The 72,089-nt window shown below is 36.8% G+C and overlaps 5 protein-coding genes and 1 pseudogene across 5 annotated transcripts; 3 read left to right on the top strand and 3 right to left on the bottom strand.

Moving 5' to 3' along the window:
• Window positions 1–9,919: 9,919 nt before the first annotated feature.
• Window positions 9,920–13,425, bottom strand: LOC139857361 (ferredoxin-thioredoxin reductase catalytic chain, chloroplastic-like). The gene is made up of 6 exons (XM_071846104.1): window positions 13,163–13,425; window positions 12,621–12,733; window positions 11,417–11,466; window positions 11,244–11,315; window positions 10,924–10,984; window positions 9,920–10,129 (listed from the first exon to the last, which is right to left on the bottom strand). Exons 1-6 carry the CDS (start codon window positions 13,266–13,268, stop codon window positions 10,085–10,087), a joined length of 447 nt encoding a protein of 148 aa, XP_071702205.1. The 5' UTR covers window positions 13,269–13,425; the 3' UTR covers window positions 9,920–10,084.
• Window positions 13,426–30,487: 17,062 nt separating this feature from the next.
• On the bottom strand, window positions 30,488–38,380 carry LOC139858356 (CRM-domain containing factor CFM2, chloroplastic). The gene is made up of 13 exons (XM_071847210.1): window positions 37,502–38,380; window positions 36,377–36,881; window positions 35,687–35,817; window positions 34,406–34,711; window positions 33,839–33,995; window positions 33,060–33,352; window positions 32,909–32,968; window positions 32,770–32,823; window positions 32,578–32,673; window positions 31,804–32,103; window positions 31,425–31,617; window positions 30,903–31,033; window positions 30,488–30,826 (listed from the first exon to the last, which is right to left on the bottom strand). Exons 1-13 carry the CDS (start codon window positions 38,210–38,212, stop codon window positions 30,602–30,604), a joined length of 3,162 nt encoding a protein of 1,053 aa, XP_071703311.1. The 5' UTR covers window positions 38,213–38,380; the 3' UTR covers window positions 30,488–30,601.
• Window positions 38,381–39,056: 676 nt separating this feature from the next.
• LOC139858357 (F-box protein At3g07870-like) lies at window positions 39,057–40,305 on the top strand (annotated as a pseudogene).
• An 801-nt stretch (window positions 40,306–41,106) lies between these two features.
• Window positions 41,107–43,021, bottom strand: LOC139858324 (uncharacterized). The gene is made up of 6 exons (XM_071847180.1): window positions 42,780–43,021; window positions 42,430–42,465; window positions 42,104–42,305; window positions 41,791–41,869; window positions 41,573–41,687; window positions 41,107–41,383 (listed from the first exon to the last, which is right to left on the bottom strand). The coding sequence occupies exons 1-6, from the start codon at window positions 42,965–42,967 to the stop codon at window positions 41,359–41,361; spliced, it is 645 nt and encodes a 214-aa protein (XP_071703281.1). The 5' UTR covers window positions 42,968–43,021; the 3' UTR covers window positions 41,107–41,358.
• Window positions 43,022–46,369: 3,348 nt separating this feature from the next.
• On the top strand, window positions 46,370–49,307 carry LOC139858320 (E2F transcription factor-like E2FF). Its single transcript, XM_071847176.1, has 11 exons — window positions 46,370–46,716; window positions 46,838–46,905; window positions 47,005–47,057; window positions 47,145–47,222; window positions 47,316–47,369; window positions 47,467–47,560; window positions 47,673–47,743; window positions 47,878–47,950; window positions 48,176–48,237; window positions 48,306–48,702; window positions 49,123–49,307. Exons 1-11 carry the CDS (start codon window positions 46,628–46,630, stop codon window positions 49,212–49,214), a joined length of 1,131 nt encoding a protein of 376 aa, XP_071703277.1. The 5' UTR covers window positions 46,370–46,627; the 3' UTR covers window positions 49,215–49,307.
• A 3,299-nt stretch (window positions 49,308–52,606) lies between these two features.
• On the top strand, window positions 52,607–55,444 carry LOC139857460 (uncharacterized). The gene is made up of 5 exons (XM_071846215.1): window positions 52,607–53,165; window positions 53,255–53,528; window positions 54,399–54,497; window positions 54,585–54,796; window positions 55,222–55,444. The coding sequence occupies exons 1-5, from the start codon at window positions 52,708–52,710 to the stop codon at window positions 55,295–55,297; spliced, it is 1,119 nt and encodes a 372-aa protein (XP_071702316.1). The 5' UTR covers window positions 52,607–52,707; the 3' UTR covers window positions 55,298–55,444.
• The last annotated feature ends 16,645 nt before the right edge of the window (window positions 55,445–72,089 follow it).

Below are 72,089 nucleotides of genomic sequence, written 5' to 3'. Positions count from 1 at the left end.
CCATCGGTTTGAGGATGATATGCGGTGCTCATGTCTAAACGCGTTCCCAACGCTTCTTGCAATGTACGCCAAAATCTAGAAACGAAACGGCCATCTCGGTCGGAGATAATCGATAAAGGTACACCGTGTCGTGCTACGATCTCCTTAATGTAAAGTTGTGCAAGTTTCTCCATTTTGTCCGTTTCTTTCATGGCAAGGAAGTGTGCGGATTTGGTGAGACGGTCAACAATAACCCAAATGGTATCATAACCGCCCGTCGTTTTTGGTAGCTTGGTGATAAAATCCATCGTTATCCTTTCCCACTTCCATTGCGGGATCTCGGGTTGTTGAAGTAGTCCGGACGGTCTTTGGTGTTCGGCTTTGACTTTGGAACATGTCAAACACTTGGAAACATAAGTAGCTACGTCCCTTTTGATGTTCGGCCACCAATATAGTTGTTTAAGGTCGTGGTACATCTTATTGGCACCGGGGTGAATCGAGTATCGTGACTTATGGGCTTCATCTAAAATAAGGCTTCGTAGGTCCCCATAACTAGGCACCCAAATCCTTCCGGCGTAATATCGGAGTCCGGTCTCCCTAATTTCGAATCGAGAGACGAGAATGTTCAAGAGCTCGTGTGAAAGGTTTTTATCCTTGAGAGCCTCATCTTGGGCTACCCGAATTTGGCTATTAAGGTTTGTGTGGATGGTGATGTTTAAGGCTCGGACACGAAGAGGCACCGCTCTTTCTTTTCGACTTAAGGCATCGGCTACTACATTTGCCTTCCCGGGATGGTAACGAAGCTCGCAATCGTAATCGTTTAAGGTTTCAATCCACCTTCGTTGTCTCATGTTTAGTTGGTTTTGATCGAAAATGTGTTGGAGGCTTTTGTGGTCGGTAAAGATAGTACTCTTGGTCCCGTAAAGATAGTGTCTCCACATTTTAAGTGCAAAGACAACGGCTCCGAGTTCGAGATCATGTGTCGTATAGTTTCGTTCATGAATTTTGAGTTGTCGAGAAGCATAAGCAATGACTTTCGTTCGTTGCATCAATACACACCCAAAACCATGTTTCGAGGCATCACAATATACAACAAAGTCATCATTGCCTTCGGGAAGTGACAAGATAGGAGCGGTGGTTAGCTTCGTTTTCAAGATTTGGAATTCGGATTCATGTTCGGTCGCCCAGATGAATTTCTTTCCCTTGTGAGTCAATGCGGTTAGAGGACGTGCAACCAAGGAGAAGTTTTCGATGAATCTACGATAGTACCCGGCGAGACCCAAAAATTGACGAATGTGAGTAGGAGTAGTAGGAGTCTCCCATTTGCTAATGGCTTCGATTTTCGTTGGATCGACTTTAATACCTTGGTCACTTACAACATGACCAAGAAATTGAACTTCCTTTAACCAAAATTCACACTTGGAGAATTTGGCATAGAGTTGTTCTTGTCTTAAAAGTTCAAGCACAAGTCGGAGATGTTGTTCGTGCTCTTCTTCATTTTTAGAATAGATCAATATGTCATCGATGAACACAATAACGAATTTATCGAGATACGGTTTGCACACGCGGTTCATAAGATCCATGAACACCGCCGGTGCGTTAGTGAGACCAAATGGCATGACAAGGAATTCATAACTACCATAACGAGTTCGGAAAGCGGTTTTGGAGACATCTTCCCCCTTAACCCTCAATTGATGATAACCCGAGCGGAGATCGATTTTCGAATATACACAAGACCCTTGTAGTTGATCAAAGAGGTCATCGATGCGAGGAAGAGGATATCGGTTCTTAACCGTCAATTTATTTAGTTCACGATAATCAATGCACATTCGTAGGGATCCGTCTTTCTTTTTAACAAACAAAATCGGAGCGCCCCAAGGTGAATGGCTAGGTTGGATAAAACCACGATCAAGTAGTTCTTGGATTTGACTTTGCAATTCTTGCATTTCAGATGGAGCGAGTCTATATGGTGCACGCGCTACGGGTGCGGCTCCCGGAATAAGATCGATTTGGAATTCAACCGGTCGATGAGGCGGAAGACCCGGCAATTCGTCGGGAAATACATCGGAATAGTCGCTAACAATTGGCACATCATCGATGTGCTTCTCATCGGACTCGACTTTCTTAACGTGAGCAAGGATCGCAAAACAACCCTTACGGAGTAGTTTTCTAACTTTAATACACGAAACGAGGTTGAGTCCGGTGCAACTCTTATCGCCATAGACGATCAAAGGTTCACCATTCTCGATAGGAATTCGGATTGCGTTAAGATCACAAAGAATGTGAGATTTCGTTTTGACTAACCAATTCATACCGATTATTACATCAAAGCTTCCTAGTTCCATGGGTATCAAGTCAATTTCAAATTCCTTACCCAAAATGTTCAAAGTACACCCCCGGTAATATGTGTCGGCACTTAAGAGTTTTCCGTCGGCCACTTCGATGGAATAAGTAGTATCTAAAGGGTGTGGTGGAGTGCAGAGGGTAGGAGCTAAAGTCTTGGACACAAAACATTTATCGGCACCCGAATCGAATAAGCAAGTAACATAAGAGTTGTTGAGAAGAAACGTACCCGTGACTAGTTCATTGTCATCTCGGGCTTCCTCGGTGTTGATGTTAAAGGCTCGGCCTCGGTTGTTGGGGTTGGCTTTCTTCTTTGGGCATGCATTTCTAAAATGACCCGTTTGACCACATTCGTAACAAGTGCCCGTCTTTGGTGCATTGGGCCACTTTCGAGCAACGGGTGTGGCACTTTTACAATCGTTGGCCTTATGACCAACTCCTTGCCACCGGTGGCAAATTAACTTGCCACATTCACCAAAGTGATGTTTGTTGCATTTGTTGCATTTGTTGCAAAGAGGTAGGTTCCCGGCATAACCCCTCTTGCCGTCGTTGTTGAAGGGCTTTTTGGTGAAGGTGTTGTTGTTGTAGTTGGTTGATGGAGTGGCTTCCCATTTCCTTTTGTTGCCACCCGACTTGTCCTCGGCCTTAGGAGCCGGCACTACGATTTCGTCAACCGTTTCAATTAGTTGGCGAGCCATGTTCATAGCGGCTTGATGAGTAGTGGGTTTGGATGACATCACCCCTTGTTTGATGCTTTTTGGAAGACCGAGCATGTAGAGCTCAATCTTTTGAGATTCGGGGTTAACAAGATTAGGACACATCAAGGATAGTTCGGCGAAGCGTTGATTATAAGCTTTAAGATCGTTTCCGACCGCTTTCAAAGCTCTTAGTTCTTCCTCAAGCTTTCGGGTTTCTTCGCGCGGAAAATATTCAACAATCATCTTTTCCTTTAGATCGGCCCAAGAGAGGGCATGAGCTTCATCGGTACCCACCGATTGAACATAGGTGTTCCACCATGTTAGAGCAATTCCGGAGAAAGTGTGAGTGGAGTATTTGACCTTGTCTTGATCCCGGCAACCGCTTATGCTAAAGACGGCCTCGGTTTGTTCAAACCAACGAGTAAGCACAACAGGTCCCCCGGTTCCATCATAAGTGTGGGGTTTGCACCCCATGAAAGCTTTGTGGGAGCACCCTTCGCTAGAGTTACCGGCTCCTTGGTTGTTGTTGTTGTTGTTGTTGTGGTTGTTATTATTATTGTTGTTGGATGAGTGACCGGCCATGGCCGCATCTACGGCGGTGGCTATCATCCGTTCGAGAGCTTGTTCGGGAGTTTCATTGCGGCGTACACGACGAGGAGCCATTGTTCCTTCAAGACACAAGAATATCATTGATTAGTATTCTCAATAATACTAACCGTGATATAGAATAAAGATAAAGAGAAGTTTTTCCTCGACTCGCCTTAAATTCTTTATGTCATAATGTCGGAACGTTCATATGAGTCACCGTAATATAATCCCGGAAATTATATTACCCTGATTCATATGTGCATTCGACATCATTTCATATAGTCAAGGTGGCGCGTCAATCAAATTAAACAACGTGAGATTAAGATGAACTAAGAGTAGATATGAGTAGAAGCGTTCGAGTATAAATGCACAAGTAGTCAAGTAATTCCTACTTCAAGTCTATATGCCGGTTGTAGTCTAGACTCACCAATGTACCCTATGACTCGGGGTTGACACTAATGAACTCTAAATCCCTACAACCAACGCTCTGATACCATCTGTAGCGACCCGACCAAATCATCATTGACGGCGCCGTCTACTTAGGTCCCGTTACGTGGTCATAAGTCTTTAAAACAACGTTTGACCAAAAGATATGTCGCATTCATTTCAAATGTAAAGGTTGTTCAAGTTTACAAGAATAGTTCCACCACAAATTACGATACAAAGTTTTAAGTACAAATGAAACTTATGCGACACAATTTAAAAGTATCCAAAAGACGCTCCATGTATGCATATATACTCGACATCCAATGCAAGTATCAAAATAATGAGCGGAAGCATGTATCATGTATCGTTCAAGGACCTGAGAAAAACATAGAAATCTGTCAACGAAAACGTTGGTGAAATCATAGGTTTAAGTAAGTAAGTACAAGTGAACCACAAGATTTGCATCAAATAAATAATAGTAATACATTCCAAAAGTTTGTTTCACGAGCACCCAATTATCAAAGCTTAACATTCCATCCATTGTATACCCCATCCATAGTGCTAGAACAAACACTGATTCTCGAAAATATATTTCATCCGTAGACGGTAGCGAACCGTCAAAGATGAGGGTTGTCAACCCATATGGCCATATAACATAAGTTCTCGCTTACACCCGGCAAGTGTAACTAATGATAATCGAATTGAGGATTTTTGTTCTAAACTCGTATGTAGAATGTTTGTTTTCCCGTTCTTGTGTTCACTTAGTTCAAAAGAATCGTTTATGTTTTCTCATCCCAAATATAAGTTCAAAAAGAGTAAAAGTGGGACTATGATCTCACCTTTGATTGCAAGAGTGAAATAGTACTTCAACAAGTAAACGTGCAAAGAACAATGCTAGTCTCGACCTAAACAATTAGGTTGTATCAATAACGATAGTCACGAAGGGTCAAAGATGTTCAATTAGTCCTATGGCTCAATACGACTCGATTAATATAGCATGTGAAGCAAATTGTCAAGTTTTATGCAAGATACAAGTATAAAAGCATGTTAGGAAGATTGCATAATTAATTGGTTAAGTTTGACAAAAAGTCAACTTGGTCGGGTCAAAGTCAACGAAAAAGTCAACATGTTCGGGTCGGGTCCCGGACAAATTTTCCATGCTAATTATTCATATACAAGTATATTAAAACAAGTTTCATGTGAATCGGAGGTCGGTAGCTAGTCAAACATTTCACGTTAAAAGGGACATGGAGGTCAGAATCTGTCCAGGCCATTTGGCGCGCCGCGCGGGGTAGGGTGCGCGCCGCGCGACCTGTAGTTCAGCTATTTTTCTGTCTTTCAAACTATGCACGAGCCAAAACCAATTCTAACACAATTCTTGACCCGCAAACACTTATAACGCCTATCATACATCGTTGGAAAGGTATTTTGACGAGGAATGCAACTAAACACATATCATTAATCAAACTTCCACTTATAACAACCAAAAACCGCAATTAAACATTCATAATCAAAGTTCAAGTTCCAAAAACGCATTTTATGATTCGGGCAACCAAATTACATGTATGTTATGCCGTTTCGAAGGTAATCAAACACACATTGCAACAAAACACTTAACAACAATATCTCATAGCATTTGACGCATCAAAAGTTCATGTAAAGCTCATCAAACCCTAATCCAAGTTCTCAAAATCATTAATCATGTTCTTGGAGTTTCCTTAATCAACCTATACATCAAAACGAAGCTAATGATACTAGTAACACTTTTAAAACATGCACTTTAACAATCTAACAACATTTGATCATCCAAAATCAAGGATTTAGCAAGTAATTTTCATATTGAACTAGTTACGCCAAAAACAACGAATCGAGCATACAAATTACATACACGACATCACAATGAGCCATAGACACTAATTAACAACTTTATAACTCAAAAAATCTCAAGAACACATAAAATTAGTGATTTTAGAAAGTTACCCAAATGAGATGAAGTTGGTATCAAATTGAAGAGGATGAAGAGAGGATTCCAAATATGTAGTTTATTTTGTTGTAAGCCTCCTAGATCGAATTTAGATGATGATTGAATGAATTTGGAAATTGGGTGTGTTCTTGCTAGAGAGAAAGAGAGAGAGAGTGAGAGATGGTTGAATGGTGGTGATTGGGGTAGACTAGGTGACCTAGTCAACTAGTTTGCCCCGTGTCAATTTTAGTCCCTCGAGTTTGTAGTCGGGTGCGGAAAATACCTAAACGGAATATTTTAAAACGCGTATTAACGGGAGATGTTATAAACATATAACGGAGTTTAAATTAGTATAACGGAAAAGAAAACGGAAAAAGGTGGGATGTTACAGAAAGAATTCAAGGTAAGATATATGAACCAATTCATCCATTATGTGAACCATTTTGATATTTCATGGTTCTAATAGACGCATCTAGCGGATGGTCTCATATTTGTATGTTATCAAGCCGTAATATGGCATTTGCAAAGTTTCTTGCACAAATTATTAAATTGAGAACACATTATTCTGATTACACCATTAAAAGGATGAGACTTGATAATGCTGGTGAGTTATCATCTCAAGCATTTAATGATCATTATATATCTACAGGGATTGTTGTTGAACATCCAGTTGCTCATGTGCATACACAAAATTGGTTTAGCTGAATCAATAGATAAACGCTTACAGCTAATAACTAGACAATTGATAATGAGTACAAATCTCTCAATATTTATATGTGGACATGTAAATTTACATGCTGCGACATTAATTCGCATTATACCATGTGGAAGTCGTAAATATTTTCACTTAATACTTGATTTTGGCCAAGAGCCAAATATTTTCTACCTTAAAACATTGGTTGTGCAGTGTATGTTTCAATTGTATCACCACAACACAATAAAATGGTTCTTCAAAGAAAGATGATAATATATTTTGGATATAAAACATCTTCAATCATAAGATATATTGAACCCATGATGGGTGATGTTTTTACAGCACGTTTTGCTGATTGTCATTTTAATAAAACATTGTTCCCTAGATTAGGGGGAGAAATAAAAATAAAAAATAAAATGATGCTTCATGATGTGAACATCAATTAAGGTATATTGAACTCGCACAAAAGAATGTGAAACGAAAGTTCAAAAATAATGCATATGCAAGAACTTGCAAATTAATTACTTTATGCATTTACAGATATAAAAAAGTGACTAAATCATATATACCAGCGATAAATGCTCCAGCTCGAACTGAAATTCCAAAAGCTGGCAATAATGTCACTGTTGAGTCTTTGCCACGCATCAAACGTGGAAGATCAATTGGTTCCGAAGATAAAAATCCTCAAAAAAGAAAATCAGCTGATAATGAGGTAAGAGAAAGTGTTCAAGAAGAACCACAAATCAATATTCCTTCTGCAGAGGATATTGATAAATGTAAATACTAAAATTGCGATAAATTATGCAATATTATGGAACCGAAATGAAACTAAAATCTCTATGAGATATTTTCATATAATGTTACAATGACATCATGAATAAAGATGATGATCTGGAACTAAAATCTGTCATTGAATATACAAAATGGACATGATTGAGCTCAATGGAAAGGAGCAATAAGAGCTGAATTAGAATCGCTCGATAAAAGAAAAGTTTTCGGATCAATCGTTATCACTTTTAAAGATGTGAAACGTATGGGATACAAATGAATTTTTATCCGAAAAGAAATGTGCAAATGAAGTTACAAGGCAAAACTAGACTTGTAACTCAATATTTCCCACAAAGACCAGAAATGAATTAGGAGGAAAAATTATCCTCCTGTAATGGATACAATTACTTATTAGATACTTAATCAACATGGTAGTTATTTAAATGCATCTCATGAATGTTGTTACTACTTATCTGTATGGATCACTTAATAGTGATATATATGAATATACCTAAAGGGTTAAGGTATCATAAGCATCTAATGTAAAACTCAAGGGAATATATTCCATTAAATCACAAAGATTTCTAAGTGGGTTTATACAAACGGGACATATGTGGTATAACCGATTAAATGACTACTTGATAAAAAAAAAGGGTATAAATATAAACTTATTTTGCACGTATGTTTTATAAAAACAATGTTCGGATATGAGATCGTAGTTGTTTATGTCAATGTTCTTAACATCATATGAACAAATAAAGAGATCTATGAAATCATTCAACTTCTAAAGAATTATTTTGAAATGAAAGATCTTGAAAAAACCAAGTATTACCTTGGATTGCAAATTGAGCATATGCCTAATGGTTTACTTGTACATCAAACAACTTATACCTAAAAGATTTTAAAACATTTTTTTTAAAGACAAACTCATTGTTGTTAGATCACTCAATATTGACACTGATCTATTTCATCCCTGCGAAGATCATGAAAATTTTAACAGATCGGAAGTTCTATATTTTAGTGCAATTGAGGTTCTTATGTATCTTATAGATTATACAAGATCTGACGTTTCTTTTGCAGTTAATTTGTTGACAAGGTTCAGCTCAGCCCCTACCAAAAGACATTGGAATGGGATCAAACAAATAGTTTGATACCTTCGGGGAACTACTGATTTATAATTATTTTATTCTAACAACTCGAAACAAGATTTGTTTGGTTATACAGATGCAGATTATTTATCCAATCTACATAAAGCTAAATCTCAAAATGGATATGTATTCCTAAATGGAGGCACCGCAATATCATGACGTTCTCAAAACAAACACTTGTTGCAACATCATCAAATCATGCCGAAGTGATTGCATTACATGAAGCTACTCGGGAATGATTTTAGTTAAGATCAATGATACAAATCATTATTGATTCTTGTGGACTAGAACGCTATAAAAGCGTAACAACTATCTATGAAGATAATACAGCTTACATAATACAAATGAAAGAAGAGTATCAAAAATGACAGAACAAAACATAAGTTTGATGGAAAAGAATGGTATGTTGGTAAGGCTCAGAAAAGACTACAAGAGAATAGGAATTGAAACAAGGGTTTGAGCAAACCATGAAGGAGACTGTAGACAAATCACAGGGGCTAAACTTGTACATAAAAGATTTAGATGATACAGTTTCAGATGAAAACCTCAGATTCTTCTCATATACTCAAGATCTCGTAAAAGACAACCAGATTAAAATGAGATACGTTCAATCAACAACTCTGCTGATCTTTATACCAAAGCACTGCCAACTGCTATTTTCAGAACACACGTTCATAATATTGACATGAGGCATGTTCAGAAGATGTAACAACTCAGACGTTGCCTACTTGAGGGGGAGTCAACTCTATGCTGCACTCTTTTTCCCTTAGCTAAAGTTTTATCCCAATGGGTTTTCTTTAGCAAGGTTTTTAACGAGGCAGTACTAGTTATTCTCTAATAAAATTGTCATCCAAGGGGGAGTGTTATAAAATATCTAGATTGGATGTTAATTTTATTATTATTATATTTCTTGCATAGTAATATTTTATGCTATAAATAGACATGTATGGTAGCCATTTAAGGTGCACAATTTCTCTTGAAATATCAATATCAATATTTCTTCACTCCTTCTTCTCTCTTTTTCTCTCTTTGTTCTTATAACCATTAAAGGTAGTTATAAGCCTACTGAATTATAACAATAATAACCATATGTGCACACGATAAATAATTAAAGATTAAAGAACCTACAGTCAATGTTCTCTGAACTCAAATTCCTACAAATCTACAATCCCATCTGCATTCTTTTCAAAAAAAAAAAAGATAGTGGAGTAGTAGTGTACGAGTGTGGATCCTTTAGGGAAACAAAATCCTAAAACCAAGCTGTAAGATAAATAAATAAACATAAACATAAACATAATTTCAAACGAATATATACGTGTCAACTGCATATCTGTTTTATTAAGGTTGGGTTCTAGTAAGACATGTTAATGTAATGAGGGAATACATCCAAAGTGATAATGTGGATATGATATGAACATACAAAACTTTACATGTAATGTAATCGATGTTTATGAACCGACAAACGGGGGATCCTACCCTACATATTGGCAGTTGATTCTTTGATTTCTTCCAGAGAAATGACCTGCATATATTGAGGGAGAGGTTATAAACAGTTTGGTAGGACAGGAAACAAAATACAGATATGGAAAACAGATCGATTTAGCAGGTTAATAAACAAATGGATTGCAGGGTTGTGGGTTCAAGCCTCACTTGAGGCAGTGAGATGTAAATATTCGTGATTTCGTGTGTAGATTGTAGGTTTGCCTTTCAAAAAAAAAACATATCTTCTAATACTGTGTGGGTTGGGTCGGCTTGGGCTGATTCAGTTCTTTTGATTTTCAATTTCCTGTTTTGTTTTATAAGATAAAATGAAGATTACATATGATTACAAATACTATATCGTTACAGTGAGAATCTAAATTTAGACAAAGGAAAGGTTGTACGCAATAAAACATTAGACACATTCAAACCTTACAGTTTAGCTACATCTTTTGACTTGACCAAATTGAGATGAAAAATTACACAAAACGACCTAAGTAGTTAATAGTTACAAACCTCCTACTAATTTTTTTTTTTTTTTTTTTTTACAATGATCATTACTTTAATAATTTATGTCGTCAATAATATTGATAAATTTGATATTTGAAATAAAAAGGGAAAACAAAAGAGTTGGCAGAATGGCAGGTAAACCAACCCGACTCCTTTGAATCGTCAGCCAACTTGCCGAACACACCTTTTACGCTAACCCATAGTGTTCGTGTAACCTCTAAGTTCTGATTTAGCAAGATTCATATTAGTAAATAGTAATTACTCATTTACTAGTACAAATTATGCTTTCTTCGCGTCTATATTACAAAAATATCAAGATGGTACTACCTGCTCGTCCCCGGCAAAATCATTATCAGGAGTGAGGAAAAGCATGCAATGACACTCCTTTCTGAGAAATAAGAACGCAACAAACATGATCAGCTATATAAATCTTTGCTACTAGAAAGCTTATAAAATCTGCAACTCCACACGAAAACTAGGCAAAAACATTATTGTAACACCACATGTTCAATATCATTACATGACTTTAAAACAAAAATATATCATTTGCAGCTTCAGGTAAAGTTTATGTTGCTTATATATACATTTAAAATTTAAGTAAAACTAGAGGCACAAATACCAACAACGAAAGGTAGACAGTTAGTTACCTTTCTCTCATGGGAACACAAGGGCAATTCCAAAAGCCTTGTGTTGCCTCAGCTGCTTTGTCATCATAGTGCCTATTCACAAACAAATCAAATATTATCTAAAACATACAGAAATGCATTCAGTTTTATTAAGAGATCCCTAGAAGGTGAAATAGCAACGATTGAACAAGTACCTGCAAGGGCAAAGTGGTGCACCCAATGAATCTTTGTGGTCTGCTAATCCCTGTACCAATAATATAGGTCAAAAACTTAAACTTTGTAGCAGAACATTAAAAAATCATGCACCTATTACAATAAGACCAAAATACATCCATTGCATTATTATGTTAGTTATCTTCCTGATATAATCCTATCAGCTCTAACTATAAAAATTACCACCACTATCACAAGACTAAACTGCATTATCACATAATTGATTAGATTCCACCACCAAATCATATAAGGGAGCCAAGTAATCTACCAGTGCATTTCATATTTTAAACAATAATAATATATAGAAAATAGAAAATTTCTACCCAATGATTTTAGATTCCACATGAAAGCCTAAGATAAGCATACATAATTACATATTCATTGTAAACTAATGTTTATTTAAGATCATGCCAATCCAATAGATAATGTAACTCTATGTATTTATCCACCACTAACTGAAGGAGAGGGAGGAGCAGCACCACTCTTACCACTACGAAGCTCCTTCCCTATAGTCTCCTATTTGTGAGAGAAAACAAAAATAAAGGATACGAGGTACACTCCTTATGTCCTATTTATATAGGACCACTTTTTAATATCAAGAATTTAAAATTCCATATAAAAAAACTTGAAAATCACTTTTTAAATACGAGAGTCTAAAATTATCTTGTATACCAAATAACTTTAGTATTAGGTTTCTGATTGCATTATTAGTTCCAGATTAACTTAGTGGATGGTAAAGTGATTAGATATCAATTAGAAGACATGTATATTGATCTTTATTACATGCCAACATAATATTGTAGTATTCTGATGGTTTCAAAAAATCTTTGCTTCGTTCTTAGTTGTCTACAGTGTCAAACAATAACCCATTGGCCATTTCAGCTCCCATTCTAGTGGTATCTGTATCAAGTCAGAAACAACCGAACATCTACTATTCGTACACAACAAGCTAAATGGTAGGAGTAAACATATGTTGATTAGGTCAAAGGGAAAAATATGCAAAAATGTAACAACTTAAAGCAATCATAAATATATATATGAACAAATATAACAAAATGATTCATAACTCTGTAGGTCAAAAAAAGGAGTGTCAATAAAATCATTGCTGTAAGCAACACAAACAAAATCCTGAAGAGGAACACATTCATATTCTCACATGAGATAACACTAAGATACAAATATTACCTTGATAACTACAGAAGTAACACTCTTGTCGACGCAAAAATATGTGCCAGATTTACGAGCATACTGCTCTGAAAATTTCCTCATAATCTCAACAGACTTATCTGAAGGTTCAGCTGAAAAAGAAAATATCAAAAAACACCATCTTATCAATAAGCAACAAAATCATAGCAGCGACAAAACTTTTATGCTCTTTCGAAACTAAACCTAATTCAACTACATCCTCAATACAGATATAAAAACATATGATGTAATATTATGCTACTTATAAGCAGCATCAACTAAGAGCCACATAACTTACAGTCCTATGAGTTACAAGTATAAGCTTCAATTAATAGGTGAAATAACAGTTTCTGCTTCTACTAAACAATTAGTAACAAAATGAACAAAACAATAGCAATATTAACATTAACAATTGAACTATAATTATACTCATACTAACAATTAAACTTCATAAATTCACACAAAATAACATTGCTAGGGTTTTAACGCAAAATAAAACCAACTAGACTCGATCTATAAAAGCACGCGTGGTTATAAATTACCTTTAGCGACGACGCATCGACGGAAACGGAGGTTTGTAAGAGGAGAGGATACACCGAACGCGACGGCGTAAGATGTAGTTGCTGGTAATGCTCTCATCACGCTCATTATCTTCCGAATTCGAACAATTTGTGGTAAGAACAGTAGGATTAACAATATCTGGAAATGAAGCGGAAAGAGAAGCTGTGGATCATTGACCGTAACCTATACATACATGATTGTGTATGTATATGATGATTTGGCGTAACAGGAAAGATCTTTTCGATTTGGAAATGGACGTGAGCACTGAGCGCCACTCGTTGTGATGTAATTATCCGATCTGATAAAAAAAAAAAATCCTGCGAGAGGAATTTTTTTTTTGGAAAATTTTTTTTAAGTAATTTTTAATTTACACTGTTTTATTTAAAAATTACCAAAATATACTATATATATACTATTCATTAAAACATTTTTTTTTTCAAACTCATTAAATTTTGTTGGAACTCGGCATACGAAACTCATTTAATTTACACTGTTGGAACTCAGCATACTGTCACGGACTTATCTCAATAAGCTCACGTGCGGCACTTAGTCTCTACTAAGTCAGCCTTACTCGGACCTTATAATGATTCAAGTAACCAAAAGAGAAAATATTATAGAACAAGTGGAATTGAAGAAAATACTTATATTGCTTGAGAATGCTTTACAAGAGAGAATGTTTGAGATTTGAGGTGTGGTGTGCCAAATGAGACCACCCCTATTTATACTACTTCTAACACAAAATGGATGGCTAAGATTAATCTAAATCAATGGTTAGGATCTAAGTACTAGAAACTTCAAGTATATACATGGAGATAGATATTTCCATGAACATTCCATACCATTCCATGGAAGAACTCATTGGAAAGTTCTAGGGAGCTTCCATGATGTTCTTGGGCCTTCCATGAAGTTCTTGGGTTAAAACCCTTAATTAGGTCATAATCTTAGTGGGTTGGGCCACAAACTTATTGGGTTGTGACATTCTCCCCCACCTAAGCTCGCGACGTCCTCGTCGTGTGATCCTCGTGATACTTCTTGATTTTGTCTGTGAACTGCCACAATAAGTCTTCGGCTTCCCAGCTTGCTTCACTATCGGGCAAGTTACTGTAACATCCCGCCTTTTTCCGTTTACTTTTCCGTTTAACTATTTATGTTCCGTTATATGTTTATAACACGTCTCGTTGATACGCGTTTCAAATTATCTTGTTTAGGTAATTTAACGCACCCGATTAAAACATGAGGGACTAAACTTGTCAAAGTGTCAAAGAAACCACTAGGTCAAAGTGGTGGTCAACACCCTTTCTATCCACTCATTCACATTTTCATTTCATTTTCCTTTATTTCTCCTACTTTCACATTTTCCTTAAATTTGCTCCATCAAAGAATCATCATCTTAAATCGAGCTAGTGATTATCTTGCCAAACAAATTACGTATTTGAACTCCTCGTGATCTCCTCTTCGATTCCATACCAACCTCATTACATTTGGGTAACTTTCTAAAATCACTAATTTTATGTGTTCTTGAGATTTTTGAGTTAAAAGGTTGTTAATTAGTGTCTATGGCTCAAGTCTAGTTTGTTTATGTGATTTGTATGCTTGTTCTTGCCATTTTGGTGTAACTAGTTCATATGGAAAGTTAACATGCTTAATCTTGAGTTTTAAGTGTTCATATGTTGTTAGATGCTAAGACTTCATGTTTTAATCTTGTTCTTAGTGTTACTAGCTCCATTATGATGTAAAGATTGATCAAGAAACCCCTTAAACTTGATTATGAAATTTGGTGACTTTTGGTTAGGGTTTCACGAACTAGGAATGGATTTTTGATGCATTAAATGACATGAGATGTTAATTGTAAGTGTTAGGTTGTGTTGTATGCTTAATTACCTTCGAAACGGCATATTGTACATGTAATTTGGTTGCCAAATCATTAAATTGCAATATTGACTTGAATGCATTGATTATGGAACATTAAATGCGGTTTTGTTTGTCATAAGTGCAAGCTTGATTGATGATATGTGTTTAGTTGCATTCCTTGTCAAAATACCTTTCCAACGATGTATGATAGGCGTTATAAGCGTTTGCGGGTCAAGAATTGTGTTAGAATTGGTTTTGGTTCGTGCACATTTAAAAAGCAGAAAAATAGCTGAAGCAGCAGGGTGGCGCGGCGCGCCATACCCCCCGCGCGGCGCGCCGATTGGGTCTGTCCAATTTGGTCAATTTTCGAATAATGTTTGCTATGCTACGCACCTCCGATTCACATGTAACTTGTCCTAGCATGCTCATACATGATTAAAAACCTCAGAAAAATAGTTCGGGACACGACCCGAGCGTGTTGACTTTTTCGTTGACTTTGACCGACCAAAGTTTGACTTTTTGTCAAACTTAACCAAATGATTTTTGCAACCTTCCTAACTTGTTTATATACTTGTATCTTGCATGAAACTTGACAATTTGATTTCACATGCTAAATAATCGAGTCGTAACGAGCCATAGGACTAATTGAACATCTTTGACCTATCGTGGTTACCGTTATTAATACAACCTATTTGTTTAGGTCAAGACTAGCATTGTTCTTTGCACACGTTACTTGTCGAAGTACTTTTTGGTTCGTGCATACAAGGTGAGATCATAGTCCCACTTTTACCCTTTTAAACTTACTTTTGGGATGAGAAAACATAAACGATTCTTTTGAACTAAGTGAACACAAGAACGGGAAAACAAACATTCTACATACGAGTTTAGAACGAAAATCCTCAATCCGATTATCATTAGTTACATCAGATGGTGTAAGCGAGAACTTATGTTATATGGCCATATGGGTTTGACAAACCCTCATTCAAACGGTTCGCTACCGTTTACGAATGAAATATATTTTCGGGAACAGTGTTGTTCTAGCACTAATTGATGGGGTATTCAACGGACGGAACGTTAAGCTTTGATAATTGGGTGCTCGTGAATATTAACTTTTAGAATGTACTATGGCTTTATTGATGTTGCAAATCTTGTGGTTCAACTTACTATTACTCATTTACTTGTTTAAACCTATGATTTCACCAACGTTTTCGTTGACAGATTCTCTATGTTTTTCTCAGGTCCTTGAACTTAGGTGATACATGCTTCCGCTCATACTATTTGATACTTGCATTGGATGTCGAGTATACTTGCATACGTGGAGCGTCTTTTGACTACTTTTAATCGTGTCGCATGTGTTTCATACAAACTTTAAACATTGTTATGTACTTGTTATGGAAACTACTTTTGTAAACTTTGAAACACCCTTATTTATGAAATGAATGCAACATACTTTTCGGTCAAACTTTGTTATAAAGACTTACGACCATGTAATGGGACCATACGTAGATGACGCCGTCATTTGACGATTTGTCGGGGTCGCTACAAGTGGTATCAGAGCCTTGGTTGTAGGGATTTAGAGTTCATTGGTGTCAACCCCGAGTCATAGGGTACATTGGTGAGTCTAGACTACAACCGGCATATAGACTTGACGTAGGAATTACTTGACTATTTGTGCATTTATACTCGAACTCTCTTACTCATATCTACTCTTATCCTATCTAAATCTTGCGTTGTATAATTTAATTGACACGCCACCTTGACTATATGATGTAATGCCGAATGCACATATGAATTAGGGTAATATAATTCCCGGAAATTATATTACGGTGACTCATATGAACATACCGACATTATGACATAAAGAATTTAAGGCGGGTCAAGGATAATTTTCTCTCTATCTTTATCCCATATCACGGTTAGTATCATTTAGAATACTAACCAACGGTATTCTTTTGTTTTGAAGGAACAATGGCTCCTCGTCGTGTACGCCGCAATGAAACTCCCGAACAAGCTCTCGAACGGATGATAGCTACCGCCGTAGATGCGGCCATGGCCGGTCACTCTTCCAACAACAATAACAATAACAACAACCACAACAACAACAACAACAATGGGGCCGGTAACTCAAACGAGGGATGCTCCTACAAAGCTTTCATGGGGTGCAAACCTCACACTTATGATGGAACCGGTGGACCGGTTGTGCTTACTCGTTGGTTTGAGCAAACCGAGGCCGTCTTTAGCATAAGCGGTTGTCGGGATCAAGACAAGGTCAAATACTCCACCCACACGTTCTCCGGTGTTGCTCTCACTTGGTGGAACACCTATGTTCAATCGGTGGGTACCGATGAAGCTCATGCCCTCTCTTGGACCGATTTGAAGGAAAAGATGATTGTCGAATATTTTCCGCGCGAAGAAACCCGAAAGCTTGAAGAAGAACTAAGAGCTTTGAAAGCGGTCGGAAACGATCTTAAAGCTTATAATCAACGCTTCGCCGAACTATCCTTGATGTGTCCTAATCTTGTTAACCCCGAATCTCAAAGGATTGAGCTCTACATGCTCGGTCTTCCAAAAAGCATCAAACAAGGGGTGATGTCATCCAAACCCACTACTCATCAAGCCGCTATGAACATGGCTCGCCAACTAATTGAAACGGTTGACGAAATCGTAGCGCCGGCTCCTAAGGCCGAGGACAAGTCGGGTGGCAACAAAAGGAAATGGGAAGCCACTCCATCAACCAACTACAACAACAACACCTTCACCAAAAAGCCCTTCAACAACGACGGCAAGAAGGGTTATGTCGGAAACTTACCTTTGTGCAACAAGTGCCACAAACATCATTACGGCGAATGTAACAAGCTAATTTGTCACCGTTGCCAAGGAGTTGGTCATAGGGCCAACAATTGCACAAGCACCGCCCCCGTCGCTCGAAAGGGGCCCAATCCTCCAAAAACGGTCACTTGTTACGAATGTGGCCAAACGGGCCATTATAAGAACGAATGCCCGAAAAAGAAAGCCAACCCCAACAACCGAGGCCGAGCCTTTAACATCAACACCGAGGAAGCCCGAGATGACAATGAACTAGTCACGGGTACGTTTCTTCTCAACAACTCTTATGTTACTTGCTTATTCGATTCGGGTGCCGATAAATGTTTTGTGTCCAAGACTTTAGCTCCTACCCTTTGCACTCCACCACACCCTTTAGATACTACTTATTCCATCGAAGTGGCCGACGGAAAACTCTTAAGTGCCGACACATATTACAGGGGGTGTACTTTGAACATTTTGGGTAAGGAATTTGAAATTGACTTAATACCCATGGAACTAGGAAGCTTTGATGTAATAATCGGTATGAATTGGTTAGTCAAAACGAAAACTCACATTCTTTGTGATCTTAACGCAATCCGAATTCCTATCGAGAATGGTGAACCTTTGATCGTCTATGGCGATAAGAGTTGCACCGGACTCAACCTCGTTTCGAGTATTAAAGTTAGAAAACTACTCCGTAAAGGTTGTTTTGCGATCCTTGCTCACGTTAAGAAAGTCGAGTCCGATGAGAAACACATTGATGATGTGCCAATTGTTAGTGACTATTCCGATGTATTTCCCGACGAATTACCGGGTCTTCCACCTCATCGACCGGTTGAATTTCAAATCGATCTTATTCCAGGAGCCGCACCCGTAGCGCGTGCACCATATAGACTCGCTCCATCTGAAATGCAAGAATTGCAAAGTCAAATCCAAGAATTACTTGATCGTGGTTTTATCCAACCTAGCCATTCACCTTGGGGCGCTCCGATTTTGTTTGTTAAAAAGAAAGACGGATCCCTACGAATGTGCATTGATTATCGTGAACTAAATAAATTGACGGTTAAGAACCGATATCCTCTTCCTCGCATCGATGACCTCTTTGATCAACTACAAGGGTCTTGTGTATATTCGAAAATCGATCTCCGCTCGGGTTATCATCAATTAAGGGTTAAGGGGGAAGATGTCTCCAAAACCGCTTTCCGAACTCGTTATGGTAGTTATGAATTCCTTGTCATGCCATTTGGTCTCACTAACGCACCGGCGGTGTTCATGGATCTTATGAACCGCGTGTGCAAACCGTATCTCGATAAATTCGTTATTGTGTTCATCGATGACATATTGATCTATTCTAAAAATGAAGAAGAGCACGAACAACACCTCCGACTTGTGCTTGAACTTTTAAGACAAGAACAACTCTATGCCAAATTCTCCAAGTGTGAATTCTGGTTAAAGGAAGTTCAATTTCTTGGTCATGTTGTAAGTGACCAAGGTATTAAAGTCGATCCCACGAAAATCGAAGCCATTAGCAAATGGGAGACTCCTACTACTCCTACTCACATTCGTCAATTTTTGGGTCTCGCCGGGTACTATCGTAGATTCATCGAAAATTTCTCTTTGGTTGCACGTCCTCTAACCGCATTGACTCACAAGGGAAAGAAATTTATTTGGGCGACCGAACATGAATCCGCATTCCGAATCTTGAAAACGAAGCTAACCACCGCCCCTATCTTGTCACTTCCCGAAGGCAATGATGACTTTGTTGTATATTGTGATGCCTCGAAACATGGTTTTGGGTGTGTATTGATGCAACGAACGAAAGTCATTGCTTATGCTTCTCGACAACTCAAAATTCATGAACGAAACTATACGACACATGATCTCGAACTCGGAGCCGTTGTCTTTGCACTTAAAATGTGGAGACACTATCTTTATGGAACCAAGAGTACTATCTTTACCGACCACAAAAGTCTCCAACACATTTTCGATCAAAAGCAACTAAACATGAGACAACGAAGGTGGATTGAAACCTTAAACGATTACGATTGCGAGCTTCGTTACCATCCCGGGAAGGCAAATGTAGTAGCCGATGCTTTAAGTCGAAAAGAAAGAGCGGTGCCTCTTCGTGTCCGAGCCTTAAACATCACCATCCACACAAACCTCAATAGCCAAATTCGGGTAGCCCAAGATGAGGCTCTCAAGGATGAAAACATCTCTCTCGAACACTTGAACGTCCTCACCTCTCGATTCGAAGTTAAAGAAACCGGACTCCGATATTTCGCCGGAAGAATTTGGGTGCCTAGTTATGGGGATCTACGAAGCCTTATTTTAGATGAAGCCCATAAGTCACGATACTCGATTCACCCCGGTGCCAATAAGATGTACCACGATCTTAAACAACTATATTGGTGGCCGAACATCAAAAGGGACGTAGCTACGTATGTTTCCAAGTGTTTGACATGTTCCAAAGTCAAAGCCGAACACCAAAGACCGTCCGGACTACTTCAACAACCCGAGATCCCGCAATGGAAGTGGGAAAGGATAACGATGGATTTTATCACCAAGCTACCAAAAACGACGGGCGGTTTTGATACCATTTGGGTTATTGTTGACCGTCTCACCAAATCCGCACACTTCCTTGCCATGAAAGAAACGGACAAAATGGAGAAACTTGCACAACTTTACATTAAGGAGATCGTAGCCCGACACGGTGTACCATTATCGATTATCTCCGACCGAGATGGCCGTTTCGTTTCTAGATTTTGGCGTACATTGCAAGAAGCGTTGGGAACGCGTTTAGACATGAGCACCGCATATCATCCTCAAACCGATGGACAAAGCGAACGTACAATTCAAACCTTAGAGGACATGTTACGAGCTTGCGTGGTTGATTTCGGAAAAGCTTGGGACAAGCACTTACCTCTCGCCGAGTTCTCTTACAACAATAGTTATCACGCGAGTATTAAAGCCGCACCTTTTGAAGCGCTATATGGCCGCAAATGTCGTTCACCTCTTTGTTGGGCCGAGGTAGGCGACGTGCAAATCACCGGACCCGAACTCATTCACGAAACCACCGAGAAAATCGTTCAAATCCGAGATAGGCTTAGGACGGCCCGAAGTCGTCAAAAGAGCTATACCGACAAACGACGCAACGATCTTGAATTTCAAATCGGTGACCGAGTAATGTTAAAAGTCGCACCTTGGAAGGGTGTAATCCGTTTTGGGAAACGCGGGAAGCTAAATCCGCGGTATATTGGTCCTTTCGAAATCTTGGAGCGTATTGGAACCGTTGCTTATCGTTTAGATCTTCCGCCTCAATTGAGCTCCGTTCATCCTACTTTCCATGTATCCAACTTGAAAAAGTGTCTTGCCGAACCCGATATCGTCATTCCTCTCGAGGAGCTTACCATTGATGACAAACTTCATTTTGTGGAGGAACCGGTTGAAATTGTGGACACCTCCGTCAAGACATTGAAACAAAGCCGAATCCCGATTGTCAAGGTTCGTTGGAATGCCAAAAGAGGACCCGAGTTTACTTGGGAAAGACAAGATCAAATGCAAAGGAAGTATCCTCATCTATTCGTGAATTAGGAAACGCAAGATCTCGAGGAAGAAACAACGACTACTACGCCTACTTAAATTTCGGGACGAAATTTCTTTTAAGGAGTAGGTAATGTAACATCCCGCCTTTTTCCGTTTACTTTTCCGTTTAACTATTTATGTTCCGTTATATGTTTATAACACGTCTCGTTGATACGCGTTTCAAATTATCTTGTTTAGGTAATTTAACGCACCCGATTAAAACATGAGGGACTAAACTTGTCAAAGTGTCAAAGAAACCACTAGGTCAAAGTGGTGGTCAACACCCTTTCTATCCACTCATTCACATTTTCATTTCATTTTCCTTTATTTCTCCTACTTTCACATTTTCCTTAAATTTGCTCCATCAAAGAATCATCATCTTAAATCGAGCTAGTGATTATCTTGCCAAACAAATTACGTATTTGAACTCCTCGTGATCTCCTCTTCGATTCCATACCAACCTCATTACATTTGGGTAACTTTCTAAAATCACTAATTTTATGTGTTCTTGAGATTTTTGAGTTAAAAGGTTGTTAATTAGTGTCTATGGCTCAAGTCTAGTTTGTTTATGTGATTTGTATGCTTGTTCTTGCCATTTTGGTGTAACTAGTTCATATGGAAAGTTAACATGCTTAATCTTGAGTTTTAAGTGTTCATATGTTGTTAGATGCTAAGACTTCATGTTTTAATCTTGTTCTTAGTGTTACTAGCTCCATTATGATGTAAAGATTGATCAAGAAACCCCTTAAACTTGATTATGAAATTTGGTGACTTTTGGTTAGGGTTTCACGAACTAGGAATGGATTTTTGATGCATTAAATGACATGAGATGTTAATTGTAAGTGTTAGGTTGTGTTGTATGCTTAATTACCTTCGAAACGGCATATTGTACATGTAATTTGGTTGCCAAATCATTAAATTGCAATATTGACTTGAATGCATTGATTATGGAACATTAAATGCGGTTTTGTTTGTCATAAGTGCAAGCTTGATTGATGATATGTGTTTAGTTGCATTCCTTGTCAAAATACCTTTCCAACGATGTATGATAGGCGTTATAAGCGTTTGCGGGTCAAGAATTGTGTTAGAATTGGTTTTGGTTCGTGCACATTTAAAAAGCAGAAAAATAGCTGAAGCAGCAGGGTGGCGCGGCGCGCCATACCCCCCGCGCGGCGCGCCGATTGGGTCTGTCCAATTTGGTCAATTTTCGAATAATGTTTGCTATGCTACGCACCTCCGATTCACATGTAACTTGTCCTAGCATGCTCATACATGATTAAAAACCTCAGAAAAATAGTTCGGGACACGACCCGAGCGTGTTGACTTTGACCGACCAAAGTTTGACTTTTTGTCAAACTTAACCAAATGATTTTTGCAACCTTCCTAACTTGTTTATATACTTGTATCTTGCATGAAACTTGACAATTTGATTTCACATGCTAAATAATCGAGTCGTAACGAGCCATAGGACTAATTGAACATCTTTGACCTATCGTGGTTACCGTTATTAATACAACCTATTTGTTTAGGTCAAGACTAGCATTGTTCTTTGCACACGTTACTTGTCGAAGTACTTTTTGGTTCGTGCATACAAGGTGAGATCATAGTCCCACTTTTACCCTTTTAAACTTACTTTTGGGATGAGAAAACATAAACGATTCTTTTGAACTAAGTGAACACAAGAACGGGAAAACAAACATTCTACATACGAGTTTAGAACGAAAATCCTCAATCCGATTATCATTAGTTACATCAGATGGTGTAAGCGAGAACTTATGTTATATGGCCATATGGGTTTGACAAACCCTCATTCAAACGGTTCGCTACCGTTTACGAATGAAATATATTTTCGGGAACAGTGTTGTTCTAGCACTAATTGATGGGGTATTCAACGGACGGAACGTTAAGCTTTGATAATTGGGTGCTCGTGAATATTAACTTTTAGAATGTACTATGGCTTTATTGATGTTGCAAATCTTGTGGTTCAACTTACTATTACTCATTTACTTGTTTAAACCTATGATTTCACCAACGTTTTCGTTGACAGATTCTCTATGTTTTTCTCAGGTCCTTGAACTTAGGTGATACATGCTTCCGCTCATACTATTTGATACTTGCATTGGATGTCGAGTATACTTGCATACGTGGAGCGTCTTTTGACTACTTTTAATCGTGTCGCATGTGTTTCATACAAACTTTAAACATTGTTATGTACTTGTTATGGAAACTACTTTTGTAAACTTTGAAACACCCTTATTTATGAAATGAATGCGACATACTTTTCGGTCAAACTTTGTTATAAAGACTTACGACCATGTAATGGGACCATACGTAGATGACGCCGTCATTTGACGATTTGTCGGGGTCGCTACAGTTACGCCACTTAACCAGGTATTCTCTATAGCTCGGCACACCTCGTCTCCGTACCGTTCGATGCAACAAGATATCTTCCACTTCACGATCGAACGAAGTCGCAACTGCCATTGGTGCTCGTTTGGAAACTCCTCGTTCTGGGTCTTCCTCGTCCCCATGATAAGGCTTTAGAAAACTTACGTGGAAGACTGGATGAATCTTTAACTTGGGCGGTAGTTGAACTCGATAAGATACGTTCCCAACACGTCCAATTATCGGGAATGGGCCTTCATATCTCCGGATCAATCCTTTGTGCACCTTCCTAAATGTTTTGAATTGTTGAGGTAAAAGCTTCACCATCACCTGGTCCCCAACTTTGAACTCAACATGTCGTCTTTTCTCATCCGCCCATCTCTTCATTTTCTTGGCCGCCTTATCTAGTGATGCTCGCGCCAAGTCGGCTTGTTCGTGCCACTCCTTCATCGTTCTATAAGCGGATGGGCTGCTTCCATCATATGAAGCGGCCAAAGCATTCGGGGTCAATGGTTGGCGTCCTGTCACCAACTCAAAAGGACTCTTCCCCGTGGACTCACTCCTTTGCATGTTATAAGAGAACTGAGCAATATCAAGAAGCTTAGCCCAATCATGTTGATTTGCACTTACATAGTGTCGAAGATAGAGCTCCAATAGTGCATTCACCCTTTCCGTCTGTCCGTCTGTTTGGGGATGAAAACTCGTGGAGAAATTCAAGTCCGTCCCCATGATCTTGAACAACTCCGTCCAAAAACGCCCTGTGAACCTCGGATCTCGATCACTTACTATCACATGCGGTATCCCCCAATACTTCACCACATTCTTGAAAAATAGTTTTGCGGTTTCATCCGCGGTAACTTCGGATGATGCGGCTATGAAGGTACCATACTTAGAAAACCGGTCTACCACGACTATAATACTCCCACACCCTTCCGACTTAGGTAAGCAAGTAATGAAGTCCATGGAAATACTCTCCCATGGTCCTTTCGGTGTAGGTAGCGGCTGTAATAGTCCTCCTGGTTGGCGTTGCTCTATCTTATCTTGTTGGCATATTAGGCATGTTCGCACGTACGTCTCTACGTCGTCTTCCATCCTTGGCCAATAATAAGTGCCTTCTACTAATGCCAGTGTCCTCTTGATACCTGGATGACCAGCCCACTTTGAATCATGACACTCCTTCAAGATTGTCCGTCTAAGATCACCCCACTTAGGCACATATAACCGGTCTCCTTTGGTGAATAATAGATCACCCTTGAGCCAAAACCTTCGCGTTTTCCCATCTCGAGCCAATCCAACAAGGTTTTTGGCTATAGGATCATGCTCTAATCCCTCCTTTATACGATCTTGAAGGAAGAATTGTGGTTTTGTGATCGCTGCAAACTCCGCCTTACGACTTAGGGCATCAGCTACCACATTGGCCTTCCCAGGCTTATACTCCAACACATAGTCAAATTCGGCTAGGAAGTCTTGCCAACGAGCTTGTTTGGGACTCAACTTCTTTTGGGTTTGAAAATAACTCGTTGCCACATTATCCGTCTTGATCACGAACCTTGATCCCAAAAGATAATGCCTCCATGTCCTCAAACAATGAACCACCGCCGTCATCTCCTTCTCCTGCACAATGTACTTCCTTTCCGCCTCGTTAAGTTTCCGGCTTTCGAATGCGATCGGGTGACCCTCTTGCATTAGAACTCCTCCAATAGCAAAGTCCGATGCGTCTGTGTGTAACTCGAACGGAATGGTCACATCCGGAAGTCTCAACACCGGTTCTTCCATGACCGCTCCTTTCAACTCTTCAAATGCTGCTTGACATGTCTCATTCCACAACCAAGCTTTGTTCTTCTTTAACAATTCTGTCAATGGAGCCGCTTTCTCCGAGTATCCCTTGATAAAACGACGATAGTAGTTTACTAAACCAAGGAAAGATCGTAAATCAGTAACCTTGGTTGGTGCCTCCCACTCTTGGATTGCCTTGATCTTAGCCCCGTCCATCAGCAACTTCCCATCTTTTATTCGATGTCCAAGAAATTCCACCTCTTTTAATCCAAATGAGCATTTCTCTAGTTTCACATACAACTCATTATCCCTTAGTACTTGGAAAACTTGTTTCAAGTGCCTCACATGATCTTCCATGGTGTCGCTATATACGACTATGTCATCTAAGTACACCACGACAAACTTGTCGAGGAACGGGTGGAATAATTTGTTCATCAAAGTACAAAATGTGGCAGGGGCATTGGTTAAACCAAAGGGCATGACTAGGAATTCATAAGCGCCATACCTCGTCACGCATGTGGTCTTAGCCTCATCTCCTTCGGCAATTCGGACTTGATAATATCCCGATCTCAAGTCTAACTTGGAGAAGTATCTCGCCTTCCCAAGTTGATCGAACAAATCAGCAATAAGTGGGATTGGGTATTTGTTCTTGATAGTTACCTTGTTGAGTGCCCGGTAATCTATACACATCCGCAAGGACCCATCCTTCTTTCTTTGAAATAGCACCGGAGCACCATACGGGGATTTTGATGGTCGGATGTATCCCGCATCCAGCAACTCCTTGAGTTGTCTTCGCAACTCCTCCAACTCGGGTGGTGGCATTCGGTATGGGGCTTTGGAAGGTGGTTTTGATCCCGGCTCCAACTCGATCGCATGGTCAACCTCCCTCCTAGGTGGTAACTTCTTTGGTAACTCCTTGGGCATGACATCCTTGAACTCATCGAGGACCTTCTCAATTTCCTTGGGTACCTCTAGTTCTCCCTTATCTTCGACCGTCTCTTGCTTTGCTACCGCTAAATAGCATGTCTCATTCTTGTTGTACCCCTTCTTGAATTGCATGGCCGAAAGTGACTTGGATGCACTCTTGCTTCCACGTTCGGTTGACACCATACAAGTCTTCTCACCATCCAAGATACACAGTGAATTAGCAAACGGCATAGGGAAACCGCGTACCTTATCTAGGAACTCCATCCCAAGTACTAACTTGAAGTCATCCATAGGCACGACTGAGAGATCAATCATTCCTTCCCATTCTCCAATCTTCACATATACGTCTTTAGCCACCCCACTAATCGGTCTGGCACTCGTGTTCACCGTCTTCATCATGCCACTCTCTTTTGTTTCCTTAAGTCCTAGCCTTTTGGCTTCATCGGTGGAGATAAAGTTATGAGTTGCTCCCGTATCCACCAAAGCTCGTACCCGATCTCCACAAATGTTAATATCTACGAATTGGAGTCCTTTAGCCACTACCTTGGGTATCTCCGTCTTGGCCTTGATTGCGTTGAGGATATGCATTGATCCTATGCACCGCTCCTCATCCTGACAACCCGCCTTTTGAGCTTCCATAGCATGAAGGCTAGCTTTCTTCGGACAATCTCGGGCTCTATGCGGTCCATCACATATGAAACATCCATCATTCTTGTAAGAAGTTTTTATGCTCTTGTTATTCCCGGTTGGTGGCTTACGTGTATTACCATTCCTTGATTGGGCGGGCTTATCTCCCCCACCTTTCTCATGGCTCACCTTCTTATCTTTTGACTTGAACGAATCTTTCCTATTAGCATGGTCGACTAGTGCCTCCGCTTGAGCAATTGCGGTGGCAAGGTCTTGGACTCCTCGTCTCTCCAACTCCGTTTTAGCCCAAGGTTGCAAACCATCGAGAAAATAGAAGAGGAGAATATCATCGGGAATATCTGGGACCTCCAGGCTAAGGTTCGTGAATTCTTTAATATACTCCCGAATCGTCCCGGAATGATGTAATTTACGTAGACGACTCATCGCATCCTTTTGAGCATTCTTGGGGTAGAATTGATTCTTAAGTTCAGTAAGGAAATCATCCCAAGTATCAATAGTAACCGTACCTTTCTCGATATCTCCATATCGACGACGCCACCATAACGCTGCGGTATCCTTCAGGTAACGGGTTGCCGTCTTGATCTTCATTGCATCATCCACTATGTTGACTCCCTCCAAGTATTGTTCCATCTCCCATATAAAATCATCAACCGCTCGGGCTTCCCGCTTCCCCACGAACGGTGACGGCTTGGGAACGTCCACCTTCGGATCATTGCATCCAGTGTTGCTACCCCCACTAGCCATGAATCTCAAACAAGAGTTCATGTTGGTTTGTAAATCCACGAGGCGTTGGTGAATAGTGGAGACCTCCCCCTCCATTTCGCCTCGCAACTTCGTAATCTCACCCATGAGCATACCCCTTAAGTCATGGATCTCACGTCGCATGTCAACGTCTAGCACGTTGATTGCACTCTTGCAATCATCTTTCAATTCGTCAAAGTCCCCGTCCAAACCATCCAAACGTTGGTGGACGTCTTCGACCTTTGCTTTCACGTCGTCCATGGATGTCTCTACATCCATGATCCTCTTGTCCAAGTTTGCGACAAAGTCTTTGGACATACCTCGGTTCTTCTTGGCTCCTTGTCGAGTCTCTACCCGACCACGAGTCTCATCACCCATCACACCACTTGTTGCGCTCACATTCTTCTCGGTCTCGGTTGCCATCTCCTTGAATCGACCTTGCTCTTGATACCAAATGTCACGGACTTATCTCAATAAGCTCACGTGCGGCACTTAGTCTCTACTAAGTCAGCCTTACTCGGACCTTATAATGATTCAAGTAACCAAAAGAGAAAATATTATAGAACAAGTGGAATTGAAGAAAATACTTATATTGCTTGAGAATGCTTTACAAGAGAGAATGTTTGAGATTTGAGGTGTGGTGTGCCAAATGAGACCACCCCTATTTATACTACTTCTAACACAAAATGGATGGCTAAGATTAATCTAAATCAATGGTTAGGATCTAAGTACTAGAAACTTCAAGTATATACATGGAGATAGATATTTCCATGAACATTCCATACCATTCCATGGAAGAACTCATTGGAAAGTTCTAGGGAGCTTCCATGATGTTCTTGGGCCTTCCATGAAGTTCTTGGGTTAAAACCCTTAATTAGGTCATAATCTTAGTGGGTTGGGCCACAAACTTATTGGGTTGTGACAATACGCTAACTGAATAGCGTACTAATTCTATACGCAAAAGAAGAACCGGTCATCATAAACGTAAACAAAAGCATTGTAAAAACAATCAAGTATAATTTCTAGCGCCCAGTGGATAGAGGTAGCGGATAGCGATGAGGGATGAAATTCATATTCCGAAAAAATAAGGGTTGACTGATCAAATTTCCGAAGAATGAAGATTGAATCACCAATCAGAACATGAGGCGTGTCCATCTTTAAAGAAGAACCTTTGATTTTTTTGCCTATAAATAGGCCACCTGGACTTCATTAATCAGATTACATCATTTTGTCATAGTAGAATTTTATCTCTCTACATATGAACTTTCTCTCTCTAAAAGGATTGACCAAGTTTGACCTTGACTGGATTTGCAGTTTGACTTTGGATCCGGTAATCATTGTTATTCGGAGAGTACATAGAGACTAAAACTGCCCACCGTTAACGTGATTGTAATTTGCACTCGTACTTTATCCGCAATCCGGATTTAGTACGATCACGAACAATTTGCAAGATCTACTTATATTTAAATGTTTGTGTTTTATAGGATGGTGTATTTTAACAATCTAAAAACTATAAAAGCTAAAGGTGCAACTTAATAAATACTTAGATATGACTCTCACTTACTTAAGTCTGTGATCACCCTAAAAGCGGATAGGACCAAACCTATTATTCCCCTAGATGCGGTTATGTCTCAAACCACCGGCAACAGGTTGTATTTTGACTAATTTTTTTGTTAGTGATTTTTGAAGTTGACTAGTTATTAGGTCTTATCTTGGCCGTCAGCCCGTTACAAATACTTTAATCAACATTTGTAGTGAATTTGTTTTGGGAAAGTGATGATAATACTTTTTTTTTATAGAAAATATTATGTTTAAAAGAAATTTGCGATTTTATACCATTCGTTCGCTCGAATTCAAACACAAGTCGATTGAATTCACCATGACTGATATTTCCTCAAACATGACCGAGAAATTTATTTACGATTCCATTGTTTGGTTTCGAATGAGTTTGAACATGTCGTGTTCGAACTCGAGTATCAACGATAATAATAGATTTTCATATACGTTCAGAAAGCGATGTTGAAGTCTGGGCGTACTCCTCGAGATGATGCGTATCAAATCATGCCTTGGACACTACACCTGGCATGTGACTGCGAATGAGTTAGAACAAGCTCTATTCAAACTATAGTCACCATGTTTGATCCGTTGATAAGCTTCGAACGAGATATGTTTGAACTCGACTTCACACTACGTCGACGTACTGGAGTTCACACTACGTATTCATACTCAATACACTACGTGTTCAAGCAAGCTTTTTCGAACTCACTCACATTCGAAGAAATGTCGTTCAAACAGAGCTCAACCAACTCGGTTTCGAGTTCCGAAGAACGGATGATGTAAAATCGGCAATATTTTAAATAACGTACTTATAAAAAAAATTAATATGTATTTTTACCAATTTCTTTTTCGTGATTTTTTAAAACTGGCTAGTTATTGGACTTCTCCACTCAATAGTTGTATCTATAACTTGGGAGAATTAGTGAAGTTTTGTGATGGCTATTTGTTAGCTTGGTGTGTGATTTTTTCCCGTCATTTTGTTTTTCTCTGCCCTACTTTATAAAATCTCTACCATTCTAAAAAAAAAATACAAATAGATAACAGATTGATATATTTAAAGGTTAAAATGATTTAGCTTTACATTACGGGCTTCGTATACCACAAAGTGAAAAACTACTCAATAGTTCTTACTCTAAAAGGGGATTGCATTAGGCTATTTCGCTCTCTTGGACTTTTTTATCCTGCAATCCACATTCAAGCCTAATCGCTGAAACGAGTTCCGGAGAGATGATCGGCTTGAGTACATCATCGCGTTTACTTGGTTCATGTTGACCATCAGTATGATTAGAACGTTGTGTTGTACTAGCTCCCCAACCCCTATACAAAATGACTTTACTTGGTTCTTGTGAGACGAGAATAGCACCAGTTGCTTCCTGCAAGTAAAATAGCTTAGTTATCATTGGCTCGAGTAATGGTTCATATGACACAGCTGGGTAGTGGCGCGCAAACCTCTAACTTTGAAACCACTTCTTGCACCGAAGTCCCTTTGGCTCGGCCTTTAATGTTCACAATAGCAAGGGGGTATTTTTGGAAGTGTGTTTTAATTGTTTTAGCCACTCCACTAACTATATTACTTCTCCCTGAAATATGATAAAAGTAGTAAGAGCATCAATCTACAATTCTACACCGGCTACTACTTATTTTGACGACGTAGACATTTTACACTCAGAAATAGAGATCAAGTATTTTATTTACTACTGGGCAAACGAGTGCAAACAACTTAGCACAAAAAGAAACACACAAATGGGTCAGCCACGCTGAAATTCGCCCATGATTCAGAAAAAGGACTGTACTAATTTTATAATTCTATGAAAAAGCCTTTGTGATCATGTTTAAAATCTTATAATGTTGATGGACAACCTAATTTTGACCCAACCCAGAAAATATAATACTCCGTACCTGTTTTTACCCATTACCCAACCTTTTGAGCCATCCATTTTTCCACCTCTACTGTTAGCACTTATAGCTTACCAACAGCTAGAACAGGACGCTTTTTCATCTTTAAAGCTTGTTTCCTTAAAAGCAGCCTTTCTTTATTAGACAGAAGGGTGGGTCGGCGTGGTTTCCCATTTGACTCGTTGACTCCAAGTCCATTAGCGGGTGAAAACGTCACATCACTCTTCATGCCAGAAATAGAAGGCGCGGTGCTTGGTGGTCCTTCTAGCTGGAATAGAAAGAACATATATCAACTCGAGATTAAGATGAAGGCCAAAATACTAATTCATCAAAAAAGTACAATGGATAAAAAGGATTTGAGGATTCTCCATCAGCAATTTTAATATATGCAATGCGAATAATCATATACCAACTGAGTATTAGCTAGAATAAAATGTTGTGTACGATGCTTTACCTTGAAAGCCTCAGGACAAGTTGAAGAGTTCAGCTGCATAGCTTCCTCATTTTCATTGATTCGTTCCACCAATACAGTCAAAGACTTTGCACTGGCTTTTGTGAGCTCACATTCATCTTTGTCACTTGTGATGTTCATGTCTTCTTTAGAGACACTAAACTCGACAGGATCATTGCCCATGAGTTCCATGGAAGGCTCTCCTAATCGATCTTCACAATTGGTTTCTGGACTAACTTGTGATGCTTTTAAGGTATCATAGTCATTTGTAGTGATTAAAGCATCTCCATGAAACTCTCTCACCTTCAAAATTACAAATTAGTCAAATTCTTGCTCTAATTTAATCAAGTCGCGCGTAGATCTTTGTGAGGAACCAACATGGGTGGGTTGGGTAACTGATTGAAACGGTTGCGTCAGTTTGGGTTGACCCACAAATCCTCTATTATTGTATATTGGATATTTATATATAAAAATATTTTAGAAATTTGTTAGCATAAAAAAATCAAAATTTTAAATATTTTAATGTGAAGGTTGAAAGGTGTCATAACTGTATACTTAATGCTCACAGCGTCCTGAATTGTGTTACTTCAATCATTATTGTTACAAAAGGTTATTTTTATCATGCTTACTACCTTACATATTCATAAAAAAAAATGCACAAGAAGTTTATGGATTTACCCACCCAACCTGGTTTGACCCAAACCCGTTCTGCTCAGTTACCCAACCTGCCCATATCGTCATCTCTAATAACACCCAACACAAGTTAATACTCCTCACCTGCCCATTGTCATGATCAATACAATTTGACTCACAAACTTCAAGATCGGAGTCAAGTTCTACATATTCAGCTGATAGGCTTGTCATCTCCTGCTCCTATATACAACATCATTACCAAACAGCACCCTTTTAAGGTCACCCTCAAAAAGTCATTAAAAAATATAATAAAAAATTTCTTAAATAGACACTCACCATCTGAAGGTTTTGACTCTCTTCATTCCGTATATTGAGTTTCTCAGTTTTGGCCTAGTTCAAGACAGACCAATTTATTTGTTTAGAAAACTATTAACCAACTATTACAAATGACTGATGACCACATCAAAACACTCACCAACTTAAGCTTCAAGTCTTCAACACTTTTGTCAAGCTTCAATACTTGAAGTTTCAAAGACTGCATCAGACATGTAACATTTTATCATCTTTATTATCAAACAAAAGTGAATGAAGTACTTAATAACGAGCTTCACAAAAAAAGTACTTGCCTCTCGACGCTGAGCTTCTATGGAGCGTTTTAATGCTTCTCTTTTATTAAGAAGCGTTTGTGGCCTTAAGTTAGGTGGTCGTTTGTAGTTTTTGCCCCGATAGACAATGATTGCATGACCTTTACGCACACGTTCAACTGCCACCAATATTCCACCACTTTCTGCTTCTAATGTCCTTGCTATTGCATGAATCTCGTCAATGCTCTTTTCACCACTTAATATCTTCACAAGTTCCCTATATTTCCAGTGAAGATGCATATTTTCAACCGTTCCATCAAAAACTCCCCGTCTTCCTGAAAATGGGAAGATGTTTTATCATCAACATTTGCTAATGGGAGAAATACATTTGTGCTTCAAGACGATTTAGGCTTCAAGTGTGGTAAGATGGGCAGGTAGATCTTTTTTATGACTTCCATTCCACATATCAATTCTGACCCAGAAAAGTGACCAACCCTAGGGCCCTAGGTAATTGTCAATACGGGTTATAACATGTTGGGTTGACCTAACACACTTTTTGTGCAATTTTTTTTAAATATAAAATAATTTGGCATATATGGCTAGAAAACTAGATTCATTATTGAAGATAATCTATTTTGAGCACTTTGAAAGGGTTGTACGAATGAAACAAATGTGACCAACTTTGAACCCATTTAACATATTCTCTTCTTAGCTAAAAGTTATGTTACTCAATTGACACGGTAAGGTAACGCATAACCCAAAACAGCCTATTCATAAGAAATGTGACTTCTTATGTGTTATGGAAAGAAATTGAGACTCACCCAACAGTAGAAAAGGCCCCATTTTTAAACCAACCTTCCTGAGCATATAGCGTTCCTCTTCGGTGATACCCTCTTTATCTACTTCCAGTTGTTGTTTAACCTCTCCCTTCTCCAACTCTTCCAGAAGTTTCTCTGCCTTTTCTTTGCTCTCCAATGCCTATCATTGTTAAAATGAAATATCTTACGATGGTAAAATGGCAAGTTGGTATTTAGATATAAGGTCAAAACATATACATTAAACGTGAACGCAGATTTAGTCAAGTTAACCCGATAACAGTCTTTCGGTCTTTTGTACTTTGCCACCTTCTTCAGTTTCTTTTAAATACTTAAATACTTAATGTATGTATTTGATTTTGATAGTATTAAAAGTAGATTAGTAAAGCTGTACAAATAAACTAATAACTAATAATATTAATATGGTGGTCTTGAAATTATTTTATAACACTGGAAACAGCAACCTTAGTACCCATCTTTAAATCTATTTTTTTTTTTTTTTTAAAAAAAAGTAAAAGTAAATGAAGATGATGTAAACTAACCCTTTTATCAATGTAAGTATGTAAATGGTACCTGAGACAATTTGGAACTAGTTTTCTTTATAGCCGCTTCACGGGACTTTTGTTTCCTTTGCTCAATAGCAATTTCTAGTTTCTGGTCTCTCATCCGACCAAGTTCAGTAGCAGGATTTTCAATTTCCTTATCTTTATTTCCTTGCACATCTGGCGAGCGCGGAGTCTTCTTTCTTGCAAGACCATCAACTGCAAGGCTCCTTCTCTGTTCTATAGCCGATGAAACTGTAGCCGGTAAGAAATCTTTACCTCTATACAGAACAATGTACTCCTTATCTCGTGTAAGTAATGTGCCTCCCGTTAACCACTGCAATGTTTTACTCTTTGTAAGGCAAGAAAGTAGTATTTGGAAGAAAAAAAACAATGAAAATAATGAAATTTAAAGATTGGACTACAAGCTATATTATAGTATAATACGATGAAGCTGAAACAGATAACAGTGACCGAGAATTAGTACTATATATATATATATATATATATATATATATATATATATATATATCAATAAAAATAACCTAGATATAACCAACTAAACCGGAGGATGCTGACGTTTATCAGAGATTTTATGAGTCAGGACTGTACCGATAGGCAGCGAAATTTGGTGGGTTGGCAGGTTGGGTAACGGGTCAAAACCTGATAACTGTTTAGACTTGGCTAAACGGATGGGTCAAACGGTAACATTTTCCCCTTTTATTCTCAAGAATAGATGGTATGATATATACGTTCAAAACTATTACTAACCCAATGGGCTTTCGGCCAATTTGCACCTAAGTCCCTTGACTTTATATTTACATATTTAAATCCCAAAACTTGTTTTTTCAATATCGGAAAAAAATTACGAGTATATTAATAGGCAAATGAGAAGCTAGAAAAGAACAAGGAACAAAAACGGATAAACATCCTAACTATAGATGCAGCAAAAAACTAGTCAAAGCTGGGACATTCTAGCCATTTTTTCTGATTTAAACTATTCTTATTGCACCAGTTTTCAATCCACCCAAACGACATCAATTGAATCTTATTCACCAGACTACTGCTGAGTTTGTAGATCGACCAAAGACCTTAAAATTTCGAAAGTTCCAAAGAGCTCATATTACTACCCTGAGTACAGCTTCGAAAATTTGATTGGTTTACGAGGAAAACCGAGATACTCTCGCTACCAACTTTTAAAAGCTGTATAAAGGACAGTGTGATATGAGTAAGCTTAATTGTGGGTCCCCGATTCATTTGGTAATGCTTCAATTTGTTACTAGTTTCAAGTAACTAAAACTCCTAAACTGACCTTTATTTCTTCAGCCATAAGCTCACTGTTAGTATTCTGTACACCTCTCTTAACAGCAATCTTTGCGATTTCACATTTCTCCCAAAGCTTTAATATTGCTGATGCCAAGCCTTGGTGTTTCCTATTTCGACCTGATACAAGAAGAAAACGACAAAAGGTAATGACAAAATGAGAGATGGAATAGGAAGCAAAATGGTAACATCGGGCGGCTTGGATAATCATAGACAAATATACGGGATAGGTTTACTAAAAATCATTACCGAAGATCTTGACCTGATATCATTTTTACCAATAAAAATACAACCCATATAACAAGTGGCAATTTTGAGACATTTTATAAATTAGTCGATTGAGTTTATCTTGTACATCTAATGGATCAATTGAGACAATTCACAAGAATACTAGTTGAAACAACATGGGTTAAAAGGCTTGAAGTCACCCCCAAGTGTAATATTAAGGTATACAACCTCTTAAATCATTATATTCAAGAAACTGAACTATTATTGATGTATCACACTATTTGTATGGAAGTTAACAAATTTGAACAAAAAATGGTTCTGGGTCAATCGAACTGAAACTCTACAAAATTACCCATTTTAATCAATGTCATTAAAATGTGTTGAAATTACTACCTGTAATTGACTATTTACAAAAATAAAGATTATAATTTGGGACTTAAGAGTCACTAACCTAAAGCAAAATGACACGGTAAAGGTCTCCCAAGTCTTCTTAGAATAGTCATCTCATCGTTGGTTAATTTTGGTTGAACTCCAAATGGTAGGAGCCGAAATGGTTTCCGGTACCCAGGAACAACTGCTGGTAAAAGGTCAGCATCAACTGGTAAGGGATCATATCCATACCAATCGGTGAACCGTGGACCCAATCCATGCAAAAGCTGGTCAGCTTCATCTGCGAGCTGTGCCTCCCCAGGCAGCTGAAACCGCACCCTGGTTCGAGAACCAACACCTTGAATCAAAGGTGGCTGAGCTGTTTTCGTCTGTTCACTGGATGCCACATCATCTGTGATAACTGATGAGCTTTCTTGAACACCACCTTCAGAATCCATAGATGAACTTGCTGATGCATCACTAGGTTTTATGTTATTAACGAAGAAGTAAGGATACTTATAGTCTGCTCCTCTGTACAATATTATAATACTTCCGGACCTCCACACAACCAAACCCCCGGTTTTTTTCTGAGAAAAATACTCCAAACAGAATCTAAGTCAAATAATATGATTCAAAAGATAGAATTTATACATCATGTTACAGTTACTCATGTTATACTACCTCCATTCAAACAAAAAAAAAATATGGGTCTGCATTAGTTGCAAAATCTGATAATCACATGCAATGGGCAGTGGGCTAAAAGTTAAAGATAGTTAATTAAATGGAACAATCATGTCAACAATCAGATATTCAGAATCACGATAATTATTGTGAAACAACTTGATGATGAACATAAGCACAAATACAAACACACCTCAAGGTCGAATACCAAAATGCGTAAAAGCTGTTTGACGGTTACTAGCATACATCTAATTCACAATTTCAATTTCTTATCAAAATTGAGCTACGTATATAGATATCTTGGAATGGTGAGGGAACATCAAATAAGTTAAATCAGTAAACATAATAACTTGTTTAGCTAGCATTTGAAAGTACTATGTGCAAGTGATTATTTATGATTTCCATGAGTTAATCTAATAAGCAGGCTACCAGAACTCGTTACCTAACGTAGAACTCGTAATTTATATTTATTTATATTTATATATATACAAAAAGAAAAGCAGAATATGATATTGTTACATCTAACCTCTAATAAATCATGAGTTCTTTTCATATTCAATCTACACATATCCTCACAAACAATCTTTACAAGTTCAGTGTTCCTCCACCTTTCATGTATACCATTCACAATCCCTTCAGTAATCCCAGCTTTCCCAATCTTAATCACTTTCTTAATACTAATCCCAACACCCCTCAACCGCCTTAACTCGTCTCTCGGAACTTTCAATTCCGCCATTGTTGGCAACCTCTCACACTCATTATTCCCTTCAATTCTCCTTTTCACCTTTTCCTCTTTCTTCTCCTTCCAAACCTCACGCCGGAGCTCATGATACCGTTGTATCGCATTACCGGAGCCTGGTTCCGGAACCGGATTCTCCGGCGTGCTCCAGCTCGGGTCAAGCGTGTGCCCGACCCGGTACTTTGGTAACTGATTAGGTAAAGGAACAAATATTTCACCAGGTGAGGTGGTAGTTAGGGTTAGGGTTTGTTCTGGTGGTGTATTGCTATCGTCTTCAACATAACCTAGAGACCGGAGCTTATCGGCAATTCGTTGAATTGCGGATTGAGGTAGGGTTTTAGTGTCGCCGGCAGAGGATGAGGTGGAAGCACGGCGGAGAATGGAAGTCCGGCGAGAGTGAATTAGGGTTTTGGGAAGAAGGTATTTGGGGAAATTGGAGTGAAAAATGAAGGGATTTGGGAGGGTTGTAGGAGAAGGTGAAGGTTGTTGAAGCAACATTTGGGGATAATGATGAATTTATTGAATTTAATTACATAAATCGTTTACTTCTACTTGAAATTTGATTAACTGTTGGTTCAATTTTCCCTCCAAATTAATAGACTGGACTGCAGAAACATCTGTGATGGTTATCGGCTGGACATGAAAGCAAATAGCAACTATATCTGTAGTTTTTTGCTTACGTCATATAGCTGTAGTTTTTCAAGGGCACCTTGGCTATTTAGACCATTTGTAGTGGTCGAGGGCGTGAGTTGCTTTTTGATGACTAGGACGTGTGAGTTGTTTTTGTGGAGTAGTGATTGTGTGGTTTTTTGGTGTGAGTTGGAAGTATTGTGATGATGTGTTAAAATATAATTGGATTAAATATTAAAAAGGGGTATAAAATAATATTTTAAAATAATATAAAATTAATAAATTAGTAACCAACTCCGTTGCCCATCCCGTTGCTTTGCAACGTGCAGTCCCCATTTTTGAACAAGCCATGCATTGATACGGCAATATGGGGCGTTGGTTGGGTGCCAAGTAGGATAGCCACGCCCTCCAAATCCCACCGATACAATGAGTCTTATAAAAAAAGGAATAATTGCTAGAATGGTCCCTGTGATTTCACCCATATTACTGGTTTGATCCCTGTGATTTTTTTTTATGGGATATAGTCCTCGTGGTTTGTCAATATTTCAACAATTATGTTACGGAGTACATATTTTACAACCGTTACAGTAAACGGAGTGCTACGTAAAGAAACCTAAATATAATCTATACATACACGCAGCTCAACTCCACCGTGTAATAAACAGTTGAATACTTGATTTGAAAACCCTAAATAATCAAACCCTAATTTTCAATGTCGAAAGAGCTGCCACCAGACGTAATCATCGATATTCTGTCGCGTGTTCCTGCTAGATACATTCTCCGTTTCAAATCCGTTTCCAAATCATGGTACTCACTTTTTCAAAACCCTAATTTCATCTCCAAACATTTTCAAAATCAATCCGCCACTTCAGATCCATCTTTTCTTTTTAAACCTACAGTATCCACCATCTCAACTTCCACTTCTGATCGTACGGTTGGTTTGATCTTATCTGATTCATCATACAAATCAATCAAAATCCCTATTGAAATCGATGTTTCGGAATCGTTAGATGTTTGCGGGAGCTGTAACGGGGTAATTTGTTTGAGTATTTTGCCGCACCGTTCGATTATTGTTGTATGGAATCCTGCTACTGGGGTTTTCAAAAAATTGCCTAAATCGCCTTTCTTTTCACGATACATCAAGTGATGTGTTATGTTTTGGGTTTGATGATGTTGTAAAGGAGTACAAGGTGTTGAGGATTGTGTCCTTGGGTGCTATGATGAATTACGTTGGGATGTACTCGTTGAGTACGAATTCATGGAGGAAGATTGAGACTCGTGTTCCATTTATAATCCATGAGTTGGCATGTAGTGTGTTTTTAAATGGGAAGTTTCATTTGACTGCTATAGGGTTTGTGGAAGTGGATGGCGTGCATCCAGGGAGCAGGACGCTGGATCAGAAGAAGATGATTTTGTGTTTTGATATTCGTGATGAGGTGTTTAGTTACATAAATCTACTTGAATTTGAATTTCCCGAATCTACTGGAGAACATTTCGATGTTTGTTGGCAGGTTGTAGCGATGAAGGAATTACTAGGGGTGATCGGTTGGAGAAGGAATTGGCCCTGTTGGAGGAGGGATGGGTCTGCAATGATGTTTGAGGTGTGGGTGATGAAAGAATATGGAGTAGTTTCATCTTGGACCAAGTATAGGTCATTTGAGCTTCAAACTAATGTTGCAAGAGTGTTGGGGTGTGGATTAATAGGTGAATTTTTGCTGGAGATTGATAATGGTAAATTTTGGCTGGGGAAGCATGATAAACAACTGGTTGTGTATGATACGGATACACAAACGGTTAAAAATTTGGGGTATCATGATGAGGTTGCTGATTTGTCTAAGGTGTTTAATCATGTTGGAAGTTTACTTCCTATCAATGGTGGGAAAGTTGTCCACAGGACTAATTTATCGTATGTGGTTCCTAACAATTTCTTTGTTTGAAAGATGGACTTGACAATTGAGTAATCCTCTTGATGTTAATCTTTAGATATTGCAGATTTAATTTACTCGTATTAAGAAAGTTATCTCGTTTAAGTTGTTGAATTTAGTTTATACCTAGGATCTTGTTGTTTATGACTGTTATGGATATCGCTAGTTAGTTATCATGTTCTAAAGAAATGAAATCTACTTGTATGTTAAACTAAACTAGTGGAAACATTATTTAACTAGTAAAATGTCTCTTAGTGCCTCTTGTTGTGACACATACTTTTCAATATACAAAATAAAACCTTTCTGATTGCTTACAACTTAATCCAACACTTTGACCCAAAAAAGTTACCTACAGGGCTCTGGGTGATTGTCAAAATGCGTATATCATCTATAGGTTAAACATGTTGAATCCCTATCGGTTCAATTTTTGTACTAGTACGTTTTCGTTTCGGTACGGTTTTTCAGGGGTTTTGCCCATCCCTATCATGCTGCTTCCGGTGTTCCTTCTTTGTTTTCTCCCATTTGTATATCCTATAGAAGTTTCTTTCACTCTTAAATTAAGCTATGTTTATAAAACCATGCTACATTCTTTTATGTCCATTTTCTATCAGATGAATCTCCCTATTTGAAGGCAATATTTGCTTCACTTTCTATAATCTATTGTTTTAATCGTTTATTCTACTCTATTCTATGTTCTGCACTTTACATCATCAAACAAGTTTCTACTACTTTCCTATACATTTATCAAATCACCATAAACTTGTATATCAGGACCATCAACGGGATATTCAGTTACATTTCCGTTTTTTCCCTTTCAAGGATCAAAATGGTTAGATATATGAAAAACCAGTTACTTCAATCAACACAAGTACACAAGAATCATACAACTCTGATAGTTGAAGTTACAGCAAAATACATACCCAAAGGGCACCACTTATACAGGTTTTAGAATTCAAAACAACAAGCGTCAAGATACAAATATTCGAAAAAATGTATGACAAATAGTTTACAGTACATAAATTTTAAATATTCCTCAATGATAACTTGTGTCAATAAGCATTCATAGGAACATGAGATTGTGCTAGTTTTTCACACGTTAGCTGTTAGTGCACTCCTGTAGAATGATGCATGAAATTTTGCGTTTATAAAGATGCTTAAAAACCAAAAAGTAAATTTGTGTATAAGATGTATAACTATATCATTTTATTATTTATCATATCATATTTTATAGCTATCAGATTACATTCTGTATAAACTGTTTATGACTTGTGCTAGTTCTTACAATCCCTAAATCCCGACTTACACAGAATGGAGATATTGATCAACTGTGAGAGGTTTAGGGCCGCCGTAAAAATTGATCATGAATATCTCTTCGATATCTAGTTTGAAGACCTGAAAATTATGATCCTTTGGCCAGTCTATCAACAATCATCACAAAAGTGTTAGATATGGTGTCATTATTAAACGTTAAAAAGAAAGAAGAAATAGTAATTTAGAGATAACGCATATATTACTCCGTACTTTGCATCTCAGCGTGTTTGGCAAACAATGCGTCTTTAGCAGTCAAAGCCTCGTCAGATTTTGCATCTAGCACGTTCAACTGAAACAAAATTAACAAATTTGTGTAACAATCTAAACAGAACATATTGTTTCAAACATCAAAAACTGATTGGTACAATTTGAAGTCACAATTTCACAATAATAAGGTAATAATTTCAAAACAAGAAATTTTAAGTACTTATTATGCTACCTCAATTATAATTGGAAATGTAACAAAAAAAATAATCTCAAATACTAAGGTGGAGCCCTCCTGTAAAATGTATAATGCATATACCTTTCCTGTGAAGGTAATCTTAGCACAAGTCGGGTTTTCAGGGTCAAACTTGCCACATGTTCCTAACGGGTATTCGCTTATTGTAAACGAGGTTCTATGATCTTTCAGCGCATAACGTGCAGTCGGATCCAAAGCTGTTAAATAAAAATACGGAATACCACTACCTTCATTCGGTTTACCATCGCTATACGAAACCACATTCCTGAATCATCAAAATCAACATCAACATATTTTTCATAACAAAATATCAAAACTCCAAATTAATGTAGGAATGAATACACCAATAACAACAAAAAAATAATAATGACAAGAATACAAATACATACCCAAAGGGAGCACCACCTAAATCATATGCAATATTACTGCAAAAAAATAATTAAATAAATAAAGTTGCATACTTCATCAAATAAAATTAGGAAATAACACTAGAAAAGTTACAAACAAGGAGAATTGTGCAGTTAAATGCAAATAAAATTAGGAAATTGATGAAGGAAATCTATAGTCCCGATAAAATTGATTAACATCTGAATATCAAAACATCCCTAATTAGTGTATATTCAAGTTCTTTTTGATTTCTTGTGTGTATCAAACTTCCAGTTTTCTTATAAATATAAATAAATAAATAATAAATATAAATATATATATATATAAAATAAAAAGTAAGAATTATATATACCTGATAACGCCCCAAGAACTTTCGGAAACCAACCAACGAGCAAAGGGTGCGACATTATCAGGCTTCGGTCGATCTTTTGACAACAACTTACGACCGTGAACGGACCCAACAAAAACGATTAACACAAAACAAATCAAGTTAAACAGGAAACGGTGACGTTTTCCATTTCTGATCATATTGAAAACCATATTTCTTGTTGTAGACTGAAGCAGGTTGACTGACGATGGGAAAATATTGAAAGCTTTTGTCGTGGTCCTATTTATACGGTTTTTATGAAACAGGAAACGGTGACGTTTTGAGATGCTTATCTACTCGGGACGGTGTAGTCGTGTAGAGGACTTGTTAGTGACAAAAGCATGGGCTTTTTTAAGCATAATTTTGGGCTTTTGTTTGGGAGGGGTCACATGAATTGTTCCGTTTCATACCTTCAGTTAGACGAATACGTATCAAAATTGGAAATGAGATACATACAAATTATATGAGGAAAGAGTTGATCACACATGTAGAAAAGTACGGAGTACATTTATATGTTTTATCTACTAACTTGTGCTAATGAAAAGGTAAATGATGAGTAAAAAGTAAACTCTGTGTTCATTTGTGTGAATGAATATGCATATGAGCGGATTGAAAATGTGTTGTGATTTATATCCGGTTTACTAAATATTCATATCCAAATATTCATTCATATATGCCATTGATGAATCGAATCGAAATGTTCATCGGGGATGATAATTTTCATGCCTAACTGTAATTAGTATAGTTAGAGAACATATTACAATAAAAAGTTGACAATATTTTAACAGAATAGATCATGAGGTTGTATGCATCAACAAAAAAACTATTTTTACTACTTTCAACCAACATTATTTATACAACAACTTTCATTCATTACTTGGCTCGTTTGAACTGTAAGATGAGATACATATTATTTTAGACAACTTAATCGGTAAACAAACTTTGTATCAAACAACTTAACTTACCGTTTTACCTTGATAGTAAAAGTTGTATCAACAATCATTATATTGGTTTCCAACATTTTTAATATTTGTATGTAATTGCAAAACAATATTTTTAAAGCAGCACAATCATTATTTTTTGGCGAAAAAATATAATTTTATAAATATTGCGTGAATATTTCATCGAATGATGAAAAACCCGAAAGATACGTGAGGGAGAATTGTATATGAATCTCCAAAAGTGACTATAATCACAATGATAAACAAGTGAATTGAAACACTACGGGCCCGTTTGGCTCACGAGATCTAATGAGATTTCGGCGGAATTAAAATTGAATTGACACAGATCTTGTTTAAATTCAATTTCAATTCCGCCAGAATCTCATTAGATTCCATGAGTCAAACGGGGCCTTAAGCATCTCGGATCAAGATTCGAGGTGTAGAAAGCCAAATTTGAAGTTGATGAGAGTGGCATAATTTTGCATTTGTAGCCCACATGAAGGCTTTTAGTTTTATTGATCGAAACATGAAACTCCAACATGAAAACTCTTCGGCAAATAAAGTTTTGTTGCATGAAGCTAGTCCAAATTGCCCAAATTGTTGCCAGTCTGATCAATGACCAAGACACAAAACTTTGACGCCTCCATGCCCATTCCAGAAAATCAATCCACACTGAATTGGGATTAAGAAGATGGAAGTATCCATGCTATATTCCACCATCTATATAAAGCAACACAATTAACATTCCTAAAATTGAATCCTTTAAGTCATACATTACAAGTGTCACTTTTCTTTTTATCGATTTGAAGCTCTAACTTCATCATATAATTGCAAGACAATATTACTAGCGCATATATAAAAAACACTTTTTGAAAACTATTTACGATGTATTTTATTATTGAGTAAGAAACAAATACTTAAAAATAAACATGTGACGATAGCAAAGGGTCACTGGCTTAATAATATGTGATGAGCTCTTCAATCAAGAAGTTGTAAGTTTAACGTACGTTAAATGTACGACTATCTTAAAAATATAATGAAATCTTAAAAATAGAAAGAAATCGCTTCAATTTTTATTTCCCTTAGTTAATTCAGTTGTGTGTTCGATTTAAAAATTTTAGAGGCAAAATTAAAAGTCCAATGGTAGCGAATTCTAAATATCAAAAATTGAAATCAAACTGAAAATCGATTTTGAATTCGGATTGCTTTTAGTTAAAACCGAATGATAAAAAATAATACTCCATAATAATTCAACCCAAATAGTCATAAAATGTCGAGTGTGAATTCGAAATTTGCGTTTTAAATTCAACTTTCAGTTTAACCAAATTTAGAAAGTAGAACCTTAAAAATGAACCGAATTTGATTTTAAACTAAATCAAAACATAATCGATAATCAAATTCAAAGTTGATTTGATTTTGTTTCAATGTATATTAAGAATTAAGAATATATTAAGATTAAGATATATTTTTGAGTAAACTTGTTGGGTTAGGCCACTTGCAATGTTCCGTCACCCACCTCCGCCAGCCACCGCCACCGTATCACCACCATCACCAGCATTCCGCCACTGGCTCCGCCAGTGGCTGCTGCAACGGGAGTAACGGGTGAGTTTGTGGGACCCACTTCAATTCAAGTTTGAATTTTGATCCTTTGATTTTTTTTTCCCCCACCCATTATATATATACCTCATTACTTAACCCATTTCACAACCAAAACATACACCATCTCAACCAAAACTCACACTTTTAAACTTCCAAAAATGTTGACGTTACCTCCGATGCTTGTTTCTTTCGACGTTTTTTACGGTGGTTCGTTTGATCTCGACTACAAAGTATACGATAACACACGTGGTACCAAAGTTTCGTTCGAAAATGTTGACGTCCGCGACCTTAGTGTTGAAGCCTTCCGCTACTTTTTGAAACAAAATGTTGCGTTCGAGTGGTCAAACATATTGTTTTTTGAAGATGAGTCCGATCCCACTTTGGCGGCTAAGTATCTTACTACTGACGATTGTTGGTACGGGATAAAAGATGCCGTCGAGGAAGGTGTCAAACGGATTTCGCTATATCTAATTTATGAAGACGCGAAATCGTTGGGTTGGCGCTACATGGAAGAACTCAACCAAGGGTGCGATGAAATGGGCCGTTACATACCCTCGGGACCTGTTTACGACACCGATGGTCGTTTTTTTCGGATTCGGATTCCGATTATTAAAAACGTATTTGTGTTTGTGTGCCGAATAAATTTGTTTATTTTAATTTAATCGTAGTTTTTTATGTACTCGTAGTTTAATTTTAATTTTATTGTACTCGTATTTTTATTATTTAATGTAATCGTCTTTTTTATTAATTTTATTATTATTTTTTAGTTTATAAATGTTATTTATATTTATATTTTAATTTTTAAATAATAATAAAAAATGTGTAAAGTGGGGTGGTGAAGTTTATGATTGTGAGTGTTTAGTGAAAGGAATGTTAAAAGGTTTGTGCTGATGTGACGATAATGTGGCAGTGAAAATGTTAGTTAAAGAGCTGAACGATTGCAAGTGACCTTAAAGAAACGAAGTATTCCAAGCACCCTTTCCTTTTTTTAACTGTTATACGAGTAGTAAGATAGTAAAATAGTGCACAGTAAATAGTAAAAGTTTACTCCGTATTTTTCATTAGATTGTGCCTTCCCGTGCATCGTCTCCGGATTCAAATTCCCGCGGCTCGTTTCAAAGCGCTCTTTATTTTCCTTTTTGGCCACCATTTTTTCAGATCGCAAAACCCCTAATTTTAAATCCCCAATCCCGCCACCCATACATAACTTCGAAAATATCAAATCAAATTTTATTTGTGAACGCCCAAACAATCCCATCCATCGATCGAGCTGAATTCCCCTAATTTCCATTCATGGCATCACTTCACGATTCCGAATCTAAAAACCCCAATTCTTCCATCTACAGCCGTAAAGACAAATCTCTCGGCGTCTTATGCTCCAAGTAAATACTTTAATTACAGTTTCAACTTAATTACTCACTTCTTCACTTTCGCATAAATGTATGACTATTATATGAATCTGTTCTGTTCGTGTATAATGATTTGAATCGAATCTGGTTTCAGTTTTTTGAGATTGTATAATCGCGAAGGTGTTGAATGTATCGGACTTGACAACGCTGCTAATCAATTAGGTTTTCATCTTATTTTCATTATAATTTACCGATTATACTTGTGTATGTAGTTATTATGTGTATGTATATATGTAATTAAATGATATTCGAATTCTATAGGTGTCGAAAGACGGAGAATATACGACATTGTCAACATATTAGAAAGCGTTGGGGTGAGGGTTTTTCACTATTTAAACTGTGAGGAATGAATCTGGTTGTGTTTAGTAGATCTAGGGTTTGCTAATTTTGTGTGATTTTAGGTTTTGACAAGGAAAGCAAAAAATCAGTATAATTGGAAGGGATTTACTGCAATTCCTCTGGCCTTAGAAGTGCTTAGGGTATGTTTAAATATAAATCCGTTTTATCGTAGTAGTAATATTTCATAATTTTGTGTTTTTATAATTATCTGAAACTTTAGCATTCTCTTGTAGAAGAAGGCCTTTACTGACAACTATAAAGTCTCTCATTACTGCAGCTTTGCATCTGTAAGTTTAACATGTTTACTTTTTGTGCATTTTTTATATCTGCATGCTACATGAACTAAAGTAAGATTATCATTGTGCTATGTTTGATTATGAATAGGATGGAACTGAAAATGATTCACGTAATTCTTTTAATTCAAGCAACTCGAACATTGATCGGAATAATACCAAATCATCTGGATCTTCTAAAAGTGGTGAGTTGATATCCTTTTAGGCTTTATATCATGCAAATCACTACTTTAAAAATGTGTCAATAGCATTTCATGTTTTGAGTTTCTAATTTTTATTCTCGTTATCATATGTCAGAAAATAATAGGAAGGAAAAATCACTTGGACTTCTGACACAGAATTTCATCAAGCTATTCATATCTTCTAATGTGAGTAGACCTGTTACTCTGTTTGTAAATAACTAAATACTGACTTTTATAGTATGAAAAGTTTCCTATTTTCAGTTAATTTTAAACTGTTAGTATATATAAGTATATGACTAAACAAACGTCATATCTTACAGGCAGACTTGATCTCTTTGGACACTGCTGCAACAGCATTGTTGGGTGATGTACACGACCCAACAGCCATGAGAAGTAATTATTTCATTTTAATCTAGTCTATTAAATTGTTAATGCGGTAACAGGAAATAATCATTTGATCCCAACTTAGGCTAAAGCACCAAATTACATATTGCTTGTTGGTTAAATGAGTAGTGATCTAACTAACTCTACTTTTCATAATTCTATTTTTTCTTTGGTACGTTTTGAAAATTGCTAAATAAACACTACTTATCTTAGTTTTACATTCTGTATATGCAGCAAAAGTCAGGCGGTTATATGACATTGCAAATGTATTTCAATCCATGAATCTTCTTGAAAAGGTAACTTCTACTACTTAGCAATTATACAATTCACAAATCTAAAAAATGGTTTTTTTTTTTTTTTAAAGGTGCGCCATCCTGAGAGTGGAAAACCAGCATTTAGATGGTTAGGTGTGAAAGGATATCCGGGGTCTAAAGCTTCACCTTTAGATGCAACCAATTCAAAACAAAGAGCTTTTGGAACGGATATTACAAACAGTGTTGATTTAAAAAGAAACCATACAGATTCTGTGTCTGATTGGAGTTCAAAAGATGTGACTGTGGCAATGCATGGGAACATTGACTTTTTAAAGGTTGAATGTGATGAGAACATTACAGGTCAACGCAGCTCAAAGGAATTTGTTTTTGGCCCGTTTACACCTGCCACAGCACACAAAGTAGGAACCTCTGGGAACAAAAAGTTGAAGCTGGATCAGGACTGGGAGAACTTGGCTGATATATACCGCCCTCAATATCGCAATAAAGGTACTTAACTGACTCTTAAAAGTGGCAAATTGGCCTAGATGAGTACATGAATTATGTACTAAAACGGGTCGGGTTGGTCTGGAACAATAGCAGTTAAAACAATTATGAGTAATTAGTATGCCAAATACCAAAGGGCTTATGGCCTAGTGGTATCGAGTCTCGTCGTGGACTAATGTGTGTGTGTGTGTATGATCTTAAATAAAAATCAGTATGCCAAACATGACCTAAAAATTAGTATATAATTTCAATAATAATAATAATAATAATAATCTAATACTTATAATAACATGGTTTCTATGTTTCAATCATTAAAATTAAACATGTTCCACCCGTGACCCGTTTGACCATTACAGAAAATATATAACTTGAATCAACACATTACAAATTCATAAGTAACGGGTCTGGTTGATGATTTGACAGCTTTAATTGATCTTCTCGGGCACTATTCCGGAGCTTGGAAATCATGGTATGTTGAAGCTGCTGAGAAGAAGCAGATAAAGTCAGCTTCCTGAAACTTGATCTCATTCTTTACAGTAAGCTATATGGACTAATGAGTAGTGTTATTCTGTGTTGTGTGCATATACCCTTAATGCAGCAATTTAGTTATAGGTTGTTTTTTATACTGTAACAATTGGTATATCACATGGTAGTATTGGTGGTTAGCTGTGTAGACCTCCTTCATAGTTGAAGTTTCTTTCATGCCTAAAATGTCATGACATTTCAAATCATATCGCTATTTCTGTTACTAGAAAATGAGTGTTATGTTTGTATTAGCCAATCAAAATCTTTGCTTACGTGGTTTGCGATTACTCCGTATATGTTTGTGCGTGTATGTTTGGATAAGTGTGAAGGATTGTTCTTCGGTTCGGTTTATTTAGTTTTGAAAATATTGATGGCAAAACCTTAAATTCAATTTCAAAACAGAAATCGAAATGGAAACCTACAAACTATATGTGGATCAGGTGATGTCATTATCCACATTCATATTTATTAAATTTTTATATATATTTGTTGAACTTCAATTTATCCATCCATATACACATTCAACGGATTATGCGGGTAATGAATATTAACTAGGATATTCAAGTAATGTTAAAATATTTTCTAGCTTGTAAAGAAAATAAAAAATTATTTCTAGTAATGTTAAAATATTTTCTAGTAATCATTGTCGTTAACATAACATAATAACATATTTGTTAAAGTTAGTAATTATATATAGATTTTAACAAGTGTGAATGTGTGTTTGTTAAGTTGAATATTTTTAGTGTAATATGCCGAATGTTTGATTCATTGTACCATCGAAAACAAAATTTGACTTTATAATATATGTATTTTAATTTGCTTTAAATCAGGGGCGGAGCCAGGATTTGACGATAGGGGAGGCTTACTCAATAGTTAAAAGAGGCAAACCAAATAAAACTAAAAAAGCCAACTTCCTATGTATAGCTTATTTTATTTGTTTAATACATATATACATACCTACTTAACGGAACTTTAGTAACTATTGAACAATAAAAATGCTACTATAAAATTTGCATTATGAAAACTGATATGACTCATCTAAATAATTGATAACTAAAATTGTACGATATGTTTCGGTTAATAAAAGTGCTAAGGTTTTCCCTGTTCGGGTTATCCGGGAGGACGAGTAATCCAATCACATACTCTACTGTATGTAGCCCATCAAGAATACTCCATGGTTGTTTCCAACCTTTCTATGGCCACCCCAAGATTCAAATTTGAGACCTTTTGCAAGGATGTCAAGGTCCAAACTACTAGGCTACCTTGCGATAACTTTAATATGTTTCAGTTAATATCACTCCTTATTCAAGTTTGAAAGATAGGTAACTCAAAAGATTGGGTTATATAAATCATTGAGGAGGCTTAGTTAAAATAATTAAATATGAGATATTAATATTTCACTGGAATTTGACCTATTGGGGGAGGCTGAGCACCCCTCTGTCCCCTTCCTGTCTCTGCTACTGCTTTAAATCATTAATAAAATAAAAAGCTATCAAGCTATAAATTAATTACATTTAGAATAAGTGAATTATATAAATCCACATCATTATTTATTCCACAATCTATACATGTCTGATACACATTGATAATTTATAGTGTATATGTACCTGGACAAATTAATGTATAGACACATACTTATATTTATTTATATATATTTAAGCATGTATATACGTATTTCACCAATAAAAAGAAAAAAGAAGAAGCAGATAATTACATTTTTTTGCCATGGTTAATGTTAATAGATTAAAATAAAATTTTATTCATGTACATTACCATTTATATTATTACTCGTATTATTACTTTTATAAAATTTGGTGAAGAAGATACAATAAATAATAAAAGAAATTTCAGATTTAGGCTTTTTGTAATATATCACAAGATAACTCTAAAAATAAGTAGACACAAATACAAAATAAATAACCTAAGTAAATAAACCGTTTAATCTTTATAACAACCGACTAATTATTAATACACTATTTACAATTTAAATAGAAGAAATTTTCTTTAGGTATGGTTAACTTGTGTGTTTAGAATCAAATGACTTATAGATTCAATAGTTGGTAGTTCAAACCTTGTAGTAGAAATGTAAATATTCGTGAAGTAAATTTTGTTACGAGTGTGTTAATTTGTTTTAAGAAAAACTTGTGCATTCAGAGCACAAGATACAGTACATTCAATACACAAACTTTTTGAATCTATCACAAAATCCACTTGTTAAACCAACTAAAAATCAAATATACATATTAACTATAACTTATACTATTATTTACAAAAAAAATTAGCTTCGTCAATGCAATTTACCTTATATATTTAATGCATGCCTTAAAAATCTTTTATTATTTTATATTTTAATTTTAATGAAGATAAAACTTCAAGGATAGTTCAAGTGGTTTATCGAAAGCACCAAGTTTCGTCCATAAATATTTTTAATAATGGAGTCTTGTGAAGTTGTGATTGTATTTCAATCAAAGATTATAATGTTATTAAATGATGTAAGCAAACTCATATAGACTATATAGATGAAGACATGAAGTTCAGTCTTTTATGAATAAATGAAATAATGAATACGGTAGATAAAATAACGATTAAGTAACCACTGAGGCATTGTCTGAGTGGTATAAGTTCTCGGATAGATCTGAATCTTAGTTGGCGCATGTTCGAATCTAGGAGAGAGGTTTTCTCAAGGATTTCGTTATGGTGAATAAAGGTATAAGCCCTAAGCCACTCGGTTTAATCCAAAAAATACCGGGTACCCGATGCGGTGATGGTGTGTGAAGAGTTTACTCCTAACGCGTATGTGAGTGACAAATGAGAGCATTCGATGTCGAAATAGCCGTTCAAAATAAACATAAAAATAACGATCAAGTTAGTTTATTTTTTGTTGGCTACGCGGTTTCCTTTTTGCTGTAGTTGAGACTCGGTTTTGATAGTTATAGCTTGATCTCGTTCACTAGGTTCAGGACTTTCTTGTCAATTTTACGGGTCCTGTTCAAAAACAAAAGTAAGCACTTTATATAATAAAAATTTTCATATATAATAATAAGTTGAATAACATTTATAAAGTCATAAGTACTGGGAAGAATCAAAATAACGATTGTATTAGACTATTTTTTTTTTTAAACTCTTAAATTAACAAATGAACCTAGTTATGTAATACTTGTATTAGACTAAATTTTTTGAATCTCTATATATACTAGGCCATGTGCGACTGCACGCCTTGTACGCTTCAATATCCGGATCTGACTATCCGGCTCCGACTAAGTTCCAGCTATTAAGTTTTCTTTCACCAACACCAATGGCAAATTTGTAAATAAGCTCAATTTACAGGTTATATCGTTAAACCCCGACATTCACAAGCAAACAAAATGAACACGAATACTCCGTATTTAGTTGTGGACAACAGAAGAAGGAAGAATCGAAAAGATATAGATAATAGATATCGATATATCCAGATTCGGTTAAACGCTTCGCCTAATTCAATTTATGGCGGCAGCTTCATCATCTAGGGCTATCTTACTATCTCGATTCGCCGATCTCTCAGTCTTCCACCACCACCAACCACCGCCGTACTCTCACCACCTCCTCATCCGTCCATTACCGCCGTCGTTATCCGTCGCCACCACTTCCTCGAAGAAACGTGTTGCCGTCGTCAGCTGTCTTATATCCGGCGTAGACGGCGGCGGTGTATCCGATGACTTTGTATCTACTCGTAGGTCTGTATCGTTTGACCGTGAATTCTCCGTTATTGCAAATATGTTGAAGAAGATCGAGCCGTTGGATACTTCGGTGATATCGAAAGGTGTTTCTGATTCCGCTAAGGATTCGATGAAACAGACGATTTCAACGATGTTAGGTTTGCTTCCTTCGGATCAGTTTTCTGTTATGATTAGGGTTTCGAAACGTCCGCTTGAACGATTGCTATCTTCTTCGTTAATCACAGGGTAAATTAGTAATAATTGTTATTAGATGTAGTTGTGTATGTTAATTGATGTATATAATTGATTGATTGATTTATGTATATAATAATTAGGTATACGTTGTGGAATGCGGAGTATAGGATAATGTTGATGAGGAACTTTGAAATATCATCATTTAATGATTCAAAAAGGCTGAATTCAGGTGAGGATTGTGACGCCGTTGAGGAGAACGTTGATAAAAGTGAATGTTTGTGTGATAATGTTATGATGGAGTGTTGTACGGAAGAATCTGAGAGATTGAATCTTCAAGGTTGTTTGGGTGATTTGTCACCTGAAGTTATGAATTACATTAACCAGTTGGAATCAGAGCTATCTACAGCTAAGAAGGTGAGGTAGCACCTGCTGTATATCATCTGCAATCTATGTTTTACTTTTAACAATAATTTTTTGTATGTACCCTTTGTTATCCTCATTTGCTTGGATTAGGATCATCTACTGGCTAATGGTTTTTAATCAATGGTTTACACATCTAAAAGTTTACTTTTTCTTCACTTCTTGCAACGGATCATGCCAACAGTTAACATACGTGCTTGTCACACTGCAATAAATCAGGAACAGGAGAATTTAAAAGCCTACCGAGATAATATTTTTAATGCCACGACTTATGTGTTTAAATTTGTAGGGTTGCATTACATAGTTGTGGCGAGTGACCATGATTTTCTGAACTATGTTATACTTCCGCTGCAACCCACAAACCGGCTTTGTATGATAACATTTTCTAGCATAAAAGTTAACCCTTTATGCTCTTTAGGCAGAGCAACGTTGATGGTTGATTTAGGGTGTGTTTGTGTACCTCTTAATTGAATGGTTCAACATTCAGTGCGTTTGTTTCTAAGCTCTGAATGAGATATGATGCTGAATGGTTCATCATTCAGTGCTGAACCATTCAGAGTTGAAACACTCTCTTAACAATTAAGCACTCGAAATTTCTTTGATATTCTACCTAAAATCATATTCAGAACACTTAACAAACAAATATATTGAATTTTTTATTCATGTAACACGTAAATAAGGTAATTTTACCCAATTCATTCAGAACCAAGTCTACCAAGTCTATTCAAAGACTTTGAATCATTCAGATTAGGAACCATTCAACGCTAAATCATTTAATTTATCAAACACAGCCTTACTTGGGATGCTTCATACATGTCTGAAACTTAACCATTATGTTGATTGTTCATTACCCTTTCTTTCCAGGAACTGCACTCCAGGAAACAGGAAAATATGCAAATAGAAAATACTAGGGAAACAGACAATGACCTTTTGAAGTACTTGCGGTCATTGGATCCTGACATGGTAATTACCCCACGTTTGATCATCGTTATTGTGATCGTTCCTGTTTAAGCTGTTCATGAAAACCATTTCTTCGATCTTTTGGAATAGGTGCACGAACTATCTAGACCATCATCTTCAGAGGTAGCTGAAGTTATACGAGAACTTGTACAGTGTACATCTCGAAGGTTCTTTAAGGAAGATACTGCCTCTGAGAGTGGAGTTTCAGACATAGTAAGCCAGGAAAATTACCCAAATGACGATGATAATTTTCATGACACCATAGGGACTTCACGAGATTACCTAGCAAAGATGCTTTTCTGGTTAGTTTTGTACCATTTACACCATGTTACTTTTATGTCGTTTGTGTAAGATTGGATGTGGAGGTCGCTTTCGAAAGAGGGTGGGAGTTTCTGATGGCATTGTTCAATATAATCGGGCCAAGTCAGTTTGGGTCACTCACAAGAACTTTATACCCTTTTAACGTCATTTCTATAAATATATTATGTGCTAATTATGATTATAAAAGCAGTGTTGTGACACTAAAACGATTTAGGAGCTCGAAATAGACTTTGGACAACTTTTAACCTGATTCTTTGTTAGCTAAGTGTTTAGATTACATCCATTTAACCCGTTTATGATGAAAGTAAATGGGTCGAATTTGCCTGCCACCTCCATATGGGATATATTTGTATAAACACCTGTTTGTGTTTATGCTATTAAACAGCTAATATTTCTTGGTGTGCAGGTGTATGCTTTTGGGCCATCACTTGAGAGGCTTGGAGAACAGATTACATCTGAGCTGTGCAGTGGGCTTGTTGTGATATAACCTAAAAATAAGGTAGAAAAATGTATATGTTTTCCTTCCCAAAATTTCTCTTTTTAATTGTTGGTACTTATATTCAGATTACAAACAAGTCATATAATCAATGCCATGTTCTTGATTGTATTAAGCATATATCATTGTAGTATCAATGTTGTGTCAAAACTAAAATTCTAGAGGCCTGCAACTATAGTTTAACACCACCTCCTTGATGTTACAAGTATGAGTACTTTGCTTGAAATTCAACAGATAGGTTTTAGTTCGTGATTTGGAATAGAATCTCGTGCTGAACTTTGGTTTACTACTATTTTCCTTTTCTAGATTAAAAAAATATTGATGCCCTGTTATTAACTTATTAATTCTAAGAGACGATATCCATGTACAGTATAGAACTTGAGACCTTTCTTGTGTCATGAATGAATCTCAATCTTATAAATGTCCTATTGAGCAGTACTAAACAGCGTGCAATAAGTCACTTTTGAGTGGTGCCAAAAAGGTTCTTGTGTAACTTATAGTACATTAGAATCTGGATCAGAATGGATACACGTAGAAGGAATAAGTTGAATCGGGATCTGTCACTTTTAGAGTCACTTAGGAAAACCATATAGTTCATGATGGCTTAGTATGGGGCCAATAGGCACTTTCACTCGGCTGTCTGTCTCCGTTAGCGCTGTGGCAATCAGTATCGTGTCAAACCAACAAAAATGATAGTTGGTGAACCCAACTCGCGTTGCCGTTCATTCATCATTCCCTCTTCCTTGCATCACATATTATGAGTTGGCAAAGAGGGTGCTAATTGGGTAAACGTTTCTTGATTAGGACAAACAAATGTTAATTGATGATCAAAACATTTTAGTTTTTTACTTATTCATGAACACTTTCTCTTGTCTTCCTCTAAATCTACTTTGAAACACAATAGGATCGTTAGATGTTACTCCGTATCATTTTAATGTCTGTTTCATGGCCAAAAATAATAATTAAATTAATTGATTAATAAATAAAATAATTAACTAAACCAGCATGTTTAGAAAGTGCACACCATAAGACATACCGGGTATGTTTGGATGAGTTTTTGGAACTTTTAGGAGCTTCTTGCTTTTCTGACAAAACTCGTATCTAATAAAAAGTTCTGTTTGGATAAAAGAACTTAAAACTTTTAGACGCAGGAAAAAAACTAAAAAACTATTAGGACTAGCGTTTGAGAAAAAGTTTCATTTTTTTTTTCTTTTTGTTGTTATTTTGTTTTTTATTTTACCAATTCTAGCTACTCTTCCACACGCCTAAATACATTTATAAAAAACTAGTTTTCTCAAACATACCCATTATATGAATCTTATATAATTAGATTATAGCTCAAGCTGAACTAGAAACTACGAGATCTAAGTACACACTTATAATTTGGGTTCTGTGGTCTGAACAACCACCAAGACTTTCAAGTTCATGTAGAGTATATGTCTCAAAGTCAACTTTAGGCGGTCATTCAATTAGATAAAGTAACTTGTATTTGTCAAACAAAGTTGGTTATTTTTTTTTTATTAACGGGAGTATTAAGGTCATTGACAGGGTCATTGGCCATTCACCCGATCATGTCAAGGAAGTCGGAGGTCATGCTCACTTCCTATACCCGTTAAGAGGAAAACTCTCTCGTGATATTGTGTTGGAGTATGGAGAACTTTAAACAATTAGAGGGAAGATTTCAGGAAACTTACACGAAGCTTCCAAGAAGTTGTTAGGAAACTCACATGTAGCTTCCACGAAGTTGTTAGGAAACTCACATGTAGCCTCCATGAAGCTGTCAGGAAACTCACATGAAGCTTCAAGGAATTGTTTTTAGCTTACTCCTTAAACCATTCTATAAATAGACCCTCTTGTAACTCATTGTAAACACACCACAAATATTCAGTAAATACATTCTCTAGTTGGTCCGTGGACTAAAGCAATCACAACGATTGCATATAACCACGTTATCTCTTGTGTCGATTTACATTTCTTGCATTTATAATCTTTCGTTCATTAAGTGGGTTAGTAATCTTGTAGAATTACTATCGGTGAGTGATCTTGTTTAATCACTTGCGTTGTTTTGGGTCCTAATATCCTTACAACTGGTATCAGAGCAGAAGGTTTCGTTAAGGGAACGATGGCGGAAGACGGGAAGTTTAGAATCGACCGATTCGATGGGAGAGACTTTGGCTTTTGGAAGATGCAAATTGAAGATTACTTGTATCAAAAGAAGCTACACCAACCCTTGTTAGAGACCAAGCCTGAAAGCATGAACGATGCCGATTGGACGCTTTTGGATCGTCAAGCTTTGGGCGATATTCGTCTTTCACTTGCTAAGAACGTTGCATACAACGTTGTGAATGAGAAGACGACGTTTGCTTGCTTGAAAGCACTCTCTAACATTTATGAGAAACCTACCGCTTCTAATAAGGTATTTCTCATGCGTCAGTTGTTCAATACAAAGATGAAGGAAGGTACGAGTGCAACGGATCATATCAATGAATTTAATAATATCGTTTCAAGGCTTGAATCGGTAGAGATTAAGTTTGATGATGAACTAAAAGCACTAATCTTGCTTTCATCATTACCGGAAAGTTGGTCGGGTACGGTTACCGCGGTTAGTAGCTCTACGGGAACTACTAAGCTAGCGTTTGAAGCAATAAGGGATTTGATTCTTGGTGAAGATACTCGTAGGAGAAACTCGGGGGAATCGGCATCCGGTTCTTTGTTAAGTACCGACAACCGTGGTAGAAAATTTGATCGCGGTGAGAAGAAGGGTAGAAAGAAGTCTAAGAAGAGGTATCCATCGAAAGATAGAAGTGAAGCTGTTTGTTGGGGTTGCAATCAAAAAGGACACTTTCAAAGGAATTGTAAAAATGGTCCGGCGAAAGGTGTGAACTTGACCGCGGAAGAAAGTGATGATGCACTTTTATGTAGTGTTGAAAATTCTATGGAGTCTTGGATTTTGGATTCGGGAGCTTCGTTTCATGCTACTCATGTCAAAAGCATGATGAAGAATTTCCGTTCATATCAAGGCAAGGTGAGATTGGCGGACGACAAACAACTCAATATAGAGGGCATTGGAGATGTTGTATTGAAGACTACTCTTGGCTCTAATTGGACCTTGAAAAATGTAAGGTACATTCCTAAATTAAAAAGGAAACTTATTTCGGTTGGTCAATTAGATGATGAAGGTAACGCGGTTACTTTTGAAAATCGCCAATGGAAGGTGGTTAAGGGTAGTTGTGTAGTGGCTCGTGGACATAAAAGGGGAACTCTTTATATGGTTGAAGTGTTTGATGAAGACACGGTGGTTGCTACAGTTAATGTTGAGTCCGAATCAACTCTATGGCACCGAAGACTCGGGCATATGAGTGAGAAGGGTATGAAGATGCTTGTTTCGAGTGGGAGAATTCCGGATTTGAAAAAGGTAGAACTTGGGTTTTGCGAACCATGTGTATATGGGAAGCAAAAGAAGGTGACTTTTGGAAAATCAGGGAATGCACCTAAGTTGGAGAAATTGGAGCTCGTTCATACGGATGTGTTTGGTCCAACCAATGTAGAATCACATGCAGGTTCTCGCTATTATGTCACCTTCATTGATGACTCCACTCGAAAGGTATGGGTTTATTTTCTTAAAGCTAAATCCGATGTATTTAATACTTTTGTGAAGTGGAAAGCTATGGTAGAAAATGAGACTAATTTGAAAGTCAAGTGCTTGAAGTCGGATAATGGAGGGGAATATGGTAGTCTTGAGTTTAAAGACCATTGTACAAAGCTCGGTATTAGAATGTTGAAAACAGTACCGGAAACACCGCAACACAATGGGGTCGCCGAACGTATGAATCGTACGTTAAATGAAAGGGCTAAGAGTATGAGACTACATGCCGGTTTGCCTAAGATGTTTTGGGCAGATGCGGTTAATACGGCGGCTTATTTGATAAACAGGGGACCCTCAACACCGTTGGGTTTCCGAATTCCCGAGGAAGAATGGCAAGGTAAGAAGGTGAGTTATAATCACCTTAGGATCTTTGGGTGTAATGCTTATGTGAAGACCAAAGATGCGGATAGAGACAAGCTTGAAGCTAAGTCAAAGAAGTGTATTTTCGTAGGCTACAGGTCGGATGAAATGAGCTATCGTTGTTGGGATAACGAGGCTAGAAAAGTAATTCGTTCTCGCGATGTTACTTTTGATGAAGATTCGGTCTATGGCAAACCGGAAACGGGGAGTCCTAAACCGGGTCATGTTACTTTTGACGATGTTTCTATTGATGATCTTACAGGTTCTAATGGGAGTACGAGAAACAATGAATTACCAACAAACGGTGAAGCGTCGGAAAATGCTAATGATGGCGATGGTACGGAAAGCGGTGATGATTCCAAACATAGTGCGAGTTCTAGTGATGAGGAGGACACAAATGAAACCGGTCCAACCATTTCGGTTGCTCCTACACTAAGACGCTCGACTAGAGTGCCCAAACCTAATCCTAGGTATTCTCCATCAGCAAACTACTTGCTCTATACCGAGAATGGTGAACCCGAAAAGTTACTTTGAGGCAAGAAAGACAAAAGAATCCATACAATGGGAGCTTGCCATGAAAGAAGAGATGGGGTCACTTGAGAAGAATAAAACTTGGTCACTAGTGAAGTTACCTCATGATAAAAGGGCGTTGCAAAGTAAATGGGTGTATCGAATCAAGAATGAGTTTGATGGCAAGAAAAGGTACAAGGCTCGTTTGGTGGTTAAAGGCTTTCAACAAAAGAAAGGAGTTGACTACCAAGAGATATTTTCACCGGTGGTGAAGATGACTACTATTCGTTTGGTACTTTCTATGGTTGCATCCAAGGACTTACATCTAGAGCAACTAGATGTGAAGACCGCATTCTTACATGGTAACCTTGATGAAGAGATCTATATGAGGCAACCCGAGGGCTTTGAGGTAAAGGGTAAAGAGAAGTGGGTTTGTAAGCTAAAGAAAAGTTTGTATGGATTGAAGCAAGCACCTCGGCAATGGTACTTGAAGTTTGACGAGTTTATGAAGAAGATTGGTTTCTTAAGATGTGAAGCGGATCACTGTTGCTACTTGAAGAAATTCAAGTCTTCTTACATAATCTTATTGTTGTATGTTGATGACATGTTGAAGGGATTACTTTCCCATGAGTTCGAGATGAAAGATCTTGGTGGTGCTAGGCAAATACTTGGCATGAGTATTGTGCGTGATCGTGTGAAGGGTACTCTATACTTGTCTCAATCCAAATATATTGAGAAAGTTGTAGAGAGGTTTAACATGGAAAATTCAAAGGCTCGTTCTATGCCTTTGGGTAGCACGATAAAGCTATCGAAAAGTCAATCACCTAAAACGGAAGAAGACAAAATGGAGATGGAAAAGGTTCCATATGCATCGGCCGTGGGTAGTGTTATGTATGCCATGATTTGTACAAGACCCGATATTGCTCACGCAGTGGGAGTTGTAAGTCGTTATATGTCTAATCCGGGGAAAGAGCATTGGGTTGCGGTTAAATGGTTACTTCGTTATTTGATAGGTACTTCTAATATGGGATTGTGATTCTCTAAAAGCAATGTCATACTTAGAGGTTATGCGGATGCTAATTTGGGTGGATGTGACGATTCGGGGAAAAGCACTACGGGTTATGTTTTCACAATAGGGAAGACGACGGTTAGTTGGATGTCTCGACTACAAAAGAGTGTTGCTTTATCAACCACCGAAGCCGAATATATGGCTATTGCAGAAGCTTCTAAAGAGCTTGTTTGGTTGAAAAACTTCTTAGGTGAGTTGGGTAAAAGACAAGACTATTGCGTCTTGAATTGTGATAATCAAAGTGCGGTTCATCTTGGGAAGAATCCGGTGTTTCATAGTCGTACGAAACACATCAATATAAGGTATCATTTTATTCTACAACATATAAATGATGGTACTTTATTATTGGAGAAAATCCTTGGTACGAAGAATCCTGCTGATATGTTTACTAAGGTTGTTACGACAGAGAAATTGAGGTTTTGCATTACCTCAATTGGTCTTCTAATGAATTGATGAGAGAAGACCCCAACTAGAGAATTAGAGAGTTAATGTTTCAATTCTAACAGGTAGTGTTGAAGACCTTGTATCGAAAGTCTGCTCATCCGAAGTATGTGTTGAGTGTGCGTGTCCCAAATGGAGTTTGGCGGTATAATGGTGGTTTAACGTTCTTGGTTAGATCGTTGATATTTTGAGTTGACGAAGGTTGAGTTTGTTCAAAGTCTCCAAGTGGGAGATTGTTGGAGTATGGAGAACTTTAAACAATTAGAGGGAAGATTCCAGGAAACTCACACGAAGCTTCCACGAAGTTGTTAGGAAACTTCGTGGAAGCTTCCACGAAGTTGTTAGGAAACTAACCATCCAGGCCTAGCCTGGGTGGCCACCAGCACTTTCAGTGAAGGGGAGGTCTCGGGTTCAATCCTAAGGGGTGCCCGCATTTAATGACCAAACTGGAGAATGCCTTACCTGGTAGCGGTGGAGGGCTGGCTTGCCGTTTACCCGGGGTTTACCTGCGGTGGGGGGGCCAATGTGCTCTGGCCCATAGTGGGGTTCCTCGTAAAAAAAAAAAAAAAAAAAAAAAAAAGTTGTTAGGAAACTCACATGTAGCTTCCACGAAGTTGTTAGGAAACTCACATGTAGCCTCCGTGAAGCTGTCAGGAAACTCACATGAAGCTTCAAGGAATTGTTTTTAGCTTACTCCTTAAACCATTCTATAAATAGACCCTCTTGTAACTCATTGTAAACACACCACAAATATTCAGTAAATACATTCTCTAGTTGGTCCGTGGACTAAAGCAATCACAACGATTGCATATAACCACGCTATCTCTTGTGTCGATTTACATTTCTTGCATTTATAATCTTTCGTTCATTAAGTGGGTTAGTAATCTTGTAGAATTACTATCGGTGAGTGATCTTGTTTAATCACTTGCGTTGTTTTGGGTCCTAATATCCTTACATATTGCACCCAAGGAAAACTCCCAGAGGAAACGTTGCTACATATGGGCAGAGCCCACCAACTGCAAGAAACTCCCACCAATGACAATTACAAAGCAAATTGCATTATGAAATTCTCAATCGAGACTCGAACTCGAGACCTCGGGTAACCAACTCACAAAGTTGGTATTTTATTGAGTTAAATTTGTGAAAATGGAAACACTTAACAGAATAATATCTCATTTTAATAGGAGTCCATCTATTTTTGAGCAAGAACGTACAACGTACAATTGAGGCTGCTGTTCAGATGTGTTCTTAATTTTCTTTTTGAATATCAAACACATACATTAAAAGCCTCATTTTTGTTTCTTCTGGCGTCATATAATTACGACGTAGATGTCGAAGGCAGAAAAAGAAGAAAAAAAACAACCACCAAGTGTTCTTCATCTTGGTGACTGTAAATAAACTAGCCACGGGTGCCTGATTTTACACTTTCATCATCTTCACTTTACAAGCTTTAAAAGAATTAAAACAAAGGCTTTGGGCATCAAAGGTCAGCCTCAGCGTGCATCTATGTTTTTGGGCTTTAGCCAAGGCACCCATATGCATATAGGGTAGTGGTTGAGTCCTAAAGTTCATATTAAAGGCCATTCTCAAAAGGGGTCAAAAAGAAGATTTTCTACTTTTCCCCTTGGTGAATTTATAAAATTACTCTTTCCACAATCTCTTGATTCCCTTAACCAAAAGTTGCCTAAGCATGTGATAACAACTAGTAGAACAATAAATGAGTTTGATTTACACTTTAAACCAACTAAATTTGAAATTTGTCGACCTTTTCAAACCTCATGCATGTGTTGGTGTCTATAAATTGTAGTATCTTTTTATTTTGGTACATTGAGTTAAAAATAGAACAGAGCTTGATTTATTGAACATTATTGGGATGTATATCTTTGAGCTATTCGAACTCTTGATTGAGCAAGAAGCAAATTTGCTTTATCGAACAAAGTTCTCATGGGCATTTTTCGAGCTTGAATCATCTTCAAATACCATAGTCTTGGTGAATTGGACTGAGTGAGGTATAATAATCTAATGCTCCATACTATTGAGCTCAAGCTCATAAAAAAAATCGGCCCGGCTTGTCTCTAGTTAGGGAAATATGATAATGTTTTATACTTGATAAATGTTACTAAAGTAAAAGAGGTGAAGAACATCAATTTACAGGAGAATGGGAAATGAAGTTTTTATTTTGTATTTCTACAACACTACAAACTCATGCATGCAACTTAAAGAAACAAAAGGTACCTTTAACTATTTGAATCTTGTTTACTTTAAGAAACAGAGAATCACGTTTCTTGAAACATTCAAAATCAAATTCCAAAAAAGTTGAAAATCAATTTCAATTTAATAGTAATACAAAAACAATAAAGGATAAGATGGGGAAAAATAAATTAGATTAAATAAGCATAAATGGATGTCAAAGTGATGTCATTGTTCGTGTTCTTTTGGTAAAAAAAAATTTAGTCAATGTTATTAGAGTCTCGGTCCCTCTTCTCTCTTTGTGATGTATGAAAGAAAGACAGTCAGCTTATCAGTAAAAATCTGATAAATATATATATTTTTTAACTAAACTTGAAGTATAAAGTTATAAACCAAGCAAAAAATTCAGTTTCATAATATTATTAAATTTAACTTTTTTATTTTGTTTTATTTCATGTCTGAGATTTTCCTGTTGTATATATATAAACACTCTGACATGGATTTGTAATTTGTTTGTCACAACTCGCAAGTCTCATATGTGTATGTTTCTAACAAATCCAATTCTGTTAAATATTAGTGGGATATCATTCCTAACTTTGCAAAATCTTGGTACTAGTGAATATTTATATAAAGTGACTGCACAGGCTTTGTATTTCTATATTTATATGTTATCATGATTACTAAAGTGATTTATGCATTTCCCAAAGATTCGAAAGGAAACTTCCATACTTATTAGCATACTAATCGAGGTCGTGTACGCTAATAACTAAACTTAGTGTGCACGAAATCGAGGTCGCAAATCCATTGCTGATGGGCATAATGTTGATATAAAAACCAAAGGACTTCTGGCTTAGTGGCATGAAGCGAACTCATCAACCTTTAGGTTGTGTGTTTGCTATTAAAAAAAGAATTTTACTAACGACAACCTTTAGTGTGTTCATTAACGTGAGAGAACTGATTGTACAATTCAATAACCGTCAACATAAAGTAAGTTTGTAACCGTCATATATAATCATTTTATGTAAGTTAAGGACAACAATAAAGGTTGTGGTTAGCAAATTTTTTAAATAATGATATAAAACATTAGTCATTAGTCTTGGCTTTGAATGAAGACCAAACCTTTAAATTTTTGGTCATCTCTCTTATTTGGGACATACTGCCATTCAAAAAAGAAGATTTGTTGAAAGAAGGGAAGCTTTAACAGATTAAAAATGCTTTTTTTAGGGAACACAACCCACTTAACAAGAGGAATAAAGCCAACCCTCTTAAAGCTCAAAGCTAAAGCAAAGACCATAACCCTTTAACAACAATGCATCTAATTTACATAACACCTACAAAAATTGTATGAAAAAAGGACAATAAAAATATATTTTTATATTCTTGGCTTTTGTTCCAATCACTCTCATGCTAATACACTTGAATTTTGATTCTTTCAGTTATATGCAAAAGCAAACATCTCCATCACCATGAATCTTTGAATTCAAAGTTTCAAAAAACACCCATGAAAATACCTTCCAAAAGCTTCAACCTTTCTTTCTTCATGTACTTCTACACACCAAAAACAAGCAATATAATTTCTCAAGAATCGAAAGGAACACATTCAATTTCATGTACAACTCTCGTTGTTAAATCCAATTCTCGAGCTTGCTAATTAGTTTCCCTTCACTTCTTTAGGATCGATTAGGAGGTTGTCCGGTATTTCTGGTTCTCCTAGTAATATATACAGCTTATATGAGACAATAATATGACATATATTTTGAGCACAAACTACATTAAACATGCAAATGCATGTAAGTCACTGTTCTTAAATTTCTAACCGCAAGGTGTTGGTTCATTGTGGTGACCTGACTTCTCATAGCGGAGGTCAGGGTTCGACCCCATGTGCTGCAAATTTATTTCAATTGTGGTTACCCACTTACCCGCCCATATTGCATGTTTCGTTCGTCTATGCGTTTGAGACGAAACCCCAGGGGCAGTAGGACTGTATATGGTTCGTCCAAGGAAATGATCGGGTGGGTGGGTTACGACATCGCATTCGGGCCTGGTTCAGTGACTCCTAACCGCCGTTAGAAGAAAATTATACTTGAATTTCTAGCATACTTCAACTATATCAATCTATATTTCTTATAAATACCAATGAGATGATACGTATATTAAAGTGTCACATCACATGAAAGCTCCTAAACTATAATATATGTCCTTGTAGGATAAAAACACACCACAACTTCTTTTTTTTTTTTTTTTTTTGCATACCTGTTATGAATAGGATCAGGTCCATTTGGCACTCTTCTCTTGCTAACGTAAAGCAAACCCGCGTGCTTCGTTGCTCCTTTTGATCTTATACCACCCGAACTTCTACTAGAATTAACTTCAAGCCTTGTGCGTAACGTTGCCGAAACGGCAACCAACAAAAACCAACAAAGTCCTATCAAGAAAACTGCTCTAAGAACCACCCTACCATTCCTCTCCATTACTTTTAACCTTTTTATCCCTTTATTTTCTTATATACAATGAATATCAACTTGTAACATTCATCATAATGGTATGCATATAGATTTTAAAATGAAAGCATTGATTTTTTAAAGGTTGAATGAGAGACAGAGTAAAGGAAAGTATGTGTAGTTTTTTAACTAGGAAAGTTAAGAGTGCCACCTTTCTTTATAGATGGAGTATTTGAAAAAAAAAAAAAAAAAAAAAAAAAAAAATTAAATATAAAAATAAATCCTCTTTTATTTTGCATGATAAACTAAAAGCTTAAAAAAATAACAGAGCTTTGATAAGCCTTATTTCTTTAAGTTTATTATATTGGGTCCACCTAAAGGACTTTGTCATGCAATTGTATCAAAGAGGGGCCTTGCTATCTTCCTATTCCCTAAGTGCAGGTTGTTGGAATGCATTGGATTTTGTGCAAATTTAGTTATAATACTACAGTTTAGGACTCAGAGTGAGTAAACATAAACTGCCTGATAGAAGATCAAGTTTTTCAGAACAAGAATGTGTGTTACATGGTTAAAAAAACTTTATTTTTCTAAATGATGAATGAATGATATACTTGTAGAAAACATATTGAACAGACATAATTCTCTTTAGCAGAAAATAAAGGAACTCTATGGACCCAATTGATCAATGTGAATGTGGTACTATTTTGTCTGCGTACACATAAATATGCAAGTTAGAATCAAACATCATTGGCTATTGAGTATTGATGCTGATAAAAGGAACATTTTAAAGTAAGAGGCTGGATCTCGACTCTTGCGAATGTGACAACTATTTTCTAGTATCAAGATTTCCAAACATATGGTATCGCCTAAAGCTCCAAAATATGTCCGTTGCATTCGCTAAAGAAGACTACATTAAATGAAATGCGCAAACACGATATAATGAATCATGAAATGGTAAGTTGATGTGCTTGTACCTCATGTTACATTTTGACACAAAGGTGATTTATTTTCTGCAATTAAATTAGATTGCACTGTACATCGAGTATAAAGAAAGAACATAAAGTAGAAACATAAAAATTTAATTGCGTTTTTCAAAGTCATTACAGAGTATGTTCAAGTATAATGGTACTTTAAAAAAAAAAAATAATAATGGTACTTCAAAATCTTATCTAGAGTACATTCATAGATAAGATAGCAGTGACCTGGCCCATTGAAAATAAACCTTCTGGATCACTATTCTAATTATATGATGGGCGGCCCAAAATAAGTATACTGTAATGAGCTGGGATATAACAAAACTGGGCCTGGATCCAGATACTTCTTTGGTACATTGAGTACTGGTGGGGGGACAGAAATTCATAAGCAACTACGGAGTACTAAAAGAAGTCCACACGTGTGGACTAGATCCACACGTATTCAACAACCTCGTGAAGTTCGTGAAGACTACTACGACTGTTGAAACGGCTACGGGTTATGTGGCATCCACGCTCCTTAATTTCACGCTGAAATATGAGATGAAGTTGTGCGTGAAATACACAGGTTGAAGAATTGGATAGTTGTTTGGTGTATGTTTCGTGTTCGTGGGGATGTGGATACGTCATATCGAACGGTGGCGTACTCTAACTTTCATGTACCTCAAGTCAACCTTCCCTGTCATTGACGACTGATATTTTTATACTCTAATTATATACACTCGATCCCACATTTATTATCACCAGACAAAAATACATAATTTAAAAAATGCTATCATTACAAAGTAATTTTAGTTATTTTTCTCTTTTACCCCTTATTTTTTACTAAACTTTATGTCATACATTTGATTAGATGGGCGTCAATGTGCGCAATTCATTCGGTTACGAGACTCGTCGTTCGTGGGCTCGTCACCCGGGGTTTATTCGTTAGTGGAAGCCCAATATGATTGTTGCTAGGAAGATTTCCTCTGCAAACTCAAAAAACGTATAAAAGAACTTTGTCCATTATTCTTATATATTTATAAACGTAAATTATTAATTTTGAGACATTCATAAAAAACTGGCTGACAATAAAATACGGACGGTAGAAGTAACTATATACTCCCTCCGTCCCAGATTAATTGTCCCCAGACAAAAAACACACAGTTTAAGAAATGTCATTATCACACTGTACTTTTTCTGTACTTTTTTCTTACTTTACTGTTTTACCCTCAATTAATTAATTAGAAATCCCTCTCACCTTTGTAATTTAATTAATTCATTAGGGACAATATTGTAAACTTTATCAAATTTACTTTCCATATTTGGAAGTGGACAATTAATCTGGGACGTCCCAAAAAGGAATACTGGACAATTAATCCGGGACGGAGGGAGTAAGTAATAATTTCCATGAACCTCTTGTTTGTTCACATTGTGGCAGGTATGTAAGTAACCTCTACCTTCAGAGGTATAATGATAATTTGTCTCATTTTTTAATATTTTTTTCGTTATTCTCTTTACAACTTTTGCTTACTTCCTTTTCATTTCTTTATTTATTAAATTTTCAATTAATCGATAACCGACCGAAACCCTTCCACAGCGAAGTATGAATTTTTTTTTTTTTTGTTACAGTTATTTTTCCAAGCTTACATAGCAAGGATTCTTTTTAATTATCTAAAATTTTATTTTGAATGCAGAGAAAAAGATGAAGAAATAAATTAAAAGTTTTAGTATTCACAATTCTGATACAAAAAAAAAAAAAAAAAAAAAAAAAAAGAAAGAAAAATAAATGGGTAGATGATTTAAAACTATTTTTCTTTAATTTAGAAGGTTTTCGTTTCTTTTCATTTCTTTTTCATACACGAAAAAACTCGAAAACAAATACTAAGGTAGCATTTGGTTCTTGAGATTTTGTGATGCCCCGTACTAAGTCAACATGTACGGACAATCAACAACAGGATCATTACAAGGTCAAACACTATATGCGTTTTCAAAACAAGTTTGCATTCATGATAAAAGGTGACGTCATAACCAACGTCAAATGTTTTACAACCGAAAGTATGCTTCTATGAATAGAAGCAAATGTAATAGTACGTGACCCTTAGGTCGTTACAAATCATTGTTCAAAAGTAATCAAGTTTGAATGCAAGATAATATGTTTCATGCGGTGACAACTCTAGTAAGCACAGCGGAAGTCTACAAGGCATGTCTAGTACAACAGCGGAGCAAGCAACCTTAAGCACCTGAGAAAAATATGCTTAAAACGTCAACACAAAGGTTGGTGAGCTATAGTTTAAGTATAACAGTAATGTAAGATAGGCCACGAGATTTCAGTGCTTCAACAAGCGTTTAAATCAGTAATCCAAATCAGTATGATAAAGTATATGTTTAACCGTGGGCACTTGGTAACTAACTTAACGTTTATACCCCCTGAAAGTACACTTGGCAAGTGCGTATGTTTACGAAGTATTAAACACTCATTAAATCCTAGCGCGACTAGCCCGAGTGGGGATGTCAAACCCTATGGATCCATATCTAAGATTCGCGTTCACCGGTTCAAAAACCAATGACTAAACGTTACCGAGCTAAAGGGAATGTTTATGCCGTTGTATAACCCACACATATATAAGTTAAAGTACTCGTGCCTAGTATGTAAAACGTAAAATGCGCATGTATTCTCAGTTCCCAAAATAGTTAAAGTAAAAAGGGAATGCTATAACTCACAGTGGTAAAGTAGTGGTAAAGTCGAGTCGGGAAATAAGCAAGTACGTAGGTCCGGAAAGTCCTCAACCTAAGTCAAATAGTACTAAGTCAGTAAATCGTCCCAATAGGTTTAAATGTATGTAAATAAGGCCTTAAAGGTCATCATCAATCATCATCAAACAAAAGGTGTAAAGTAAGTTTCGTTCTAGAAAAGAGTTTAAAACAAAGGCTGACTTGGATCAGTCACCACGGCCTCAATACCTACTGAAATAAGGTGAGACCAGTGGCCATGGCTCCGTATATGAGTCCTTTAGTTGTGGTAAAAATCCCAGAAGCAAAATCGTCTTTGTTTGACTGTGGCGATGGTCTAAGTGCGAGTAGGTCAGAATTTTCAGCACAACGTTAAAAGGACATAGTGACGTTCAGAGGGCCGTAGATCCTAAACCGTAACTCGGATTAAGACGAATCCTAAATGAAAAGTTATCTACTCGAACAGAGATAACTGAAAATTATCTTTACAGTAGCCCAGGTCGTACTGATCAGACCCAGAAATAGTAAAACAGTAGGTCCGGTGGTTTCTTGGTGCTCGATGCTTATCACGGTTCTCATCCTTGATGCATATAGCTTCAAGTGTACAACTCGTTGATGTGTTTGTATAATTTTTACCAAGTTTTGACCATCATAACCCAAGTGTAAGTCTAAGATAAGTAGCACAACTTAATTAAGTGTTGCAAGTGTTTTGATGAACCAAAGTTACATCAAGGTCTTAGATTTAACACATACATGAACTATAAAAGTAATATTGAACTACAAACTTGAAAGTAAACTAACTAATCAAGATCTTAAGATGTAGAACATAGTTCTTAGTTAGATCTTGAAGATCCAAGACCCAAAGGTCTAGATCTAAAGTTATTAAGTTAAATCCTAAGTAATAATACTTGAATCTTTACTTTGATGAAACCATAAGTTACAAAACTTAGATTTTCACCTTGTAAAGTGTATGTAAGCTTACAAGCTTTTGTTAATGACAAAATAAGAAGACCATAAGCTATATAAACTTAGATCTTACATAAATATGTGAAGTTATAACTAAAGAGTTACACTTCCATGTTCTTGAACCTTTAAAGTTAACTTTTGTTAAAGAAAAATAAGATCAAAGTTAACTAGTAACACTTGACCAAATCACAACTTTAAAGTACATAAAATGAAGAAATAATCTAAATAAACAAGTAACAAGTCATGGTTGTTCATACTTTAAAGATTCAAACCAAAGTTTGATCTTTAAGAATGTAAACTTTAAGGTTACAAACATGAATCACAAGTATGAGTTTAACAACACATGCACTTTCATCTTTTAAAATAATAAAGGTAGAATCATAAACTAGTAAGTTTATGTTCTTGTTTGTTCTTGTAAATACAAGATAAAATGAAGAATCAAACTAGGTAGTTTGATTCTTGTAACTAGTAAGTAATATCTAACAAAGACATGTAACAAAATAATAACAATGAACAAGTAATTAAACAACAACATAAAACAAGTGATGATGATGATTATGTGTGTGTGTGTGTTTCGGTTTTTGCAAGGAAAGAAGAGAAGAAGAAAAACTCAAGATACTTACAAGAATTAGAGAGAAAATGAGAGGAAAATGGAAGCAAGTAAGTAAGTGTGTGTAAATGAAATGCAGACTAGTGAAAGAGTGTAAGTAATAAGTGATAAATAAAAAAAAAAAAATTGAACTCCCCCTTTGTCCTTGCTAGTCGACGGTTAAGGAAGAAAAGAGGGGAAGGGAAGTGTTCACTAGTCACTAGCATGTAAAGGCTTCTAAAGTTGGTTATTAGATGTATTTTTGTGGGAATGATGTGCAAGTAAATGGTAACTAGATTCCTTAAGTATTAAACTATCTAGTTAATTCTTAATATGATACTTACATGGAGTAATGGGCTAACTAGTCCATTTAAGGGTGTAGGGTGAGCTCATAAGTCCATTAACACTAATAAAGGCTCAAGTTCAAGTAATTCTCAAGTTTATCCAATTAAAGCTCAAGTAATTAACTAATAACCATAGTTAATTAAAAATGATTAATAAAAATTAATCATGAATGTAAATAATATTCAAAAATATTATTCGTGTAATGTACGTGTCACAAAGACGAATCGGGGCATTCAAAGTTAATCGAGGTAACAAGTAAATGTAATAACATACATTCATTAAATCACAAGTATTAATAATAACAATTATTAATTAAGAGTTGAAATTTCCAGGGTCGTTACATTACCCACCTGTTAAAGAAAATTCCGTCCCGAAATTTTAAGGAGTGACCTATAGTGGTACCGTATTCAAATAAGAAGGAGCGTATCAAAGTTCCGTGAGTCTCGAGGGCTCAGAAGTAAGTTATTTACCCTGAAAGATATTTCGGTGTATGAAAGTAAGAATGGGTCCATGCCATTAATTAAGTCTCTTGTCCTAA

The sequence above is a fragment of the Rutidosis leptorrhynchoides genome, chromosome 7 (assembly GCF_046630445.1).
Source record: "Rutidosis leptorrhynchoides isolate AG116_Rl617_1_P2 chromosome 7, CSIRO_AGI_Rlap_v1, whole genome shotgun sequence".
Taxonomy (NCBI): domain Eukaryota; kingdom Viridiplantae; phylum Streptophyta; class Magnoliopsida; order Asterales; family Asteraceae; genus Rutidosis; species Rutidosis leptorrhynchoides.
This window is presented reverse-complemented; position numbering and strand designations above follow the sequence as displayed.

Excerpts from the sequence above, each read along its gene's own strand:
- LOC139857361 (XM_071846104.1), bottom strand. The coding sequence starts at position 13,268 with ATGAGCGTGATGAGAGCATTACCAGCAACTACATCTTACGCCGTCGCG. Across the intron at positions 12,734-13,162 it reads TCGATGCGTCGTCGCTAAAG|CTGAACCTTCAGATAAGTCT; the intron begins GTAATTTATAAC and ends TTTCTTTTTCAG. Across the intron at positions 11,316-11,416 it reads GCACCACTTTGCCCTTGCAG|GCACTATGATGACAAAGCAG; the intron begins GTACTTGTTCAA and ends GTTTGTGAATAG.
- LOC139858356 (XM_071847210.1), bottom strand. The coding sequence starts at position 38,212 with ATGTTGCTTCAACAACCTTCACCTTCTCCTACAACCCTCCCAAATCCC. Across the intron at positions 33,996-34,405 it reads CTAGTTCCAAATTGTCTCAG|GCATTGGAGAGCAAAGAAAA; the intron begins GTACCATTTACA and ends TAACAATGATAG. Across the intron at positions 33,353-33,838 it reads GGGGCCTTTTCTACTGTTGG|GAAGACGGGGAGTTTTTGAT; the intron begins GTGAGTCTCAAT and ends TCCCATTTTCAG.
- LOC139858324 (XM_071847180.1), bottom strand. The coding sequence starts at position 42,967 with ATGGTTTTCAATATGATCAGAAATGGAAAACGTCACCGTTTCCTGTTT. Across the intron at positions 42,466-42,779 it reads AGTTCTTGGGGCGTTATCAG|TAATATTGCATATGATTTAG; the intron begins GTATATATAATT and ends ATTTTTTTGCAG. Across the intron at positions 41,384-41,572 it reads GATCAATATCTCCATTCTGT|GAGTGCACTAACAGCTAACG; the intron begins GTAAGTCGGGAT and ends ATCATTCTACAG.
- LOC139858320 (XM_071847176.1), top strand. The coding sequence starts at position 46,628 with ATGGCATCACTTCACGATTCCGAATCTAAAAACCCCAATTCTTCCATC. Across the intron at positions 46,717-46,837 it reads CTCGGCGTCTTATGCTCCAA|TTTTTTGAGATTGTATAATC; the intron begins GTAAATACTTTA and ends ATCTGGTTTCAG. Across the intron at positions 48,703-49,122 it reads CCCTCAATATCGCAATAAAG|CTTTAATTGATCTTCTCGGG; the intron begins GTACTTAACTGA and ends ATGATTTGACAG.
- LOC139857460 (XM_071846215.1), top strand. The coding sequence starts at position 52,708 with ATGGCGGCAGCTTCATCATCTAGGGCTATCTTACTATCTCGATTCGCC. Across the intron at positions 53,166-53,254 it reads TCTTCTTCGTTAATCACAGG|GTATACGTTGTGGAATGCGG; the intron begins GTAAATTAGTAA and ends TATAATAATTAG. Across the intron at positions 54,498-54,584 it reads GGTCATTGGATCCTGACATG|GTGCACGAACTATCTAGACC; the intron begins GTAATTACCCCA and ends CTTTTGGAATAG.